The sequence below is a fragment of the Oncorhynchus masou genome, chromosome 5 (assembly GCF_036934945.1).
Source record: "Oncorhynchus masou masou isolate Uvic2021 chromosome 5, UVic_Omas_1.1, whole genome shotgun sequence".
NCBI classification, from domain to species: Eukaryota; Metazoa; Chordata; class Actinopteri; order Salmoniformes; family Salmonidae; genus Oncorhynchus; species Oncorhynchus masou.
The window spans coordinates 26,164,313-26,236,401 of record NC_088216.1 but is presented as its reverse complement, the minus strand read 5'-3'; the positions used below and the strand labels follow the sequence as shown (position 1 = coordinate 26,236,401).

Here is a 72,089-nt window from a genome sequence, read left to right as displayed (position 1 = left end):
CTTTACCTAGCAAAGACTTATAGATGACCTGGAGTAGCGAGGGCCAGTCGACGAGAGCATACAGGTCGCAGTGGTGGGTGGTATATGGGGCTTTGGTGACACAACGGATGGCAATGTGATAGACTGCATTCAGTTTTCTGAGTAGAGTGTTGGAGGCTATTTTGTAAATGACATCGCCGAAGTCGAGGATCGATAGGATAGACAGTTTTGCTCCGTTCTTTCCCTCCATGCTGACTACTCTCCCAGTCCCTGCTGCCGAAAAACATCCCCACAGCATGATGCAGCCACCACCATGCTTCACCGTAGGGATGGTGCCAGACGTGACGCTTGCCATTCAGGCTAAAGAGTTCAATCTTGGTTTCACCAGACCAGAGAATCTTGTTTCTCATGGTCTGAGAGTCTTTGGGTGCCTTTAGCCAAAATCTAAGCTGGCTTTCATGTGCCTTTAACTGAGGAGTGGCTTCTGTCTGGCCACTCTACCATAAAGGCCTGATTGGTGGAGTGTTGCAGAGTTGTTCTTCTGGTAGGTTCACCCATCGGGTTCTTGGTCACTTCTCTGACCAAGGCCCTTCTCCCCCGATTGCTCAGTTTGGCCAGGCGGCCAGCTCTAGGAAGTGTCTTGGTGGTTCCAAACTTCTTCTATTGAAGAATGATGGAGGGCACTGTATTCTTGGGAACCTTCAATGCTGCAGACATTTTTTGGTACCATTCCCCAGATCTGTGTCTCAACACAATCCTGTCTTGGAGCTCTACGGACAATTCATTTGACCCCATGGCTTGGGTTTTGCTCTGACATGCACTGTCAACTGTGGGACCTTATATGGACAGGTTTGTTCCTTTCCAAATCATGTCAAATCAATTGAATTTACCACAGGTGGACTCCAATCAAGTTGTAGAAACATCTCAAGGATGACCAATGGAAAAAGGATGCATCGGAGTTCAATTTCGAGTCTCATAGCAAAGCTTCTGAAGAGTTATATAAATAAGGTTCATGTGTTTTTTATCTTAAAACATTTGTAAACAATTCTAAAAACCTGTTTTCGCTTTGTCATTATGGGGTATGGTATGAAAATTGATGAGGACAAATAAATGTAATCCATTTTAGAATAAAGCTGAAACGTAACAAAATGTGGAACAAGTCAAGGGATCTGAATACTTTCCGAATGCACTGTATGTTGTTGCTCTTTTGGGTTTTGAGCTGGTTTCAGAGGTGACTGATGAGGAGCTCATGGGAGCCTCAGGCCCTGTCCCTGACCTCCCAGAGGATATCACCGTGGCCTACTCCATCCCTGAGAAGGTCAGTACCAAATACACCTTTTAAGAATACTGTAGTATCTGTACGGTGAGCACAGAAAAGCTAAGTCCCCATGTATCAGTGGAGGCTGGTGAGGGGAGGACAGCTCATGGTAATGGCTGGAATGAAATGGATTGAACGAAAGTGTATCAAACATATGGAAACCATGTGCTTGATACCTTTCCATTCAATCTGTTTCAGCCATTACATTGAGCCGTCCTCAGATTTACAGTGTGACTCACCACTCTCGACTCCATGAGTCGGGGAAATTAATTGGCAGATCTTTAAGTAGTTTCAAGTAACAATGGCCTTGTCCGAAATCTGGCTTTTCTACTACTTAGTTAAACTGCATACCATTTAGAATGTGCTGCTTAGTATAAACTAATGCAATACGCAACTAATATTAACATACTATGCTCATCCATGTTGCGAAGGTGTCATCCAATGATCAATTGTGTTGATCCCGCCATTCTGATTATCAGCTGTTGTCAAAAACATTGTAGGTCGCAAAATACATTTACTTTCTTCAATAAAATGCAGCAAATTCTACTAGATAAAAAACACTGAATGAGTATGACATCCTGGTATTTAAAAGCTTACTACAATTCTGAAATTCCACATACTGTATAACGTTCTATTTTCGTATACTCAAAATGCCTACTATTTAGAATGCTAGAATGGGTATTCGGACATGGCCCATGAAACATTTTTCCTGTTAGGGGAGAAGGAACAGAGTCTAGATGAGCTGATGGCTCAGATGAGGAAGATATAGCTAGGACCAGAAGACACCAAACTTCATTGGCACAAATGAAACCCTATTCAATATAGTATGCTACTTTTGACCAGGGCCCATTCTGTTAAATTAGCTTAAGCTTGAAGTAATGGACCAGGTACATACAGACGTTAGCTGTATAATGATTTGTGCTAATGTATCACCTGCTGACCGAGAGGAAAGATTGTTGTAACACGCAGAATTGAATAAGTAATCAATCATTGCAGTTATGGATGAAGTCTCTAATCATTTACTACTACTATATAGAACTTGTAAAATGTTTTGAATGATGGTGAATGAGGCCCAACATTTCTCTGCATGACAAACATGCCTTCACTGTATCTGCTCCATGTTTAGCTCTGGTCCAGAGCCTTACCTGCGGTGGGAGCCTTGATGGCTCAAGCTGCACGTAACGTTCTGGACCAGAGCTACTCTATGTCATACTCTTAGCTGTTTAAACTGATATATAGATGTAACTGAAACTTTCTCTGGTGAAACTCTACCGACTGATTCTCGGTACACACTTTGTTTCAATCAACGGAGGAAGGGAAAACCATCCTCCTCAGTGAATTTCAGAAAAATATAATGTAGTCAATTTAATATAAAACTATACTAAATATATTCACGTCACCAAATAATTAATTTAAAGCACAGTATCCTCAACTATGTCTACAGTAGCCTCAACAGCACCATGGTGTATCCAGAGGACAGCTAGTTTCCATCCTTCTCTGGGTACATTGACTTCAATACAGAACCTAGGAGTCTCGTGGTTCTCACTCCCTTCCATAGATTTACACAGTTATTATGACAACTTCCAGAGGACTTCCTCCAACCTATCAGATATCTTGCAGCATGAACTGAAATGTTGTCCACCCAATCAAAGGATCAGAGAATTAATCTAGTACTGAAAGCATAAGCTACAGCTACAGTTGAAGTCGGGAAAATATACATACACCTTAGCCAAATACATTTAAACTCAGTTTTTCACAATTCCTGACATTTAATCCAAGTAAATATTTTCAGTCTTAGATTAGTTAGGATCACCACTTTATTTTAAGAATGTGAAATGTCAGAATAATTAGAGAATGATTTATTTCAGCTTTTATTTCTTTCATCACATTCCCAGTGGGTCAGAAGTTGACACACTCAATTAGTATTTGGTAGCATTGCCTTTAAATTGTTTAACTTGGGTCAAACGTTTCAGGTAGCCTTCCACAAGCTTCCCACAATAAGTTGGGTGAATTTTGGGCCATTCCTCCTGACAGAGCTTGTGTAACTGAGTCAGGTTTGTGGGCCTCCTTGCTTGCACAAGGTTTTAAGTTCTTTGTGTTCTTTTTAAGGCTTTGTGATGCCCACTCCAATACCTTGAATTTGTTGTCCTTAAGCCATTTGTCACAACTTTGGAAGTATGCCTGGGGTCAGTGTCCATTTGGAAGACTCATTTGCAACCAAGCCTTAACTTCCTGTCATGTCTTGAGATGTTGCTTCAATATATCCACATAATTTTCCTCCCTCTCAATTCCATCTATTTTGGGAAGTGCACCAGTCCCTCCTGCAGCAAAGCACCCCCACAACATGATGCTGCCACCCCCGTGCTTCACGGTTGGGATGGTGTTCTTCAGCTTGCAAGCCTCTCTGTTTATCTCCAAACATAACAATATTCATTATATCCAAACAAATCTATTTTTGTTCAGACCAGAGGACAGACAAGAAGACCAGAGGACATTTCTTGAAAATGTACGATCTTTGTCCCCATGTGCAGTTGCAAACCGTAGTCTGGATTTTTTAATGGCGGTTTTGGAGCAGTGGCATTTTCCTTGCTGAGCAGCCTTTCAGGTTGTGTCGATCTAGGACTCGTTTTACTGTGGATATAGATACTTTTGTACCTATTTCCTCCAGGATCTCCACAAGGTCCTTTGCTGTTGTTCTGGGATTGATTTGCACTTTTCGCACCAAAGTACATTCATCTCTAGGAGACAGAACGCGTCTCCTTCCTGAGTGGTTTGATGGCTGCGTGGTCCCATGGTGTTTATACTTGCATGCTATTGTTTGTACAGATGAAAGTGGTACCTTCAGGCATTTGGAAATTGCTCCCAAGGATGAACCAGACTTGTGGAGGGTTACAATGTTTTTTCTGAGGTCTTGGCTGATTTCTTTTGATTTTCCCATGATGTCAAGCAAAAGAGGCACTGAGTTTGAAGGTAGGCCTTGAAATACATCCACAGGTCCACCTCCAATTGACTCAAATTATGTCAATTAACCTGTCAGAAGCTTCTAAAGCCATGACATAATTTTCTGGAATTTTCCAAGCTGTTTAAAGGCACAGTCAATTTAGTGTATGTAATCTTCTGACCCACTGGAATTGTGATACAGTGAATTATAAGTGAAATAATCTGTCTGTAAACAATTGTTGAAAAAATTACTTGTGTCATACACAAAGTAGAGGTCCTAACCGACTTACCAAAACTATAGTTTGTTAACAAGAAATTTGTTGAGTGGTTGTAAAAGGAGTTTTAATGACTTCAACCTAAGTGTATGTAAACTTCCGACTTCAAACGTATCTAGCACTGCAGTGCATAACATGTGGTGAGTAGTTGACTCAAAGAGAGAGAAAGACCATAGTTAAACTGTTTTTAACTGAGAGAGCTAAAAATTTATTTAAAAAATTCACTTGCATGTACTTAGCTAGAAAATGCAGCTAGCTAGTTTAGCCTACTAGAAAACCTCGCTCAAACAAACAGGGATGCTATGTTAGAAAGCTGGCTATGGCTATCCAACACTGGAACTCTTCCAAATTAAGGTAAGCTTCTGGTTTTATTAATTTATTGCCACTGGGGCCCGCTGGTGTAACTGCTAAACTGCTTACTGCCTGTAGTCTGTACTGCATAATTGTTGCTTGATTACTAACGCATTAGTTATATTAGCTATGATGTTACTTTAACTAATATGGTGACAACGATGTAGGCTATGTGTAGTGTTCCGCGGTTATGATATGGTTTGGAATGTTGTTGTTTTTGCCTGGTTACAGACAGCTGATGTGTTGTGCATTTTAAGTCAACAAACAAGGTTGAAAGGAGGAAAGCTCGTAGATGCGAAAAGGAATGTAATGTGGCTATGAAAGTGAACTGTACGTGTGATCAGCGGTGTATTCATTCTGTCGATTCTGTTGAAAAACCTTTCTTAAGTGGAACGAAACGGGGATAAACATACCCGAATTTGGCCAATAGAAACTGTCGTTTGCAACTTTTGGACTAATGATTACACTCTAGATCAGCTAGATGCAAGAGTGTGCAAGGTGGTATTGAATGTGTCACTGTCTGTCACCTCAAAAGTTTTCACTCGACCTGTTTGCACCTATGTTGTAAACATTAATTCATAGACTATCTTGTAGCTACCTCATGATGGGTATAAGGAAAATGTGAGCATCATGTAGAAGCCTAAACCAGTCATTGTAACACTGAACTGGGGGAATGGAATATGAAAGACAGTCATCCAATATGCTATAATAGAAATAAGGCCATGCTTGTCAAAAAAATGGTCTTCCTCCCTCATCTTAAACAGCACCGACTGACACTGCTGTAAAGTTGATTCTTTTCAGATTTTTAGAGGACAACAACGCACCCTCAATAATGATATCAGTGTCCTGAAATGCGTTGACATCTAGCTTTAATCCACAGCCAAATGTATCATGTAGCGTCAGTGTCGTAGGCCTATAGAACATGAACTTTAAACCTGTCTTAGAGAACAGAGAACATTCATGGCTTGTGGTCCTGGGTGTATACAATGGAGCTAAAATACCTTTATAATAGCTGATGAAGCAAATTGTATTTTCCATGATGTCACTTATGTAACTGTATCAATCTGTTTCCAATTTACTCAAATCATTTTCACTTTTAATGGGGTTACCCAAAGATATTTAAATGAGATAATGTCACCTGGTGGCAATGAATGGAACAATGAGAAAAACACATTCGAGAAATAATATTCAATTGTCCACATGAGAGTTATAAGGTAACATGAGTAAATTACATCAGTTATCATTCAGCTGATGCAATCCTGTCAAAAGGGTATTATTACAGTATGAGACCATGACATACATATACATATATATATGGTTTGAACCCCCATCATCAGGGGTATTTGTGGTCCAGAGGCAAGAGTGTTACCTCTTCACCAGATTCTGGAACTATCTCGACCTCTCAGTTCGTTCATTTCCTGGACCTTCTCATCAACTACAGTGGACACCACCTCCTCCACCACAATCACCCTCACACACTTCTTTATGTGGGGGTAATACGCTGTGGCAAAACCGAAAAATAATGAATGAATGAATTGTGTGTATTATGGGTAACAACACTTGAAACTTTCATTGATTCATTTGTTTTGTTAATTATTCTCCTGCTTGCTCACCTTCCACCACTTCCTGGACTTGTTGTACTTCCTGGACCTTCTCGACCACGATCACTTTCCTGACCTCCTGTCTGGTCTCCACATGTCTACTGGTAGACACAGGCGAAGAACACTTACGGTCAGCTAAACTCACCAACACACATCTTGATCTACTAGTTTGCAATGAGGTGCTAATAAACAGCTGTCATTCACTGAACCCACTGTAGTGTACCAGCATTGATAAGGAGATGGGACAGCTTACAAAAAGCCTTGTGGGTACTGGAGTACACCATACCAAACAACTGTGTATTTACCTAACACCAGTATAAATTACCTTAGATACTGTGGTACCACATATTTATGGTCCACACTCTCTCTTCCACTAACCTCTCCCTCTCTCTACTTCTGTCTTTCCTTTCTCCCTTAATCTTCCCTCCCTCCACTCTCATCCCACATCCCCTCCTCCCCTCTTCTCCAACCCCCAATTACTCCAACTTGCTCAATCTCCATCCTCCCTCTACTCTCCGCTCTTTCCATTCCCCATCTCGCTATCCCTCTCTCTTTCCTGCCCCTAAAATCATCTCCTCTCACCTGAGTCCCTCTCCATCCAGCAGCCTCCTGTACTCAGCGATCTCCATCTCCAGCCTCATCTTGATGTCCAGGAGGATCTGGTACTCAGAGGCCTGCTGCTGGATGCTGACGTTGAGCTGCTGCAGCTCCTCCTCCATTCTGTTGATACAAACCTGCAGCTGGCTCAGCTGGGAGCCGTGGCGGCCGTTTATATCAACGACGCTCTGCTCCAGGTACCCCTTCTAGGAATGTGTTTATGTTTGTAAGGGATGAAGATGAAGGAAAGAAGGAGAGGGTAGTAGAAATGTATAAAGAGGGAGATGAAGAAGGGTAGAGATAGTTAGATTGGTGTGCATAAAGGTGTTAGAACACCTTGACATTAGACCACTGTGGAGGTCTGAAAACATCTAACAAACTTTGATTTTGGAGTGTACTGTTCTTTTAAGACCTAAAGGAATTGCATATTTTAGGAACAGAGGTAGGGTAAAGAGAAGTGCTATATGTTTAGCGATGCTGATTCACTAAGATGGTTTGACATCATACCTGAGTGAGCAGGCCATGCAGTTCAATCTCCAGGCTCTGGAAGGTCCTCTTCAGGTCGGTCACCTGAGACTGAGAGGTCTTCACTTCTGTGGTGCTGGTGGTGATCTGGTTCTGAAGCACCTCCACCTGACACACACACCGTTTTAGTCAAAAGTATAGTACCACCATATATGTCAATTGTGCCTCTCACAAAACACATTCAGGGACCCAGGCCCACATCTTTCGAGTCCCCCTGTCCTATTTTCAGAGGTTGTCTCACCTTGCTCTCAAACCACTTGGCAGCATCTCTCTGGTTCTTCATTATCATGCCCTCATACTGGGTCCTCATCTCCTCCAGCACCTTGCTCATGTCCACTGAGGAAGCACAGTCCATCTCCACATTCACAGCACCACAATGCAGCGTCCGCATCAAATGCATCTCCTAACAACAGGAAAAGGGGAACAAATTGTGCTATAATACCTGGGATTTGTAGTTTACTTATACAGATGGAAGGCTAAAAGCACCTGAAAACAATCTGTATATTTGAGTACTAATAACAGTGAAGTTGCCCTAGATTTGTTGTGTGTGAGTTTTGCCCCCTTGTGGCCAAACATGGAAAGATCTCAAACCCACTGAGAATTGATAAATACATTCAATGCAAAAACATTGCAAACACTACAGGCGAAGCCATTGTGTCCAAATGAAAAACCACATGTGGCTGTCCTGGCATATTGAGCCAACTGCACAAGTGTTACGATTTGAGTGTGTGAGGAGAAATTACCTCCTCGTGGTTCTTCCTGAGGTAGACCAGCTCCTCCGTCAGCCCCTCAATCTGTATCTCCAGTTCTGCTCTGGTGAGTGTAAAGCTGTCTAGGACTCCTCTCTGACGAGCCACATCCCCTTCCATCTTCATACGTATGTTAGCCTCCGTCTCTAACCTACAGGGGTTGAGGAAAGAAGAGGGCTTGACTAGTTCCTCCTCACAACAAACCAAGATACAACTTGCCCAACCATAAACTGATCCATAGCCCCTGCCTACCCCCATAAGCATTTCTGTAGATCTGGGAGGATTGCATCTACTCAATCTCAAACCTATAGGCCAAGAGTTACAAACAGAATCAGTACACTCACAGAGGCCGTGTACAGTACAGAGAGGAAGTGCACCTACTTCATCTTGAAGACATCAGCTGCATGTCTGGCATTATCCACCTGCAGGATCATCTGAGAGTTCTCTACAGACCTGGCTTGGATCTAGGAACAGGAGGACAGTCACAGTCAATGGGATGTAATAACAGAGTCAACTATGTATAGGATATCATGTGTTTAGATCAACAGATCTGGTTCATGTCTACAGTTCATTCATAAACAACAGGACACAATTTTTCGTTGGTCAACAAGATAGACAATAGGAATTATACCTAAAGTCTATCACTTATCTAATTCATTCTAGTGACTCTCATCTTTCACAAACCTGTTGGCGCCTTCTCAATCCAATCCCCACCTCCCTTCCCAATGGGCACAGACATCAAATCAACGTCTATTCCACGTTGGTTCAACATATTTAAATTGAAATGACATGGAAAAAATGTTGATTCAACCAGTGTGTGGCCACTAGGTTGCTTCATTATGACTACCCAGAAGTACCTTGTTGCTGATGTCTGAGATGGTGGTATGGAACCCACTGAGGTCCTTCTTGTGAGTTGGTGATCTCATCTCGTAGAACTCTTTGATCTGCAGCTCCAACTTGCTATTGGCTGTCTCTAGAGAGCGCACCTGTGTACACAGGGAGTGGAGGGAATCAGTTCAGTTCATGTGTATCCGAAATAGCACCTATGGGTTCCATTTGGGGCGCATCCCATCACGTTATGTGAATCAGCGCACTCCCATAAAATAATCCCCAACATAATGGAATTGAAAAGAAATAATAAAATCCTGCTTTGTCATTGTCCTCATTATGTAGGAACGTGTGTTTACAATAGTAATACAGGTGTGTCTAATAATAATAAGATTTCCACTTTGAGCTTTACAGGAAAACGATAGGTTACTGTTTCTTCTCAACAGCAATTTTACAATTAGAAAAGTTAATGGTGGAATACATCGTTTTAAAAAAGTTTAAAGTTAAGTAAAAGTTGTTTTAAATATATGTGTATTGGGTCCATTCGCTGTAGCCTACTGTGTTATCACATTTAATTGAACATTGTGGATAGTATTGGTGAAATGGGTTATAACACTTTTAAAAAGCTTTATAACAAATATTAAAGATCACTTTCTCATAGCAGTTTTCTATACCATCGAATACGTTGTGTTTTGAAAAGATTGAACACCCTGCCTTGTCGTTCGTGCCTTGACCTTCGTTCTCCAAGCACATAATCTGGGCTGTGCGTAATATCGCGGAGCGCACCTAATCTCCAGACACATCTCCATCACTCTGCTTTACCTTTTCCAGGTAGGTGGCCAAACAATCATTCAGATTCTGCATGGTTTGCTTTTCGTTGGCGCCAAAAGTAATCCGGACTGACCTGTCCATAGAGAAAGAAGACTGAGAAATACGGGTGCAGTATTTCCCGGCACCTCTGTTTACACACGGCGCGCGACTGCTCCCAACAGAGGACACGCTCATACTGGATCTACCGCCCCCCAAACCGCTGGAAAACTGCATCCCATCGGACGAACGGAGGCCACTCGAACCGACATCACTACGCGAGCTGTGGCTACGACTACTTCTGCGACTGGCTACAATGGACATGGCGAGAGACTGTCTGGCGATGCGTCCTGTGAGGTTAAAGTGCGTTCTTCCGAGTTGGAGGCGACAAGTAAAATCTTATACAGGGTCTCTTAATTAACTCTTATACAGTTCGATTAAGAATGATTGACAAGGTCACCACTTTTCCTTGGAATGAAGGTCGACCCAATTGTTTGGTTCAGTGGGCGGGTACAGGGCTTGCAACAACTATGTAACAGGATACGTCAAGTCACGAAGGACATCTAGGGAATTAAATGTTCAGAAAGGGTTGTGGTTTATGAAGGGTATTGTGTTTGACAGGTATAGACAAATGAGAGTTTGAGATCCTCTGGAAATTCACTGGATGTGTTTGTTTACTGACATTTTTGATGTATGTGAATATATACTTGTCAAGGATTTGTAGGCTAAATGTTGTATTTGTTGTTGTTTTACCAAACAAAAATGTTGCACGAAGCCACTCCTTCACTTACATTTGATGATTTGTCATTCTATCCACTTGAAAAGATGGTCAGTAACAGTCATCTTTTTGAAATGTAGATAACCATTATGAACTGTTCATAAATGCAACACATTCAATGTTACTTTGTCTACTCAGTTTATTTGCTCTCAGATTAGTTGGTTTGGATAGTATGTTTAAGCATTGTCAAAGATGTAGTAGCTATTGCTATTTTTTCCCCAAAATAGAACATTGTCCCAAGTCACTTTGATTTTCTCATTCAAAGATGTACAGTAATTTATTTGAAATATGAATAAACCTCAATTCTCACATTCCATTTTGCCTACTCTGTACTTGCTCTCAGATGTTGGTTTGTATAGTGTGTTTTATTCAAGGTAAAAGTGAATGCAAAACAGTCACAAAACTGTCTGAGTAAATTGAACAGTTTCATTCCAAAACGCTCTATATCCATTTTTAGAAATGTTGGTCAATTATCTTTTGTTGTTTAAAGACATTATGAAAGAGATTGGTGTGTGTTTTGTTCAATGACACATGTATTTGTTACTGTAATGTAGATGCTGGGAGTCGAGAAGCAGGTGGTAAGAACATGGAACGATACAACATAGGAGTAGCATCTTGACATGAAACAACACTTGCTTGGGGAAAGAACCTACGGAAGTGCCAGATAAAGGGGAGGTAATGAGTGAGGTAATTGAGTCCAGGTATGCCTCATGATGAAGCACAGGTGCACATAATGATGGTTGCCAGGACTGGTGGTTAGTAAACCAGCCACGTTGAACGCCGGAGGGTGACTCACGGCTCCAGGATGACGCAGGTCAGAGGGATGGCCCTGAGGATGAGGAGCGGGCCGGTCCAGGCAGCGGAGATGGAAATCACGGATGATGTTGGGATCCAACACCGCTCCTCTTGGCCGTACCTCTCCCAGTCCACCAGGTACTGGAGCCAACCCCCACAATGTCAGGAGTCCAGAAGGGATCTGACGGCATAGGTGTGGGACCTCCCTCAACGTCCAGGGTGGGAGAAGGGGTGTCGCGGGGGGGGGACAGCATCAGCCAGGGTACCAGAAAACACCGGCCTGAGAATGGAGACAGGGAAGGAAGGTGAGATACGGTAGTCACTGGGAAGCTGTAACCTATACTTCATCTCGTTGACCCTCCGGAGAACCTTGAACGGCCCCACAAACTGGGGGCTCAGCTTCTTGCAGGGCAGGCGGAGTGGGTGGTTCCTGGTAGAGAGCTAGACACGATCCCCAGAATGGAACACAGGAGTCTCACTGTGGTGGAGGTCTGCCTGCTCCTTCTGACGGTGGATGTCGCTCTGGAGTCTTACATGAGCCTCACTCCACACTTCTTCTGTGTGCCTTAACCACTTATCCACCGCAGGTGCTTCAGTCTGGCCCTGGGTCGACAGAGCCAGGGTCGGCTGAAAACCCAGAACACTCCCAGTGGTGGAGTGACATATAAATTCTGGGCATATACTGCCCATGGAAGGAAACGTGCCCACTCTCCCTGCTGGTCCTGGCAGTGACTCCTCAGGAACCTCCCCAGCCCCATCCTCTCCACCTGTCTGTTAGACTGAGGCCTATATCCAGAAGTGCGGCTGACCATGACCCCAAGCTTCTCCATTAAGGCTCTCCATACCCGTGATGTGACTTGGGGACCATGGTCGGAGACAATATCCTCCGGAAGGCCATAATGCCAGAAGATCTGCTGGAATACTGCCTCAGTGACCTGGAGAGCAGTAGGGAGACCAGAGGGATGAAATGACCGGATTTGGAAAATATATCCACAACCACCAAAATGGTGGTGAAACCATCAGAGGGAAGATCATTGATAGAGTCAATGGATATGAGACCAGAGGCACGGTAAGGGGAAGGAGTTCCCCTGCTGGAGCATGCCGGGGGGATTTGGTTTGAGCACATACAGAACAAGATTTGACGTAGTGAAAAACGTCCTGCGCCAAGGTAGGCCACCAATACTTCTAGAAGATCCATTATCCCCGGGGAAACGTAAATGCGCTCAGGAGGACAGGTAGTGGGTGTTGGCTCCCTCTCCAGAGCCTGGCGAATGTCCACATCTACATCCCAGACCACAGGAGATATGACTCGAGAGGAAGGGATTACGGGTGAATTTTGGACAGGACCCTCTCCAGAATCGTAGAGACGGTATCGGAGATGTTCTGATTTCCTGCTGCTTCCATTTTGTGAGGCAGTAAAAATTATATTTTTCAAATACTTGTAAATTATGCCAGCTAGCGTGCAAAGTTCTGAGAACCATATATTTCTTAGAACTTGGTCAAAACGTGGTTGGGCTATGGTTATTTTACATACAACCTGCCCATAACGCAGGGGTTCCCAACCTTTTTTGACCTGCGACTTCATTTTGATATAAAAAAATGGTTGCAACCCCAGCAAATTAAATAAAGTGATGTAATCAACGGTCAATGTTGTCGTGGTGTTGACAAAATAGGTATTTCTCTATATCAATTTCTCTATATCAATTTGGTGAAGCTTTGGTTGGTTGTTTTGATTAAAAGCGACTGGAAGATAGCATGGGAGCATCTGAAATAAATAGTTCAATCTAGGGAGGATGTTCGTACGGATAACATTGATTCTTCCGACTAAGCTAATTGGGAGGGAGGTCCAGGTTCAGAGATCATTCTTAATTCAATCCAGGAGTGGGAGATTATTTTCATTGAAAAGGCAGTTCAGATCTGGTGTTACAAAGATTCCAAGGTATTGTCTGTCATTGGAACAGGCAGAGTGTCTTCATAGAGCTGCTGAGTGGAAGATTGAGAGGGCAAACAATGGATTTGTTCAAATGTGTTTATATCCTGAAAATGTACCTAGCATTATGTCTAAAATGGGAGGGTTGGATATGTAGAGCAAGACATCATCCGCATAGAGTGAACTCTTGTGCTGAAGGCCGCCTGCAGAAACCCCCATGATACTTGGATGGATTGCTCCTTAGCAACTCTGCCAAAGGCTCCGCCCCCAACAAGTAGAGCTGGTGGGACAGCAAGAATGCTTGTATTGTGCCACGTCCCAAAGGGAATCTGTCAGAGTTCAGACCGTTAGTAGACACCATGGCATTTGGATGAGAATATAGTCACTTAATCCATTTAATAAAGTGTGGGCCCATATTGAACTTTTCTAAGACTGAGAACAGAAATCTCCACTCCATCCTGTTTAACTCTTTCAGTAATCTATGTGAAAGTAGGTGTTATGGACATTGTAGTAGTAGGTATAGTCCATAGCTGAGCTATTAGTCTCTCTCCAGATATCGATCAGTCCCATGTCTTTAGTAAGAGAGTTCAACATCTTTGCCGATCTAGGGTTTGTGGTGGGGACTTGAGATGATTTGTCCAGAGTTGAGTTGAGGGTACAATTCAAATCTCCAGCTAGCATTTCAAAGGAAACACAATGCTCATTGAACAGGGTTATTATGTTCAAAATGAAGATAGTAATTGGTAAGATAGTAATTGGTTACCCAAACAATGACCCAGTTATTATTATATTTCCCCTCTGAATCAGATGTGTTTTTGTCAGTTATGAATGAAACATGCTTATGGATAAGTATGACTGTGCCTCTACTGTTAGATTTGAAAGATGAGATATAGACCTGTCCCACCCAAGCTCTGCAGAGTTTAGCATGTTCCACCCAAGCTCTGCAGAGTTTAGCATGTTCCACCCAAGCGCTGCAGAGTTTAGCATGTTCCACCCAAGCGCTGCAGAGTTTAGCATGTTCCACCCAAGCTCTGCAGAGTTTAGTATTATCCACCCAAGCTCTGCAGAGTTTAGCATGGTCCACCCAAGCTCTGCAGAGTTTAGCATGGTCCACCCAAGCTCTGCAGAGTTTAGCATGTTCCACCCAAGCTCTGCAGAGTTTAGTATTATCCACCCAAGCTCTGCAGAGTTTAGTATTATCCACCCAAGCTCTGCAGAGTTTAGTATTATCCACCCAAGCTCTGCAGAGTTTAGTATTATCCACCCAAGCTCTGCAGAGTTTAGCATGTTCCACCCAAGCTCTGCAGAGTTTAGCATGTTCCACCCAAGCTCTGCAGAGTTTAGCATGTTCCACCCAAGCTCTGCAGAGTTTAGCATGTTCCACCCAAGTTCTGCAGAGTTTAGCATGTTCCATCCAAGCTCTGCAGAGTTTAGTATTATCCACCCAAGCTCTGCAGAGTTTAGCCTGTTCCACCCAAGCTCTGCAGAGTTTAGCATGTTCCACCCAAGCTCTACAGAGTTTAGCATGTTCCACCCAAGCTCTGCAGAGTTTAGCATGTTCCACCCAAGCTCTACAGAGTTTAGCATGTTCCACCCAAGCTCTGCAGAGTTTAGCATGTTCCACCCAAGCTCTACAGAGTTTAGCATGTTCCACCCAAGCTCTAAAGAGTTTAGCATGTTCCACCCAAGCTCTGCAGAGTTTAGCATGTTCCACCCAAGCTCTACAGAGTTTAGCATGTTCCACCCAAGCTCTACAGAGTTTAGCATGTTCCACCCAAGCTCTACAGAGTTTAGCATGTTCCACCCAAGCTCTACAGAGTTTAGCATGTTCCACCCAAGCTCTGCAGAGTTTAGCATGTTCCACCCAAGCTCTGCAGAGTTTAGCATGTTCCACCCAAGCTCTGCAGAGTTTAGCATGTTCGGCATCACAGACGTGTGTCTCTTGTAATAGAGCAATGTCTGCTTTTTCCTTTTTGAGAGCGCATCGTATTGTATGTTTACACACTCTCTTTGATTAATAAAAACTATCCAAGCTCACACACTAATTCTTAAAACCAAGTTAAAGGAGTCTGTAGTTGGATTGTTACAGTTTTGAAAACCATTCTGATGTTATTTGAATTCGGGGGGAAATGAGCTGCTGTGTAAGCACTGCAAGGCAGGTTAGACTGAATTGAGCCCTGCCTCTTTCCATGTAATGATGATGAATGAGTTATACCTTGTAAGAGCATGAACAGACATATCCCCAGGGCCTTTTCACATGAACAAAAACCATTAGTGATGAATAGCACACAGATACAGTGCCTTCAGAAAGTGTTCACACCCCTTGACTTATTCCACATATTGTTGTGTTACAGCCTGAATTCAAAATGAATAAAATAATAATAATCTCACCCATATACACACAATACCCCATAATGACAAAGTGAAAAGTAGTTTTTAGAAATGTTTGCACGTTTATTGAAAATGAAATACGGAAATATCTCATTTACATAAGTATTCACACCCTGAGTGTAACTGTAAGTCTCTAAAAGCTGTACACACCTGGACAGTACAATATTTGCACATTATTATTTAAAAAATTCAAGTTAGATTTTCAAGACTATTTAAGTCAACTGTAACTAGGCCACTCAGGAACATTCAATGTCATCTTGGTAAGCAACTCCAGTGTATATTTTTTCCTTGTGTTTTAGGTTATTGTCCTGCTGAAAGGTGAATTTGTCTCCCAGTGTCTGTCAGAAAGCAGAATGAACAAGCTTTTACCCTAGGAATTTGCTATATTCCGTTTCTTTTCATCCCAAAAAAACTCCCTAGTCCTTGCCGATGACAAGCATACCCATAACATGATGCAGCCACCACCATGCTTGAAAATATGAAGAGTGGTAGTCAGTGATCTGTTGTGTTGGATTTGCCCCAAACATAATGATTTGTATTAAGAACCTAAAGTACATTTCTTTGCCAATTTGTTTTCCAGTTTTACTTTAGTGCCTTGTTGCAAACAGGATGCATGTTTTGGAATATTTGTATAATGTACGCGCTTTCTTCTTTTCACTCTGTCATTTAGGTTAGTATTGTGGAGTAACTACACAACCATTAAACTCTGTACATTATTTAAAGTTACTATTGGCCTCGTGGTGAAAGCCCTGAGTGGTTTCCTTAGGAAGGACGCCTGTATCTTTGTAGTGACTGGGTGTATTGATACACCATCCAAAGAGTAATTGATAACTTCACCATGCTCAAAGGGATATTCAACGTCTGCTTTTTACCCATCTACCAATAGGTGCCCTTCTATGCAAGAATTGGAAAACCTCCCTGTGGTTGAGTCTGTGTTTGAAATTCACTGCTTGACTCATTACAGATAATTCTATGTGTGGAGTACAGAGATGAGGTATTCATTCCAAAATTATTTTAAACACTATTATTGCACACAGAGTGAGTCCATGCAACTTATTATGTGACTTGTTAAGCACATTTTTACTCCTGAACTTATTTAGGCTTGCCATAACAAAGGGGTTGAATTCTTATTGACTCAAGACATTTCCGTTTTTCACTGTCAATTAATTTGTAAAAATGTCTAAAAGCATAATTCCACTTTCACATTATGGGGTATTGTTTATAGGCCAGTGACACAACATCTAAATTGTATCAATTTTAGACTCAGGCTGTAACACAACAAAATGTGGAAAAAATCAAGAGATCTGAATACTTTCTTAAGTGTTAGAGTTACCTCTAAGCCACAAAAGTACAAATCATTCATACACATTAGACCCACAAGACAACATAATGAATGATACACATGCCTCGTTATGTAAGCTCATCCCCATCAAGACTTCACTGTGGCTATCCTCAAACCACCACCTATTGAAACCCCAAATCCCACCCATTCAGCCAATAGACTGTATATTAAACAAACACTTAACTTCATGGCCTCTATGTATTCTCTGGTGACCCTAAAGGTTAAAAGGGAGTGTTTGACTCAAATCTTCTTTCGCACCGCGTGACCAGAGGTATTTCCAGGGAAACCAAGACACAATCGCGTGCCTAATCACTTGGCAGGCCTTCTGCTATTTCTACTGTTTTCTTTGGTTCTATTATCACAGGTAGAGATATTTATGTTCTGCCTCGATTAGGTAAGACGGCAACTAAAGCGAAAGGGTGAGTGCTAATTGTGTTTGGCCTACGTGCAATTCCTTTCAAATGTCAGTTGGAATGCCTGTGTGTCTGGGCTTTTATGATAAATCAGTTGTAGAGGGGAGTGGTATACCTCCTTTACTGGAAGTTCCACCAGTAAAATGAGAATAACGTGGTTGTGTTGGTTTGGAATGATGTTTCCCCCCTTTCAGTTAAGGTAAAGCTAATTAGTTGGTTGTATAAGGTGTAGCAAGATAGCAACAGAAGAGGGACACGTCACAGACGTGGCCAGCACCGTTTGGAGGCATGGAGATGGAAGGACATTAACAAAATGGATGTCTTTCTAATATAGGACATCAACACTATTGTGTTTTTTTTTTTGCTTTAATGATGATCCTTTTGATTTCCCTTTAATTTTCAGTTTCTCCTTAACTCTCCCTTCCAGACCTACATCTCAAAACAGAAAGAACAACATCTCACACATCTCAATTACACAGAATTTCATAACTACTTTCAACCCCGTCTTCCGAGGAAAGACCCTCCATAAGCATTCTCAATGTCGTTGGAGTGCCAGAAACATTTCCTCCCTGATATGCTCTCACTCGCCTGTTGTATGCAACCCAGACTTGCCAAACGCCCTGAGTGATGCCAACTTTCATCTTTGGCATACTCTAGGGATCAGTACCTTTTCAGACCTGTTTCATCAGAACACAACCACACTGAAATCCTTTCAAGAGCTCTGCAATGAATTCAATCTGCCAATATGAAACTAACCTTCCAGTTTTCTATATAAATTAGTTGATACTTTCCTTTACTGTGATGTGCACTATGAACATAACCACCAGGTCCATGTTGAACAATGAACCATCTTGACGTTTATCTTGTTTCCTATTTCCATAACAGCATATCAAATCAAATTAAATATTATTTGTCACATACACATGGTTAGCAGATGTTAATGCGAGTGTAGCGAAATGCTTGTGCTTCTAGTTCCGACTGTGCAGTAATTTCTAACAAGTAATCTAACCTAACAATTTCACAACAACTACTTCATACACACAAGTGTAAAGAAATGAATAAGAATATGTACACACAAATATGTGAATGAGCGATGGCCGAACGGCATCGGCAAGATGCAGTAGATGGTATAGAGTACAGTATAATCATATGAGATGAGTAATGTAGGGTATGTAAACATTATATAAAGTGGCATTGTTTAAAGTGGCTAGTGATACATTTATTACATCCATTTTTTTCATTATTAAAGTGGCAAGAGATGAGTCAGTATGTTGGCAGCAGCCACTCAATGTTAGTGATGGCTGTTTATCAGTCTGATGGCCTTGAGATAGAAGCTGTTTTTCAGTCTCTCGGTCCCCGCTTTGATGCACCTGTACTGACCTCGCCTTCTGGATGATAGCGGGGTGAACAGGCAGTGGCTCGGGTGGTTGTTGTCCTTGATGATCTTTTGGCCTTCCTGTGACATCGGGTGTGTAGGTGTCCTGGAGGGCAGGTAGTTTGCCCCCGGTGATGCGATTTGCAGACCTCACTACCCTCTGGAGAGCCTTACGGTTGTGGGCGGAGCAGTTGCCGTACCAGGCGGTGATACAGCACAACAGGATGCTCTCGATTGTGCATCTGTAAAAATTTGAGTGTTTTTGGTGACAAGCTGAATTTCTTCAGCCTCATGAGGTTGAAGAGGCACTGCTGCGCCTTCTTCACCATGTTGTCTGTGTGGGTGGACCATTTCAGTTTGTCTGTGATGTGTACGCCAAGGAACTTAACTTTCCACCTTCTCCACTACTGTCCCGTCGATGTGGATAGGGGGCTGCTCCCTCTGCTGTTTCCTGAAGTCCACGATCATCTCCTTTGTTTTGTGGACATTGAGTGTGAGGTTATTTTCCTGACACCACACTCCGAGGGCCCTCACCTCCTCCCTGTATGCCGTCTCGTCGTTGTTGGTAATCAAGCCTACCACTGTAGTGTCGTCTGCAAACTGGATGATTGAGTTGGAGGCGTGCATGGCCACACAGTCATGGGTGAACAGGGAGTATAGGAGAGGGCTGAGAACGCACCCTTGTGGGGCCCCAGTGTTGAGGATCAGCAGGGTGGAGATGTTGTTACCTACCCTCACCACCTGGGGGCAGCCCGTTAGGAAGTCCAGGACCCAGTTGCAGAGGGCGGGGTCGAGACCCAGGCTTTCTTGGGAACAGGAACAATGGTGGCCCTCTTGAAGCATGTGGGAACAGCAGACTGGGATAGGGATTGATTGAATATGTCCGTAAACACACCAGCCAGCTGGTCTGCGCATGCCTGCGACACTACTTTGTCTCTATACTGACGCTTAGTTTGTTTGATTGCCTTGCGGAGGGAATAGCTACACTGTTTGTATGCGGTCATGTTTCCAGCCACCTTGTCAATCTTGAAGCGTGGAATCCGATTGGTTGGACCAGGGTTGAACAGACTTGAGCATAGATAGATGCTTCCTGTTTTAGTTTCTGTCTATAGGCTGGGAGCAACAAAATGGAGTCGTGGTCAGATTTTGCGAAAGGAGGGCGAGGGAGGGCTTTATATGCGTTGCGAAAGTTAGAATAACAATGATCCAGGGTTTTGCCAGCCCGGGTTGCGCATTCGATATGCTGATTAAATTTAGGGAGCCTTGTTTTCAGATTAGCCTTGTTAAAATCCCCAGCTACAATAAATGCAGCCTCAGGATATGTGGTTTCCATTTACATCGTGTAACGGCTGTGGTCGGTGGAAGAAGGTGAGGACCAAGGTGCAGCGTGGTATGTGTCCATATTTATTAAATGAACACAGAAATAACAAAGAGAAACGACCGAAAACAGTTCTTGCTGGTCCAGACACGCAAAGACTGAAAAAATACACCCACGAAACCCAGGTGGAAAAAGGCTACCTAAGTATGATTCTAAATCAGAGACAACTAACGACACCTGCCTCTGATTGAGAACCATATCAGGTCAAACTCAAAAACCAACATGGAAAAACAAACAGACTGCCCACCCCAACTCACGCCCTGACCAACTAAAACAAAGACAAAACAAAGGAACAAAGGTCCGAACGTGACACATAGTAAAATGAAGTTCTTTCAAGGCCGTCAATGTGTCTGATTGGGACGGGATATACAGTGGGGAGAACAAGTATCTGATACACTGCCCGATTTTGCAGGTTTTCCTACTTACAAAGCATGTAGAGATCTGTAATTTTTGTCATAGGTACACTTCAACTGTGAGAGACGGAATCTAAAACAAAAATCCAGAAAATCACATTGTATAATTTAAGTAAATAATTTGCATTTTATTGCATGACATAAGTATTTGATACATCAGAAAAGCAAAATTTTATATTTGGTACAGAAACCTTTGTTTGCAATTACAGAGATCATACGTTTCCTATAGTTCTTGACCAGGTTTGCACACACTGCAGCAGGGATTCTGGCCCACTCCTCCATACAGACCTTCTCCAGATCCTTCAGGTTTTGGGGCTGTCGCTGGGCAATACGGACTTTCAGCTCCCTCCAAAGATGTTCTATTGGGTTCAGGTCTGGAGACTGGCAGGGCCACTCCAGGACCTTGAGATGCTTCTTACGGAGCCACTCCTTAGTTGCCCTGGCTGTGTGTTTCAGGTCGTTGTCATGCTGGAAGACCCAGCCACGACCCATCTTCAATGCTCTTACTGAGGGAAGGAGGTTGTTGGCCAAGATCTCGCGATACATGGCCCCATCCATCCTCCCCTCAATACGGTGCAGTCGTTCTGTCCCCTTTGCAGAAAAGCATCCCCAAAGAATGATGTTTCCACCTCCATGCTTCACGGTTGGGATGGTGTTCTTGGGGTTGTACTCATCCTTCTTCTTCCTCCAAACACGGTGAGTGGAGTTTAGACCAAAAAGCTCTATTTTTGTCTCATCAGACCACATGACCTTCTCCCATTCCTCCTCTAGATCATCCAGATGGTCATTGGCAAACTTCAGACGGGCCTGGACATGCGCTGGCTTGAGCAGGGGGACCTTGCATGCGCTGCAGGATTTTAATCCATGCCGGCGTAGTGTGTTACTAATGGTTTTCTTTGAGACTGTGGTCCCAGCTCTCTTCAGGTCATTGACCAGGTCCTGCTGTGTAGTTCTGGGCTGATCCCTCACCTTCCTCATGATCATTGATGCCCCACGAGGTGAGATCTTGCATGGAGCCCCAGACTGAGGGTGATTGACCATCATCTTGAACTCCTTCCATTTTCTAATAATTGCGCCAACAGTTGTTGCCTTCTCACCAAGCTGCTTGCCTATTGTCCTGTAGCCCATCCCAGCCTTGTGCAGGTCTACAATTTTATCCCTGATGTCCTTACACAGGTCCCTAGTCTTGGCCATTGTGGAGAGATTGGAGTCTGTTTGATTGAGTGTGTGGACAGGTGTCTTTTATACAGGTAACGAGTTCAAACAGGTGCAGTTAATACAGGTAATGAGTGGAGAACAGGAGGGCTTCTTAATGAAAAACTAACAGGTCTGTGAGAGCTGGAATTCTTACTGGTTGGTAGGTGATCAAATACTTATGTCATGCAATAAAATGCAAATTAATTACTTAAATCATACAATGTGATTTTCTGGATTTTTGTTTTAGATTCCGTCTTTCACAGTTGAAGTGTACCTATGATAAAAAATTACAGACCTCTACATGCCTTGTAAGTAGGAAACACTGCCTATTTTGCAGGTTATCGAATACTTGTACTCCCCACTGTACACAACTGTGAATATGATCGAAGAGAATTCTCTTGGTAGATAATGCGGTTGGCATTTGATTGTAAGGAATTCTACGTCAGGTGAACAAAAGGACTTGAGTTACTGTATGTTCTTATGATCACACCACGTCTCGTTAATCATAAGGCATACACCCCCGCCCTTCTTCTTATCAGAGAGATGTTTGTTTCTGTCGTCGCAATGCGTGAAGAAGCCAGTTGGCTGTACCGAGTCTGATGACCTATCCCGAGTGAGCCATGTTTCTGTGAAACAAAGAATGTTACAATCTCTAATGTTTCTATGGAAGGCAACCATTGCTCGGATTTCATCTACCTTGTTGTCAAGAGACTGGATATTGGCGAGTAGTATGCTCGGGAGCGGTGCACGATGTGCCCGTCTACGGACCCTGACCAGAAGACCGCTCCATCTGCCCCTTCTGCGGCACCGTTGTTTTGGGTCGCCGGCTGGGATTCGATCCATTGTCCTGGGTGGTGGACCAAACAGAGGATCCGCTTCGGGAAAGTCATATTCCTGGTCGTAATGTTGGCGAGTTGACGTTGCTCTTATATCCAATAGCATATCACTTTGGCTGTGGTATCCTTACAACAATTCCAGTGTTTTGTAAATAAATAAATAAATAAAAATACACTGCTTCTAAATGTTACACCAGCCTTCGCTTTGGCTCCCTCTCCTGTCTAGCTCAGGTGTTTCGGCATCGCCGGCCGAGCTGCTGCTGAACCCTACTGCTGGCAAACGGCCTTCACTCATCAACCCCGGACTTGTCTCGTCATTATTACACACACCTGGTTCCAATCCCCACTCTATCACTGTATATACACTGCTCAAAAAAATAAAGGGAACACTTAAACAACACAATGTAAATCCAAGTCAATCACACTTCTGTAAAATCAAACTGTCCACTTAGGAAGCAACACTGATTGACAAGAAATGTCACATTCTGTTGTGCAAATGGAATAGACAACAGGTGGAAATTATAGGCATTTAGCAAGACACCCCCAATAAAGGAGTGGTTCTGCAGGGGGGGACCACAGACCACTTCTCAGTTCCTATGCTTCCTGGCTGATGTTTTGGTCACTTTTGAATGCTGGCGGTGCTTTCACTCTAGTGGTAGCATGAGACGTAGTCTATAACCCACACAAGTGGCTCAGGTAGTGCAGCTCATCCAGGATGGCACATCAATGCGAGATGTGGCACGAATGTTTGCTGTGTCTGTCAGCGTAGTGTCCAGAGCATGGAGGCGCTACCAGGAGACAGGCCAGTACACCAGGAGACGTGGAGGAGGGCAACAACCCAGCAGCGGGACCGCTACCTCCGCCTTTCTGTAAGGAGGAGCAGGAGGAGCACTGCCAGAGCCCTGCAAAATGACCTCCAGCAGGCCACAAATGTGCATGTGTCTGCTCAAAGGGTCAGAAACAGACTCCATGAGGGTGGTATGAGGGCCCGACGTCCACAGGTGGGGGTTGTGCTTACAGCCCAACACTGTGCAGGACGTTTGGCATTTGCCAGAGAACACCAAGATTGGCAAATTCGCCACTGGCACCTTGTGCTCTTCACAGATGAAAGCAGGTTCACACAGAGCACGTGACAGACGTGACAGTCTGGAGACGCAGTGGAGAACGTTCTGCTGCCTGCAACATCCTCCAGCATGACCGGTTTGGCAGTGGGTCAGTCATGGTGTGGGGTGGCATTTCTTTGGGGGGGCCGCACAGCCCTCCATGTGCTCGCCAGATGTAGCCTGACTGCCATTAGGTACCGAGATGAGATCCTCAGACCCCTTGTGAGACCATATGCTGGTGCGGTTGGCCCTGGGTTCCTCCTAATGCAAGACAATGCTAGACCTCATGTGGCTTGAGTGTGTCAGCAGTTCCTGCAAGAGGAAGGCATTGATGCTATGGACTGGCCCGCCCATTCCCCAGACCTGAATCCAATTGAGCACATCTGGGACATCATGTCTCGCTCCATCCACCAACGCCATGTTGCACCACAGACTGTCCAGGAGTTGGCGGATGCTTAATTGGGGGAGGAGATCCCTCAGGAGACCATCCGCCACCTCATCAGGAGCATGTCCAGGCGTTGTAGGCGCGTGTCCAGGCGTCATACAGGCACGTGGAGGCCACACACACTACTGAGCTTCATTTTGACTTGTTTTAAGGACAATACATCAAAGTTGGATCAGCCTGTAGTGTGGTTTTCCACTTTAATTTTGAGTGTGACTCCAAATCCAGACCTCCATGGGTTGATAAATTTGATTTCCATTGATAATTTGTGTGTGATTTTGTTGTCAGCACATTCAACTATGTAAAGAAAAAAGTATTTAATAAGAATATTTCATTCATTCAGATCTAGGATGTGTTATTTTAGTGTTCCCTTTATTTTTTTGAGCAGTGTATACTCCCTTTGCCATTTGTCTTTGTCGGTCATTGTAAATGTTGTTTTCCTGAGAGGAATCTCTCCTACTATTTCCTGAGTACTTTATATTTTGCACTTTGGGTTCGTCCTGTGCCTTTTTAATAAGGAAGATATATTTCGAGCACAACAGCGTTTGGGTTTCGTCATACTTTGATCTATGGTGCTTAAACAAATTAAGTAGTTATAAACCTGCAACTGCATCCTGCCTTCTCATCTCTACAACAGTGACACTAAATACTTTATTATATATAGAAGTTACTTCTTTAACAAAAATCTATAGGTAAACAACTGTTGTTCCCAGTCAAAGATGGAGGATGGACGTCATCATACACTGTCCACTTAAACCTTCCCCATCGGTTGTTTAGGTTATGCTTTCATGATATCAGTCATTATAATTTTACAACTAGGTCTATATTAAGAACAACAGTAATGATATGGTGCCTTTGTGTTTCAAATGTGTTTCTAAGTGATGCACCACTTGCAACTTTTTCTATGGCCTTTCTAATTGTTGATCTATGGGTTTTACTGCATGTCAATGCAAGTGGAAGTTAGAGTTGGTGGACCTTGGCCTTGGATACAGGTGTAATGACAGGGTTGTAGTCTTCTGCAACAACAACCACTATTGAATATCTGAGTTATACTTTATTGTCTCTCATTTCCAGGTGAACGATTAGAATATTGATGCTCCCCATTCTGGCACCGAGCATCCATTACGCATGGAGTTTCCATTGTTTTTTTCAATCAATCAAGGGTTCCATCTTGGACATTGTTATCAGATATTGCTCTTTTACCATATTGGCTACATAGACCTTTGTGTATAAAAGACCTGACATGGACAACTGGCAATATCATTCGCACTTGCCGACTTCGTTTTGTACAGACTGTTACATACGGTCACCTCTCACTTTCACACAAAAAAATTGCTTTTTGCATTCCCTACTTCTAATAATCTAAAGCTTTATTGTAAGAAAACTCTTATTCTGCGTCCAGGCATGGCAATGAGTGGATTGTTGGTGTGCGTCCTCATGGCAGCGCTAGTGAGGGTTGGTTTGACATCACCCGTATCCAAGTCGGATGGCAACATCAAACAGGGTGGGATACTGCCACAGCTACTGGCCAGGAGGGAGGCAGTGAGGAATGTTGCGGAGAACATGGTTAGGACGGCGCAAGACCCTCAAACGAGCATGGCACGGATGGAAAGAATGGCGCACTTGTCGGAGGACCAGCGCGAGTTCATGTCCAAGCAAATCATGCAGGCCATCTCAGGTAAGTGGTGGTGTCGAGTCAAGTGCGTGAGAGAGAGATGTGGCAAATATGAAGTGTATAGTTGTTTGCTTGAGCACTTTAAATGCACATTGAACTTTTGTTTGGTTCATGTAGGTTTGTATTGTTCGCAGAGATGAACGAGTGTCCGGACCGGGACTACCAAGGATGGGTAGACTTTGGACGGCGGAGTGCAGAGTAGAGATGTATCACTCGCCAAATGAGGAACGTCTGCCTGCACTGGCGTTACTCAGGAATCCATCCCTATTTGAAATTTTCATTGGCTTATGTCATGAGTTTTGATTTTTATCAAAGTGTCAAAATAAACATGTTTGCGGTATATGTCTACGGACCTTTCTTGATTTCATTTAGGACATAGTGTAGATCCTGTGTCCGGCCTAACTGTTCTTTTTAGACTAGGACAAGGCTTAGTGTCTGGGGAAATCGTCCCTTAGAGTAGAAAAAGAACACGCATGCACGTGTGGCTGATGGAAATACAATGTACTTTTTAATGTACATGTGGTACAATATATACAGATATTCATCTCAGTGATCATAACATAGAATTCAGCACAGAGTAGTCCATTTCAACATCTGAAATATATGTAGTGCTGTTTGGTTCATTTTCTTCTGAATTCAAATTGTCATCATTTGCTATCATTTTCCCTTTTGATCTGCAGTATCCTATGCCTTTTATCTACAATTGATTGTCCAGACAGCTGAAAGAGCATCCAAAAAAAGCATGCAGTCCATGATCACTTGATCGCTTTTTCATACAACTCACTTTCATTATTCCTGATGACATGAATTACATTTGTACCAACAACACTTTAGTTTAAGGTCTGTTAACACAGATCCAGCACAGACTAGTGCCGAGACCTTTTGCAGTCACTTTCTGTTGTCTTTGATACAGCATGGTAGACAACCTGAATGCTTTGGTGAGGTTCGACTAAATACAGAAGTTTACAATAATTGAGAGCATTTCAAAGTAAAGCGTTTTACAATGACTTGCAGCAGGTGATGTTGTGTGATGCCATGTAAACACACAGTACAATGAGTGCTAAATGAGGACTTTTGAGTAAAGAGCAGAGTAGTATAACTCAGTGAATGTCAATAATGTCACAAACGTTCAGGAAGTAAAGTCAGTGTATCAATCTCTCTACCATTCTGTAATGGGGAGTGATTGAAGTGTAGTTTTACCACAGTAAAGTCAGTGTGGTTAATACCCACAAATGCTTCATTTTCTAATAGCAGCTAATATGCAAAAGGACATACTGAATTCCAGTGCATCTGTGGATGACAAACTGGTCCGTTTGGTGGTGGTTCTTAAATAACGATACCTTGAATCTTTCCCAAAGTAATGAAAAGGTCATGTGATTGTATTTGATGGAAAAAAAAATATATAAAAAAGTATAGCGGGGGGGGGGCTTTAAAAAAAAAGTGTAAAACCATCCGACACCCACGAAACACAGGTATAAAAAAGAAACACATGTTTTTCTTTGATGTTCCTCATCTTTTTAGCTTTAAAAAAAAAAAAAAAAAACTTGCATGTTCAAGCCAGCCGGACTGGTGATCAGGTGATTCTCCTGAGAATGATCATGACATCACACATTGTCGTGGAGACCTAGTATTTACAATACATGAGTCCATTACAAAAAGAAGAGTGACTGTACACGTAACAGAAACTCAATATATGGCTCTATGGTTCTCCCGAGGTTCTATTTTATGATGTATTGTTGTGGGCCCAAAACACAAAATGTCGGTGCAGTGGCATAGCCAGCATGTGGATTGAAGTCAATGAGGATTAAGGAGGAAGGGGAGAAGTTTTCCCAGTCTTTATCAGACTCTAGGTGGATGTCGGTTTTGTCGGATTGCTTCTCTCTTCAGTCCACCACGCCTCGGGCTGCCACCTTGTGAAGTCCCAGACTCCTCAGCTTCTCTACCAGGTTGAAGCTGAAAATGTTAATTCTCCTTTCTTCCTCCATAATGCATGTTCCTCCACACCGCTCTTCCTCTGCCGTTGTGGGGCGGGTGTGGGGTGTGTGTGGGGTCAGTTGGTGGTAAGGGTAGGGGAGGGTGGAGGCAGAGATGCCCTGCTCCTCCAGCAACTTCAGGAGTCCCAGTGATAGAGGAGGTGCTGGGGTGGCGGTGGAGTGGTGGCCACCACCCTGGCTAGGGTCCAAGGTCAGCACATAGTGCTGCTGATTGGAAGAGGAGGGCGACGTGGGACTCAGATGCTCACAGCTCCCACGAGCGGACAGGCTGCGAGAGCAAAGGCTGTATATACAGGAAAAGAGAAAAATACCAATCAGACACAGGAGTTCTGTTGAATACAATAAATACATAGCAAGAAGCTTAGGAGCATTAGTAACAGTGCAGCATTAGTTAAGAGTGGTTAGTCAGTTTAGTTGCTCCCAGTGATGGATTATGCCTGTAAGGGTGGGTTAGAGATTGTGTTAGTCAGTTAGTTAGTCAGCCTGAGAACTGAAAAGAGGATTTCTGTTGGCTCATTCAGTTTACCTGGAAGAATCTGGAAGGGATCAGGAACTGTTAAGATGAGCACAGGGGCCATGGTGTCCAAGATAGCAAGCCAAGCAAGTGTGTAACATGTTGCTTACGAAGTAGATTCAAGATAATGGACCACATCCTTAATAGAGAAGCAGATGTTGGAATGGGAGACCTGTGTGTATTAGAGTTTGAGTTACGTGTGCATCTTAATTTAGGATTTGACCCCAATAATCGAATACTAAACCTCAGTCATTTAAATAGAAACAAGAACATCCATGTGTTTTATGCATAGAAGGTTGAAGCATTGTCAAAGCTGCGAGTGCATTCATTCACATTACTTTGTAGTGGTGTTTGTTTAAGGCTCTAGCGTGGGGTATGATCAATAGTTTTGCTTCCGGGTTGGGTGGGGTCAGAGTTAGAAGGGGCATGGTTTAGAAAAGTTATGGGATTTTCCTGCATCATTCCCACTCTGTCCGTGCCTGTTGGCTCTTACTTTGCCTAGGAACCCCCATTTAGAGCTGGAGAAAGTGCTTGGACCAGCGTTTCCTACCACTGAGGGGAGAGACATGGGGTAAGGAGAGACGGATTGAGTAAGGGAGGAGAGAAGGACTGCTATACACACACAAAGTAGCAAGGTACCTTTGAGGAGAAAAATGGGGCAGAAAAGCTGCTGTTTTGAGAGTGGTGTAGTCTTTTGTCGTCATATTGTAAATGACATTACACGTCATTACCAGTATTCATTGTCACCATAAATACGCTCTTAGTAAATACCAGACAAAAAAACATGTCACTTTATGCACTTGACTGTATGCTGCTTTCTTGGCCAGGTCTCCTTCGAAAAAAATATCTTAACGGCCTTCCTGGTTAAATAAAACAAACATCAAATAAAATGTGAAACCGGACTGTAAAATAAAGTGTAACCAATGAATAGGTGTGTGTGTGGGACTCGCAGATCTTACCTGGTGGAGAAGGAGGGGAGAAGGAGGGATGGGTGGTGGCGCCGACAGGTGGTGACGGTGTGGGTGGGAGGGGTCTGGGGTAGGTTGGGGCCAGAGGATGGAGGAGTGACTGTGGGTGATGGACACACTTAACACAACTACACACAAACACAACAACACACAAAGCTACTCACAATGGATGAGGAAAATCCCAGAGCCACCCACCACACGACACAGATGGGAGAATGTATGATATACAACGACAGTATGAGTTGGAATGACACAAACTGTTTAGTAACATCACACCTACCACACAGGTGAACTTAGGGGGATATGGACCACAGTAGACATGTTATCCAAATAGAAGGTTCCAGTGTCAATGCCTGATCGTTCTCCCTTACCCAATCTGACGGACCTAAAGAGTTCCGTCGGAGGGAGAAGGGAGAATGATCAGATTTCCACACCAGACGAGATGGACCAGAGGAATGTGTGTGTAATGTGTGTGTATGTGTGAGTGTTTTCACTCACAATTGAGACCCTATCAACCGTATCTACTAAATTCAACTAAACACTACCCTGTGGCCTCTTTTCTTACCCATGGTGCCGTGGGCTCCGGCAGCCAGGCCATGGGAGAGCTGTAATAGGTCAGGCTCGTCCTCCTCCAGGTCATTGAGGCTGTAGACGTGTTGGAGGTCGATCTCCAGCTCCCGGAAGTCTTTGGTGAGGACCCCCGGGCGAGGGTGCAGGATACCTCCCAGGTTAGGCTTGGCCAGCTGCTGCCAGTGGTGCAGGGTCACTGAGCCTGGGGTGCAGAGGAAGTGTGATATAGTTAACATTGTTGCATGTTGGGAATAACACATTTGTTTATGTAATAACCTGTATTTCTCTAATCATGCATATTTTTCAGATTGAAAGAAGGAAATAATTGTAAAGAGTGTCTATTTTCAGCTGTGAAGTCTACATTCATAGTTTCACTTGAAACTGAGTCCATCGACCTTAGGCAAGTTACCGTAAAACTAACAGTTGAGTTACCACTAAGAACACACACAGGGTCTCCCCGTCCCTCCTCACCTTCCAGGGGCTTGACAATCTGCAGGCGGTCAGGTAGGTAGGAGCGCGAGCCCCCCGATCCGGCCGAGGAGTGCAGCGAGCTGCCATTGGAGTAGTTGGTACCTGTCGACGCCACCGAGCTGGACACAAGGCTGTCGTTGGGCGTAAGGAACCCGCTGGAGCCCAGCTCGCCCACCCCCTCACCCTTTTCGCTGCCCCGCTGGCAGGCGGCGGCCAGGGCGCGGAGTTTGCGTTCACGCTCCACCTCAAAGAAGGGGCGCTCTGAGGCATGGCTCTGCTGGCGGTCAGATAAACAGCGGAGGGCGGCTTCAAGGTCCTGGCCTCCAGGCATGCCTGGCATACCCAGACGCTTAGGGCCACTTACACTGAGATCAGAGAGAAATAATGGAAGGTTAATGACATACTGCACACTGTTGATGCACTAACACTCAGAGCAGAGGAGGTAGGATAGGTTTTGAATACAAATACACTGCTGTTATTAGTACACATAGACCAGAGAAATATAAGCTGTATGTTTGAATATGTATGAAGGACAGTATATTAATATACTATGGAAAAGCATTTCACTTTTAGTCTACGCCTGTTGTCTGCGAAGTATGTGACGAATACAAATTAATTTGAAAAGTAAATACTCTGTGTGTCTGAGGTCTGTAGACTCTATGAGAGTTAATGTGATTCACACATATACCCATAAATACCCATGTACACTCCCGGTCAAAAGTTTTAGAAAGCCTAATCATGTAGTCACCAAAAAAAGTGCTAAACAAATCAAAATATATTTTATATTTGAGCTTTTCCAAATAGCCACCTTGGTGACAGCTTTGCACACTCTTGGCATTCTCTCAACCAGCTTCATGAGGTAGTCACCTGGAATGCATTTCAAATAACAGGTGTGCCTTAAGTTAATTTGTGGAATTTCTTTCCTTTAATGTGTTTGAGCCAATCAGTAGTCTTCTGAAAAGGTAGGGGGGATACAGAAGATAGCCCTATTTGGTAAAAGACCAAGTCCATATTATGGCAAGAACAGCTCAAATAAGCAAGGAGACACGACAGTCATTATTTCATGCTATTTAATAGTTTATGTCTTCACTATTATTCTACAATGTAGAAAATACAAAAAAATAAAGAAAAACTGAGTAGGTGTTCAAAAACCTTTGACCGGGAGTGTATATTTACACACGGTTGCCAGTCTCACCTGCTGTCCTCAGTGTGTGCCACCTCTGCCAGTCTCGACACGGCACTAGGTGGTTTGTCCTCCAAGGTGAGGCTGGCGCTATCTGAGCCGTAGTAGCTGGTACGGGGGGTGGAGGCACGGCTGGAGCGCAGCGACACAGGGCTGGAGCCAGGCACCTGGCCGGGGGAGTGGCACCGCGACCGCAGCCTTGACGCTTGGTTCACCACCTTCACCGTCTCAAACACGCGCCATGGGTGATTCCTTTGACAACCATAGATAAACCATATAGATTAGTGGTGGTGACAAAGTGCCTGGTAGTAAGTCTAACATTGTCAGTGTATTTCTGCTTGAAAATTCAATCTCCTTTAGTGTAATTCTGGAAACATTTGAAACATTGTACTTGACTTATTCTATATTATTCATCAACAGATGTGCTTTGTTATGTCATGCTGTCTTTGTTCAATCAAACATACTTGATAACACTTCACCTCTGGCACATAACTGACATACCGGCATTGTTATTCAACTGAGCTTAACAGGTTGGAAAAAGCACATTGTCCCCGGTGTTTTATGTTTTCACAGTGACATCACTCACTTGTACTCGGAGGGGGCGGGGACGTCTAGGCCCTTGCGGAAAGTGCCCTCTATCTCTGCTGCCAGGGAGTCCATGGGGAACACGGCTGATAGGGAGCTGTAGCGCTGCACCGTGCTGTTGGGCAGGCTCTTGTTGCGCAGGTTCTTAATGTCCTCTCTGGCCTCCCGTAGCATGTCCTCACACTCTGAGTACTTGTCTTGCAGGTAGTTTAGCTGCAGCCAGGGAGTGCCAGAGGTCAGTTAGATACACACTGCTACTGTGGTTATTTACAAGCTTGCCTTGAGGGACAGATCTACGATCAGCTTAGCCTCCTCAAATCATTGCATTAACAATAAGGGGGAAAAGCCAAAAACAGACCTTAGATTTGTGTTAAAGAGCAACTTTATCCTACTAGTTCTAGATAGCTCATTGGAGGGTAATGGATTGTTGGGAGAGTGTGGAGGGCGTGTCTTACCTCTGATTTGAGCTGTGATTGGCTCTCCCGTGAGGCACTCAGGTGCTGGGTCAGCTCTTCGTTGTCAGTGGTGAGCTAGAGGAACAGAGTGGAGAGTTAATACCATCATCGTATCAGTGACACTGTTTACCAACTTGATACTGTAGATTCCAACTTCAGTGCACATGTAAATATTTAATGTACTCCCTTATAGAAGTGTTCGGTGTGGGTGAGTCTTGAGTCTTTTGTCCTTGTGGAACCTCAAGGCATGAGAGGAGTGCCATGTCAACTCTGTGTGTGTGTCCGTGCACTGCATGTGTGTGTGTGGGTATGCATTTAGGTGTGTGTATGCCTTTGCCTCGTTGGGTCTGTGATCACTCACCCTTTTGCAGCGTGCCTGCAGGTCGACTATTTGTGCGAGCAGGGAGCTGATCTCCTCCTGCTGCCTGAGGGTGTCCTCCACCTTACGGGCCAACTCATCAGACAGGTCCACCACCTGCTTATTCACAGAGGCTGGGGGAGGGAGGGAGGTAGAACAAAAAGATTGGAGGGAGAGAAGGAGAGAACACGATAGAGAGAGAAAAAGAGGGAGAGAGACGGAGAGGGTTCGTATGAATACACAGTACCTACAGTTTTCACTGTATTCACCCACTCACCAATTACCTCTCCCTCAGGAACACAGTACCGTATACCTTGATAAATATGCATAGTATTACACTGTAGTACATTGTAGTACACTTACTGAGTTCCTCCACACACACCATCATCAGCTCCTGCTCTTGTTCCTCATAGTTAGCGGTCTCTGACGTCAGTTCATTGGCCTGTGGGGTAGCAACATCAATTGCATTAGCAAGTTTCCAATCCACTTCAATGACTTCAGGTATTTGGAAGTAGTCAGTGTTCCACACCTCACAGCGCAGTTTGAGGTTCTCCTCCTCCAGACCTTTGAGTTTCTGCTGTATGAAGTCATAATTGACAAAGTTACTGAGGGAGTTAGACGACTCGTTCCTCTTCATTCTGAAAACCAGGAGAGAGGGAGAAGGCAGTCAGAATTTAAGTCTTACGTTTACCTGCCAAAGTTGTGCTGCTATGCCTGAGGGCATGTACGATGTGTATGTGTACTCTGCAGTGTATGTGTGTGTGTGTACACACTCACAGTGCGTGTGAGTCGGAGGCGTTCTCGATCTCCTCTGTGCTGGCGTACAAGTGGAGCAGGTCGTCTCTCATGGAGAGCTCATGTCGCAGCTGGGCTATCTGGTGAATTGGAATCAGGAAGCAGGGTCAGAGTACTGAACTAGGATCTATCATGTAAAATTGTCCCCATTCCTGGTCCGGGCGAGTTACCGGGTGTGCAGGCTTTTGATCCTGCCTAGCATTAATGCAATGATTCAAGTGATACAAGGTCTAAATCAAAGTTGAACCAGCTGTGTTAATGCCGGACTGGAACTAAAGACAACATACGCTGTATGTATTTCCTCTCGCTAAATGCTATGCTCCAGTAGTACTGTATTCTGTCTGTAATAGGTGAGATAAATCAAAGTAGGACCACAGTGATGGTTTCATACCTCTTCCTTAGCGATCTCCAGCTGTTCGTCCATTAACTCATTCCGTGCCGTTAGATCCCGATTCTGCTTGAGCAGTGATTGGCCGATCCGGGCCGCCAACTCGAGGTCCCGCTCTTTCTGCAAGACGACAGCGGTTTGATGTTCTTCATTCTGTGATGTAGTTACAGTCTAGTTTCTAGTAGAAGACTTGCTTATCATTCTAGCAACATGCTTATGGCTGATGACTATCGTGATTTGCTCAAATGGATAATATACTCAGGTACACGTTATTCAATTTGATGAAGGGTTCACGTATGAAAACAATCCCCTTATATTTACTTACCTCTTCCAGTAGGTGGGTGACAGCCTCGATGTCATGGTACGTCTTAGTGACCTGGCCCACTCTCTCTGAACACAGCACTGTAGGGGGGAGATGGGAATGGAGGGAGAAAAGAAAAATACTTGATTAATATATAGTTCACTGGAAAGTAAGAGAGGCCATTGGACAGTGAATTATTGGGACAGTATAGAGACAGTAACTTTCTGGTTAGAAACTTAAATTGGTCACAGGAGCTAAGATCATTTCTGGCGTACACTGACCACGATATCGGGAAGTAAAACTTTGACAGGTAAAAGCTAACTGCCCAGGTCATTATTGTCCCGCAACTATGCCCTCTCATATCCCCTCTCGTTCAGTGAATGACTCATGGTCAACAACAGTTGAAAGGAAACAGACCGGGGCACTGACCACCACATAGCCAGTCAGTCAGAGCTTATCCTCTTAGCCTGATCCTCATTACAGGGATAAGACCCATCTCTCTCTTTCCCTCTGATATATAAATACCTCAGCACAAGCTGCTGTAGAAAACGGTAATGAGAACAGTTAACTCCCAGTAGGAGGTTGGGCTGGATATCTATGGCCGTGATTATAGAAAGGTCTGGTTATAGGCAGGTCAGTTCGTTTACTGGTTTGTGAACGGACACCGCGACCGTGTTCAGGACTGATGGGTCATCCTGTGGTCATCCTGTTTAGAAGCTGAGTCATCATGGAGTTACAGTTGATGCTTCGTTTGTCATAGTAATCATTCTGGTGACCTAAAGAAGGGGGACCCATGGTTTCTATGCAAGGCCTCATCTCCAAATAATCCAAAATATGTTTCTATCCCGACCATTCAGTTGGGACTTTCAAGTTGACATTTATTTTCATCAGCATACATCCTGCAGATGTAGTCTCATGCAGGTACATGCCATTAAAATCTCCCTTTGATCAAAAGCCTGGCTGGCACCAAGGAGATGAGGTACTCATCAGTACTATACAGTAGATTCAAATCATTAAAGTGAGGGGCAGCATTTGGCTGAAAATGGGGTGACTGTAACAGCATCCATGATCCAATTATTTAATGGAATGAAATGGTCCTGGGCCGGATCTACTGTATGCCTACAGTCATTAATCCTTTGAACCCTTTAAGAAAATAGTGTGTGTCCGTCCTTGTTTAGAGGTGATGGGGGTCTGCAGCGTGGGAAAAAAAGAGATATAGGGAGAGCAATTGAGAAGGAGAGAAACAGAGAATGAAATAAAAGGAGAACGAGAGAAAGAAAGAGTGAGAGAGAAAGAGAAATAACATCTTGTTCTAGGATACTGAGACCGGTCCACAGAAGCGGGTGGTGGTTGAGTTGGAGCCAACGGCTTCCCGCAGCACTGGGCATGGGCACTAGTAGACTGCAGCTACAATGCCAACCTAACCCCCTGCAACAGACAGAGCTGCTACTTATGCACCAAAGGAAGTGCCAATACGTTGCAGGTAATTTGTTTATCGCTGAGTCTACAATGATACGTTCCTACAGTACAGTATATCATAAAGACAACCCCTAGTTGTGTTCTTTATTAAGACAAACATTCTGTAAAATACCCTGGAATAGCCTAATCTGGACAATCAGTTTGATCAGGTAGCCTACCATTTTCAATGGTAGAGCAGAGCAAGGGTGTCCAGTTTTCAATAATAAGATTACATAGCCACATGGATAACTGACCCTATGTAAGTATAGCTTCCTAAAACACTGCTGTCCTAACTGGGATAGGCTAACTGCTAATGTTCCCATCTGAAACTACAATTAAAATAGCTTCCTCCATAGAACAAATATGGCTATGCCTACTTCAATTAAAGTAACTTCCTAGAACAAAGACTAATTATAAAATCTGGTCACTACAATTGAAATAGCTCTATCCATGTAACAATTCCTAATTGTACTATTATCAAAATAGATTCAGCCATAGAATTTAAAATCTAATGGTTATATGGTAATTTACTGGGAGTACATACTTATGCTAACGCTAAATCCCCATTTAGCTTCCCCAATAGCTTCACAATCTTTACAAGCTTATAGACTGGACTACTTTCCAGACAAGAAAAGGGTATTTAATTCAGACACACTGCAGACAGAACATTGTGTTGAACTATCAAGAAGAACTAATGCTGAATTTGTATCTAGATGTTAACTTATTTTCTTAATTTATTTTCACAGTGTCAAGCTTTATTGATTTCTTTGGAAAGAAAATGTTTCAAGAATGATGAAATCTGAGTGGACTATCCCTTTTAAAGCTATGCCACAGTGCAGTAGTTGACTGTCTGTGAGCAATACATACTGTACTATATTACCATCTAAGACCACACTATCCTAGCTCAATGTACACTAACCGAGAGGGTTCAGAGTGGATCCTGTACTGTACATAGCAGCCTACAGGATCAACAGGGATCCATAGGGATCAATCCCACAAGCTCAACTCTGTCCTCTCTCAGTCTGATTCTCGCAACACTACAGACGTTATCATAAGCCTTTCTCCCAATCTTCTTGGAACGTCCGTTCTGAGGCATTAGGCTACTAATACAGGGCAGGCCATTGTATGGGCCTGGGACAGATTGCAGAAACTTGCACGTGACATTACAATACCTACGTCTTCCTGCCCTGATCCGTTTAGCTGTGTGGTGCAGGGGTCAGGGAGAAAGAGACAGCCAGTACAACAATATCCTGCCTAGAGGGTCATTGAGGCCTACTATGAGTGCTTTAAGGCAGTATAGCAGTAAAGAGCCAGTGAATCTCAATATTGAACTTGGGTCTATAAACATTAAAACCCAATTGACTATTTGGTCTGAAATATTAGACCTCTACATAATCTATTAAATATATTAGACCTCATCAAATATATCCGGCCTCTAGCTATGCATAATTTATGATTACATCATTAGCCTAGTTAATTCCACGTAATACTAAATGACGACAAGGGAGATAAGAAATCATAATTTGTGGCAGAAACTGCACCCAGGTTAAAGTTTCTGCCCGTCTGTGGTGTAGGCAGCCCTGAGGACATCATCATCATCATCAAATCCCTTGAGTAGCAGTGCCTACAGATTACAGCTGTACTGTATTTGTGTAATGAAATATTATAAATCATCCAATTTTATTTAGCCATTGTGTAACCGTCATGTAACGCCAGAGATTTTCTAGAAAAGTCGTTCGTTTTCTGGGTCTGTGCCAGCATCTATGCCAGTGTCGCAGTGCACTGACAGAAAAGGTGCCAGCCAGCCAGCACGCTGCCCGTTCAGACAAAGGACCAAATAGAGGCTGAAAAGAAAGACATTCTCTAGCTGAAATAGGCCACTTCTTAGAAACTATATAATCAGTGTGTCAAACCAGGGTGCCCCTTTAATCTGCAAGTCAAACCCTTGATAGTGTACAGTAATTTCTGATCTATATTGCAAAGAATCGATCTAGAATTTTCTGAGGTAGAATGAATAATCTGCCGTATTCTTATTTCATATACTCAGTATTATACTGTAGTAGTATCATTCTAGATTTTTTTCTATTGTATGTTTGTTTATTCCATATGTAACTCTGTGTGGTTGTTTGTGTGGCACTGCTTTGCTTTATCTTGGCCAGGTCGCAGTTGTAAATGAGAACTTGTTCTCAACTAGCCTACCTGGTTAAAATTTGTATTTTACCTTTATTTAACTAGGCAAGTCAGTTAAGAACAAATTCTTATTTTCAATGACGGCCTAGGAACAGTGGGTTAACTGTCTGTTCAGGTGCAGAACGACAAATAAAGGTGAAATAAAATGTATACACTCGGTGGCCAGTTTATTTGGTACACACATCTAGTACAAAGTCGGACCCCCCTTTGCCTCCAGAACAGCCTGAATTCTTTGGGGAATAGACATGTTACTCAGTTGGTATCAAGGGACCTGACGTGTGCCAGGGAAACATTCCCCACACCATTACACCACCAGCCTGTACCGTTGACACCAGGCAGGATGAGGTCATGGGCTCATGCTGCTTACGCCAAATCCTGACTCAGCATGACGCAACAGGAACTGGGATTCGTCAGAACAGGCAACATTTTTCCACTCCTCAATTGTCCAGTGTTGGTCACGTGACCACTGGAGCCACTTCTTCTTGTTCTTACCTGATAGGAGTGGAACCTGATGTGCTCATCTGCTGCAATAGCCCATCCCCGACAAGGACCGACGAGTTGTGTGTCCCAAGGTACTGGAACCAGTGCGCCTGGCACCGACGATCATGCCACGCTCAAAGTTGCTTAGGTCACTCGTTTTGCCCATTCTAACATTCAACCGAACTTTATATAGCAAGCCACGGCCACGTGACTCTCTGTCCGTAGGAGAACCATTTTCGTGAACGGGGAGGTGTACCTAATAAACTGTAACCCAGCATATGGAATATTGCTAGAGGCACGGAGTGAAGACAATTAACTAGGGTGTGAATCTAGGGCATCATCATGATACCTGCCACATTGAAGGACCATAACACAATAGCATGGTTGGGACCAGCATGTCATTTCATCAATTTAGGGCATGAATTGAAAATTCTATTAAATGCCCACTGAAACAATTATGGAAAATGACCCAATTCAAACATGAGGGGTTGGTTCAATTTCTTAATTTAAGATATGATAGATCCCATCTTTACAAAACATTGTTCTCATCAGGGCAATTGGACAGTACTAGAACATACTCACTGGGCAAAAACTGGTTGAATCAACCTTGGTTTCCTGTCATTTCAACCCAAAAACATCTATATGATGAAATCAACGTGGAAAACTAATTGGATTTGCAAAATGTCATCAATCGTAAGGGCATTTAGACACCCAACTTTTAACATAAATCCAATAGCATGTGAAATGTATTTTTTATTCCACGTTAGTTGACAACTTAACCAAACTGACGTCTGTGCCGAGTGGGTAGCCAGTACTTCCATGTTTTTGACCTTCATATTGAGTCCTAAAAGTCCACAAACCTTTTCCAGACAGTCTGTCTCCTGCAGCCCAAAGTCAATGACACTCAAAGGCACAGAGACAATAAACCACAGAAAACACTGCTGCTGCTGACGGAAAACACACAAACTGCTGCTAAGAACACACACTGTGGCACAGTGACCTTCACACTCTATGGGGAGAACTGCAAGCTCAGTATACCTGGCAGCCCCTGTTCACTGGAGGTAAGTTACACATTTGGCACATGTGACTTCAATGACTCAAAAGTAGAGACACAGATCAGGCTTCAGATATTCATTTACACACATACAGCCAGTCAATAACCTAACCATGTGTTACTGCATGTGAATGAAATCACAGCTGAAAGAACCCTTCATACAACAAATAATTCATGCATAAGCACCTTCCCAGCCATACCGTCACTCACTTAGCTTGACTGTAACCTGCAACAGATTCTACAATATGTTAACAGCACAGCAACACTGCCAACAAGACAGATTTATGGCTGCAGAATCCCCCTGATCGCCTGCAACTCCCTCCTTTCCCCCTCTCTCAACCTCCTCCATTGCTCCCTCGATCCTTCTCCTCTCCCAATCACTCTCTCTTCTCTGTCCGTCTCTCATCCTCCCTTTACCCCCTCACCTTGCATCAGTTCCCTGCACAGAATCTCCTTATTGTGTGGCTTTCCTCGTGGCTTTCCTCCCTCCTCAACCTCCTCTTCTTCCTCCTCCTGGCTCCCGTGGCCGCTCTCCTTCTCTTCCTCCTCCTCGGAAGCAGAGGAGCTCCACACCTCCATGGTGACCGGACAGAAGCTCTCTTCCATCCCTCCTTCTGTTATATTGCTCTATTTATTCTTGTTCTTCTGTTCCCCGTTTCAGCTCTATGCTCGTTCCAATAAGCCGATGCTCCGTGGTGTGCGTTCAAAACAGTATCCTCCTCTGTGTGTCCCTGTGACTGTGTGGGTATGTGTTACGTGTGTGAGAGGAGCTGTCCTTAGTGTTAATATGTAATCCCTCTGACTGGGAGGTCCATCTGCCGTTACCCTCTTGTTTATATCGACCTGGCCACACTGGACTGTGGGAACGCAGAAAGAGAAGGAGCGGTGTCAGAAGTAGTTTGAAACCAGAACGACGCATAAAAGCTAAAATAGATCATACCCAACTTTGCCTAAGAAATATACATATAGAAATGCAAGTCTTTAATATAAAACACAATACAAAATTATAATCTGGTTTAGCGAGAGAATGCGCTTAGTCCCGGCATCCCCGTAAGGCAGAGTGAGATGGTACGCTCCAGGCAAGGCCATGACTGTTATCTTCCTGCACACATAATATTGGTGCAGACTGAGCCACACCCCCTTCTAGAGGGAGAGGGATGCAACACTGATACTGTACAAACAGACTGGGATTGTAAATCGACTGTTGATGTTTGTGTGGACTGTTGCTGTTTGTGTGGAGAGGGGATAGGTGTCTGAGAGGGAAAGTAGTATATGAATTGACGTCAAGCTGGGTTTTCAGCAGGGCCTCTCAATTTACTGAGCTCTTTAGTATGTTAGCACAAACCTCACATGCACAGTAAAATAATGCAAACACAATAGTGAATGTACAAACTGGAGAGATGCCCATTGTTTTCATGTTTTTCAAATAATGGTCTGTATTGACAGAGTTAAAATAAAGTAATCCCAAAGTACGAAAGCTGCTTATTTCACATCAACTGATATGTGGAAAAAAAATATATCAGATATATGCTAGGTATGCTTTATTGACATATAACAACTTTGTATAGGGAAAAACACATCCCTGAAGTCTAGCCTTCATCACCACCAACCATCATCATCACTTCATCCACCCAGTGCCCTCCCTGTTGCTACCCTGGCACTCAAGTGTTCTCTCCCAATCAAATATTAACCTCCCTTTCATAAATGTTTCACCCGCAGACGGTTTCTTTCAGGTCGAGTGCGGCACGCAAGGGGCGGCTGGGACACAACTTTCACCGTCTCCCCCTTCTCTTTTCCTTTCGCTCTTTACACCCCCTATCCAGTTTCATCCCCCTATCCACGTCGCTTTCCTACCAGGGTTGTGTACACAGCACCCCAACACGACGCATTAGCCAGCCAAGACAAAATGGAGGCTGCCAGCTCCCTAAAAATATCAGCCTATCCAATACAAGTGGACTTCCTTACCCTTCCAAACTTAACTGATTAATTCAGTTAACAGAAACCGGTCTCTGCAACAATAGAATTTGTTGAGTTACAGTATTAGAAAGACAATGGAAAGTTAGATTCAGCTAGGGCCAAGATGGCTAAAGAAGGCTACAGTGCAGAATATACACGGTGAGGCGCATTGTCTCCAATAAAAAGTGCACCAAACCAAAGCTCATTAAAAGCCGTGTCGTAGTAAAGTTTGTTAACATTTTCCTCACATTATCTATGACAAAGCTGACGTTTTTGCAAAGGCATGAAATAACACGTACGATAAACACTAAGCAGTCATAATTAGCTGACTGATTTGACACAGTCATGACTATGCCAACCTAGCCATTCTTTTGTTTTTGTATTGTTTTTTTATTGAATATTTTTTTAAACATACAATATACTGACAGTGAAGCCGCTCAACAACTACATGGCATTAGTCGTCTAACAGACTCCCATCCAGAGAGACACACAGAAGCAACCATGGTCAACGCCCTGCTCAAGGGCACGTCGATAGATCTCCCACTAGGTCAAAAACGGGGACCTGAACCAGTGATCCATCAGCCACCGGCCCCAGCCGTCCTCCCCCCACGGTTCCCCAAGAACTGCCCCTCAACCATCTGGGACCCCCCACACAGTCCCACACCCCAGCCATTATTAGAGTGCATAAAATAGCACTGCAAGCAACCTGACAATGTTATATTGACATAAAATGATGTCAGTTATCATGACTTATGTAATATCATACTAATAACAGTGGAAGGATCAAGTAAAGTGTTACCAAGAGCTGCTATTCATGGACAAATACATTCTGCCTCCGCAGATATGGACGAAAACACAAGTTGCTAGTCAATATTGACACAAGAAACCACTTTGCACTGATATCACTTCTTTGCAATCAACCAATGGAACGCAGTTCACAGTTCAATATTTGACTAAGATGAAAGAACACACCCTTAGAGGTCAATGGCCAAATAGTTTTATGGGCGCCTACGGTTTCCGTGGAAACACAGTATGAGCAAAACAACACCATACGCTCTATATCACATATCATAAAGAGAGACTGAACCAGTGTAAAGTACACTATGAAGTGGTCACATAGCAAGCATCGATCAACAACGACATATGAAGAGTGGAATCAGTCACGTTCTGCTCATTGAAGTGGTCAGCCGTCCAGCGCAACGGCAAAACACAAAGGTTGCATCTGAAATGCCACCCTACTCCCTGTCTAGTGCCCTACTTTTGAACAGAGCCCGGGTCAAAAGTAGTGCACTACATAGGGAATAGGATGCCATTTCAGACGCAGCCAGAGATAGGGGTTAGCTCCCTTTCAGGTGCGTCTATTTACTTACATGGGCATCCACCCATATCCCTGCCAGCTGTGTTAAGACTGTAAGCTGAACCGGTATTTCAAGCAACAGAGCCAGACACAAAAGGACTACTTACTAATACATCTGTAACTGGAAGGAAGTTGAACCTTTTAAAAAAGGGTGGCAGAGAAGGAGAGAGAGTCTTCGAGATGGAGAAAAAGAAGCCAGGAGACAGAAGGTGCATGAAAGAACCCGGAACTAACAGAGAAAAGGGAGTAAGAGAAACTGAATTGTTATAAAAGGAGACAGCTAGAGGAGGGTAAAAAGTCAGAGAAGCAGTGAATGGGTCAACCCACAGACGGAACTGAGAGCAAAAACAGGAGCGAAGGAACAGATTTAGATCAGAGCAGGTGTGCACCAATGTAGATTGCCAGAAGAGGGACACCCAAATAAGAGCTTTACAGAAGTTTAGGGCACGTGCCGCGTGCTAAGAAGCTAATGTCAACACGGGATCAGGCATAAGACACAGCTGTGTGTCAGCTGACTGGCTGTGTACCTGTCTGTCCTGTGCTCTGCAAAGAAGACAGAGTGAAAGGAGGGTACAGCCTATCCTGCCTTATGGGGGATTATTCTCACTATTTTATTGGAATCTGGCAACCCTCGTATCCCTGGCACTGTACCTCCAGTTAAGATTGACTTGAGTAAAGGAGAATGCAGTCTATCCTGTCTTACATGCAATCCTATGGGAACCAACATGGCAATGTACCCCTAGTCACAATCGGCTTGAGTGTAGGGTCGGGACAATACCAGTCTCGCGATACTCGTTAGTATCTTGGCAAGGAAACAAAACACAATGCGGATTTAACTTCTTTAGGGAAACAGTCCTAAAGTTGGAAACAAACATCATATAAATCACCAGGCTGTCCCATTGAGGTAAAAAACAAACAAACAAAAAAACAGGGGAGACCTGGCCAAAATGTTCAACCAATCTTAAACGTCCGTCTATATTTGAGACCATCGACTTGCTTTCACATTAATTAACCTCTTCAGGATGTCTCTCTAAAGAATTACACCAAAGGCCACAAATACACACTGTTTACACGGCAAACCCAATCTCTGAGCTTTCAACCTGTCACCATTCCGACACCTCTCTGGTCTAGACTATGCTCACAGACAGATCATTAAAATATACACGAAGACGACCAAGTCCTACACAGTGACGAGAGTACGGTCAGTGTCGCCGTGATGTCGGAAGAGCAGTCAGTGCTCGGGACCAAGCCCTTTGTAAAGGCTACTGTTAAAGTCAGTCCTGGACTGGAGGTGCAGAAGGAAACTAATTGTAGCTAACAGGCTAATCAGTTTAGTGGCATTTGGCATCTGTGGCCCCAAGCAACAGGGGAAGGGATGTGGCTAGAGGATTAGACACCTCCCCTAAAGTCACCAGAGGGAGGGGGAGGAGCAGAGGGAGGGGGAAGGATCTTCTGTTAGCTCCTCTACTAAACAGACCATACATACGTGTACTACTGTACTGTATTGATAAGTGGAGATTCTGATATAATCGTGTCCCGTTAACGTGATTATGACAGTGGAGTAGCATTGTAAGTCAGTAGCATGATGATGTTGAGTGTTGGATTTGGGTAAACTGAGTGTTTGTTGTGTTAGATTGAGGGATAAAGTATGCAGGAGTCCCATGTACCAAATCAACTGTTTCTTCATAGAATGAGACGAAGATCTTGTGACTATGATCAATTTCACCCATATCTATCTCTAGCTCATATTTTAGCATTTACCTTTATAACATTACCCCATTAAAACGATCACAATATTGCTGAAAAAACATTTACAAATCTCATTAGATTTGTTTTTCCACGTCTATGTAGGAGTCAAGCAAAAACACTTAGTTGAAAGGACAATTGAAACAGATATAATCTTAAACCAGACCTTAACTTGGAATCTGCGTCAGACCTCAGATTTACAGTTCAAGATAAACTAGCAGGAGTTTTCCATGGTCATTATATGCGGTACTCCCTGTTGGCAACATGCTACCAACCAAGCCCTTTGGACCCATACCACCCCATCCAACCAAGAATTTTGTCACCACTACTGTGTGATTCTATTATGAGGGTATTTTCAAGTGTGACTTAAAGACACCAGGATAAATTGGTCCAATATCAGATATATTATTGCAGGACAAATTGCGACATTCACAGTCTTCTCTTGTGGACACTACTAATGCTTACACTGTGTATTCAGATACAGTGTCTTGCGAAAGTATTCACCCCCACTTGGAATTTTGGGAATTTTGTATCATTTGAGTTACACAACATGCCTACCACTTTGAAGATGCAAAATATTTTTTATTGTGAAACAAACAAGAAATAAGACAAAAACAGAACTTAAGTGTGCATAACTATTCACCCCCCAAAGTCAATACTTTGTAGAGCCACCTTTGCTGCAAATACAGTTGCAAGTTTCTTGGGGGTATGTCTCTATAAGCTAGGTACATCTAACCCCTGGGATTTTTACCCATTCTTCAAGGCAAACTGCTCCAGCTCCTTCAAGTTGGATGGATTCCGCTGGTGTACATCAATCTTTAAGTCATACCACAGATTCTCAATTGGCTTGAGGTCTGGGCTTTGACTAGACCATTCCAAGACATTTAAACGTTTCCCCTTAAACCACACGAGTGTTGTTTTAGCAGTATGTTTAGGGTCATTGTCCTGCTGGAAGGTGAACCTCCATCCCAGTCTCAAATCCGTGGAAGACTGAAACAGGTTTCCATGAAGAATTTCCCTGTATTTAGCACCATCCATCATTCCTGACCAGTTTCCCAGTAACTGCCGATGAAAAACATCCCCACTGCATGATTCTGCCACCATCATGGTGTTCTCGGGGTGATGTGAGGTGTTGGTTGTGGGCTAAACATAGCGTTTTCCTTGATGACCAAAAGCTACATTTTTGTCTCATCTGACCAGAGTACCTTCTTCCATATGTTTGGGGAGTCTCCCACATTCCTTTTGGCGAACACCAAACGTGTTTGCTTATTTTCTTTCTTTAAGCAATGGCTTTTTACTGGCCACTCTTCCGTAAAGCCCAGTTCTGTGGAGTGTATGGCTTAAAGTGGTCCTATGGACAGATACTCCCATCTCCGCTGGGGAGCTTTGCAGCTCCTTCAGGGTTATCTTTGGTCTCTTTGTTGCCTCTCTGATTAATGCCCTCCATGCATGGTCCCTGAGTTTTGGTGGGCGGCCCCCTCTTGGCAGGTTTATTGTGGTGTCATATTCTTTCAATTTTTGAATAATGGATTTAATGGTGGGATGTTCAAAGTTTCAGATATTTTTTGACACATTCCTGATCTGTACTTCTCCCTGACCTGTTTGGAGAGCTCCTTGGTCTTCATAGTGCTGCTTGCTTGGTGGTGCCCCTTGCTTAGTGGTGTTGCAGACTCTGGGGCTTTCAGAACAGTTGTATATATACACTTAGATCATGTGACAGATCATGTGACACTTAAATAAAGTCCACCTGTGTGCAATCTAAGTAATTCTGTGACTTCTGAAGGTAATTGGTTGCACAAGATCTCATTTAGGGGCTTCATAGCAAACGGGGTGAATACATACAGTGGGGCAAAAAAGTATTTAGTCAGCCACCAATTGTGCAAGTTCTCCCACTTAAAAAGATGAGGCCTGTAATTGTCATCATAGGTACATGTCAACTATGACAGACAAAATGAGAAAAAAAATCCAGAAAATCACATTGTAGGATTTTTATTGAATTTATTTGCAAATTATGGTGGAACATAAGTATTTGGTCACGTACAAACAAGCAAGATTTCTGGCTCTCACAGACCTGTAACTTCTTCTTTAAGAGGCTCCTCTGTCCTCCACTCGTTACCTGTTTTAATGGCACCTCTTTGAACTTGTTATCAGTATAAAAGACACCTGTCCACAACCTCAAACAGTCACACTCCAAACTCCACTATGGCCAAGACTAAAGAGCTGTCAAAGGACACCAGAAACAAAATTGTAGACCTGCACCAGGCTGGGAAAACTGAATCTGCAATAGGTAAGCAGCTTGGTTTGAAGAAATCAACTGTGGGAGCAATTATTAGGAAATGGAAGACATACAAGACCACTGATAATCTCCCTCGATCTGGGGCTCCACGCAAGATCTCACCCCGTGGGGTCAAAATGATCACAAGAACGGTGACAAAAATCCCAGAACCACACGGGGGTACCTAGTGAATGACCTGCAGAGAGCTGGGACCAAAGTAACTAAGCCTACCATCAGTAACACACTACGCCGCCAGGGACTCAAATCCTGCAGTGCCAGACGTGTCCCCCTGCTTAAGCCAGTACATGTCCAGGCCCGTCTGAAGTTTGCTAGAGAGCATTTGGATGATCCAGAAGAAGATTGGGAGAATGTCATATGGTCAGAAGAAACCAAAATATAACTTTTTGGTAAAAACTCAATTCGTCGTGTTTGGAGGACAAAGAATGCTGAGTTGCATCCAAAGAACACCATACCTACTGTGAAGCATGGGGGTGGAAACATCATGCTTTGGGGCTGTTTTCTGCAAAGGGACCAGGACGACTGATCCGTGTAAAGGAAAGAATGAATGGGGCCATGTATCGTGAGATTTTGAGTGAAAACCTCCTTCCATCAGCAAGGGCATTGAAGATGAAACGTGGCTGGGTCTTTCAGCATGACAATGATCCCAAACACACCGCCCGGGCAACGAAGGAGTGGCTTCGTAAGAAGCATTTCAAGGTCCTGGAGTGGCCCTGCCAGTCTCCAAATCTCAACCCCATAGAAAATCTTTGGAGGGAGATGAAAGTCCATGTTGCCCAGCAACAGCCCCAAAACATCACTGCTCTAGAGGAGATCTGCATGGAGGAATGGGCCAAAATACCAGCAACAGTGTGTGAAAAACTTGTTAAGACTTTGACCTCTGTCATTGCCAACAAAGGGTATATAACAAAGTATTGAGATAAACTTTTGTTATTGACCAAATACTTATTTTCCACCATCGTTTGCAAATAAATTCATTAAAAATCTGTGCTTCAATGTGATTTTCTGGATTTTTTTCTCTCTCATTTTGTCTGTCATAGTTGAAGTGTACCTATGATGAAAATTACAGGCCTCTATTATCTTTTTAAGTGGGAGAACTTGCACAATTAATTTTTCTCATTTCACTTCACCAATTTGGACTATTTTGTGTATGTTCCTTAAATTGATTATGTTCATCAATTTAAATTACAGGTTGTAATGAAACAAAATAGGAAAAACGCCAAGGGGGTGAATACTTCTGCAAGGCAATGTATCTTATTTCTTCCAATTGTATTTGTCTTACAGGCAAGGAGTCAGACCACAAGCTCTTTAGATCCACACCATATGGATGACCTGATAATGGCAAAAGAGAGAGAGATTATCCTATCAATGTTATACTATAATGTCCAGTGATTAAAGGATATGTTTAATCTGTGAAAAAGTTTCCATTGACCAATTACAAAGCATATGTGAGGGGTCAATTCACAGTAGGACTTTAAGATGGAATTGCTGTAGGCTAAAACATTGCCTATAAAAACACTATGGGCTGTTCAATTCCGTTCCTGGAGGGCCGAAACATGTGTTTTTTTTGTTTCTACTTAGTAGTTAATTGCACTCACCTGGTGTCCCAGGTCTAAATTAGTCCCTAATTGGAAAGAGAGGACGCAAAACAGATGTGTTTCGGCCCTTCAGGACCGGAATTGAATAGCCCTGCGACATTCAGTACATATTCAATTGAGGAATAAGTCATGTATTGACTTAATCTTACCAGGTTAGGACACTAGATAGTGGACAGCATGTTCTCAAACCTGAAATATAAGACACGCCTCCACAGCGATATATGCAATAGCTTTGGGAGTCGGTAGCCCTGGTCCTGAATGCCGCAGGTACAGTACATCAAGTTGTGTATGTTTAAGCATCAGTTCCCGGGGGGCTGAAAGTAGAACTCATTTCTTCCCTGTACGGGACCTCCTATATGTGCATCCATTTGAGTGTGTCCCCAAAAAATGTATGGGCTTAAAACATAGAATTAAATATAGAATCCCAATCAATTTAATATGATCTCTGTGGGCCTAGTCATAAAGATTTGTAATTTTACTTGAAAAATGTATGATCTTTTATTGTGGCATAAACACAACCAGTCATGATGTTTTGATCTGATTGTCAAACAATGACTTCAAAGCTGGGGGCTTATATATTTTTTATTTTTTTTATGAGGCATACAAAGTATACAGTATGTTATGGTGTCGGGTGCATTTTCCTGGCATGGTTTAGATCCACTTGTAGAATCTATGCAGAGGCACATTGAAGCTGTTCTGGCAACTTGTGGTGGCCCAAACCATTTTAAGACACTATGTTGGTGTTTCATTTATTTTGGCAGTTAGATGTATGGCTTGTGATCAAATTTAATCCACAGTTATTGTTTAGAAACTATTGATCCTCTTTGGCTAAATTATGCTCTCTGTTGTATTTTGAACGTTGAGAGTTGTCTCCTGTGGTTGGATAAAATAAATAATAATAATACAATTTGTTTTGCCTCTTGGACTTCCAACGGGCTTGCGCCCAGCCCCTGACTCACACAATTGAGCAGTAAAATGCATTTATTATGCAATTATTCTTTTTTATTTTTTAAAGTTTATTAAATCAGTTAACCAATCAAGACAGGGCTCCCCAGTTACCTCCTCCCCCCATCTGACGATTAACTGGCTGTGTGCACTCATTGACAGCGGGCTTCTGAGTCCTCCTGTAGTTGAGGTAAACATTTCCTGACCAAGGCCCTTCTCCCCGATTGCTCAGTTTTGCCAGGTGGCCAGCTCTAGGAAGAGTCTTGGTGGTTGCAAACATCATCCATCTAAGAATGATGTTCTTAGTGACCTTTAATGCTGCAGACATTTTTTGGTACCCTTCACTAGATCTGTGCATCGACACAATCCTGTCTCAGAGCTCTACGTGCAATTTCTTCGACCTCATAGCTTGATTTTTGCTCTGACATGAACTGTCAACTGTGAGACCTTATATAAACAGGCGTGTGCCTTTTCAAATCATGGCCAATCAATTGAATTGACCACAGGTGGACTCCAATCAAGTTGAAGGAACATCTCAAGGATGATCAATGGAAAACAGGATGCACATGAGCTCAATTTTGAGTCTCATAGCAAAGGGTTTGAATACTTATGTAAATAAGGTATTTATGTTTTTTATGTTTCATAAATTTGCAAAACTTTCTACAACCTGTTTTTGCTTCGTCATTATGGGATATTGTGTGTCAATTTTAGAATAAGGCTGTAACGTAATAACATTTCAAAAAAAGGGAAGGGGTCTGAATAATTTCTGAATGCACCATATATTTAATTTTTTGAAACACATTTTTTAAATATTTTTTTGCTACCTCTTGGGCCCCCCACAGTCCTAGGCCCAGGGGCATCAGTCCCTGTAAACCCCTGCATTAATCCAGCCCTGCTTCAAAGGGCTGTTTTACTAGACTACCTGTGCACGTTCAGCCACTGGCAACATATTGCCAGCCTCCAAACAGTGGTGAGTTGAAAGAGACATCTGTTACACAAAACACCAAAAAGTATTATGACATTTGGCGATTGTCAAAAGGGCCCGAATGGAAGTATCCACTGCTGTCCAAGTACGTCTCGGTGTCAGCCACTCATCTCTGCCTTGGCAAAATGGCTGTGTTTTCGTCAAATCACATCGCAATTTGGAGCGTAGGCTATACCAGACATTTTCAAGTCCATCTGCGAATTGTTCTTGCCTCTGATATGCAGCAATGATAAATAATGGTGTAATATAGCCGACAGTTTTCTTGACATTTTATTTTTTTAAATGCTCATGTTTTACCGGTAAGGCGTACCCCCATTATTATTTTTTGCTGGGACGCCCTACCTGACCGTACCGCCTTACGTTCACCTCTGGTGCCCATATTCATAAGCATCTCTCAGAGTAGGAGTGCTGATTAAGGAGCAGTTGTGCCTTTTAGCTCATAAGGAATAAGATTATATAGACAGGGGGACCTGATCCTAGATCAGCATTCCTACTCTAAAACCCTTTATGAATACGAGCTCCAATTTAGATCTAGGAGACCAGGTAGGTGCTTTCACTCCAGCCAGCCGCACCACATGAGTCAACTCATCATTGGATTTAAGTGGTTGATTCCCTCCAAGCTAAGTTGGTGAGGTGATTAACTAGTAAAACAGGTGCGGTACATTTGGCACTCCAGTACCAGAGTTGCCTTCTCCTGTGTTAGATGCCTAGCGTGGACAGAGTGGTGAACTTACAGAAGTACTTGAGCGTCTCTTCTATCTGGTCGTGTGTGAGTCCCAGGGCAACCTCCGGGGGCAGCAGAGGAGTGTGGATCCAGTCATCGTGGTCGTAGCCAAACATGCAGTCTGCCCGCAGAGTGTAGTTAGGCAGTCCCTCAGACAGCAGGCTCACTATCTCCACCTCACTATCGCCACCTGAACAAAGTTCTGACAGTGGGGAGGGAGGGAGGGGGAGGGAGGGAGGGAGGGAGGGAGGGAGGGAGGGAGGGAGGGAGGGAGGGAGGGAGGGAGGGAGGGAGGGAGGGAGGGGCAAGGGAGTTATGGAAGGACAAAGAGACAGCATTCATCACATTGGATTGAGCGTTCTGAAATCTCCAAGTCTCTGCTGCCCCCCTGAGGCACTGACTGGATGGAGTTCCCATCTAATGTCCCCTGCAATGGTTCTAAGAGATCCATCTTCCCACTAGCTTCTAACAAGTGCTGTCCAACATGAAAGTGAACCCCTTATCCAATTCCCTATAACCAATCTGCTACATTCATTTACTGTGACCTACCAGTGAGGGTGGACACATCATGGCTTCCCCTATCCACTCTTTCCAGGAGGTCGCACTCCATATTAAGGCCCTCATAAAGGGGCAGGGTCTCCTCATCGAGGCCCCCGGACGCCTCCCCCTGCCCCCTATAAAGGGAGAGGGTCAACAGGGGGTCCAGTGGGGAGTGTACGGGCCAGAAGAAGAGATGGGGAGGAGATGGAGAGGGATGAGGGTGGGACAGATTGACTGTGGCCGGGGTGTTCAGGGTGAGGGTGGAGGACTCAGGGTTGGTCTCTGTGAGTGACTGAGGCCCCCTGGTGGATCAGGGAGAAACAGCAGGCTGATCGCACATCTGGTACCAGGGCTGGTCTGAGAGAGGAAGAGAGAAAAAAAAAATATATATATATAGTGTTGCTAGGTTTCCATCCAATTGGCCGACAGATTTTCATGCGAATATTCTAAAAATCTGCATAAAAACACTATGCGCATTTTCCCACCAGAGAAGTGTTTCCATCAAATTGACTTGTTGCAGATGAAAGGTGTGTGATGACGTAATGCACATCAAAATACATTTTGCAGTTAAGTTCCCTTGTACTGAAAAAATAAATAAAAGTAAAATGGGTTTCCATCGCATTTTGAACTACATTGACGGGTTTAATCACAAAAAAAACAATTGTGTGACATAGCGCATGTGCCAACTCTTGTATTGGCACGTGCTCTCCAGCCAACAGCGTAGATACAGTAGGCTACTGTATCTACGACAAAGGTGCAAGATTATTTTTTATTTATCAAACGGCAGTCAAGCATTGATGACCATGTCACCAGAATGAGACCTTTGGGTATTTATCATCACCTTGCACTTTCACCACCCTGTAAAGTTCTTCATAATGCATTTAATCTGTTAGCTAATAAACTCCATGTGTGACTCCAAGTTACCTTTGACATTATGATTATTATATTCATATTTGCATAAAAGAGCTTCCAATGACATTTTACGCATAATTAATTTTGCAGACACAAAAAGATCCCACCGAGTCTAGTTTATTATTGGAAAGTTTACTGAAACATTTTCTGTTTCCATCAGATCTGACATGTACTTTACTCGCATAAAAAGGTTGGATGGAAACCTGGTTAGAAAGATGAATTCAAACCGACCATCTTTAATTCACCAACATCATAGTCTTTTACGTTTTAGTGCGGAACGGCATAACATTAAATACCGTTTGACGTTTGAACATGGAATGCCATCAAATGCGAATGTATCAAGCAAACCCTCATCCCTTTACCGAAATGTATTTCACCAGTTTTTCCAGACGAGACACTGAGATGATGCTCTCGTTTTCTATAACAGCATGGTGAAAAGACATACAGATTTCGGTCACTTTTAAGGACCAGTTGAAAATAACATTTCTTCAGACACTTGAACCACGAATTTACAAGCATCTTAATCTTATCAAAGCCATGTACAGTGCCATGCATGCTCCAATTGTCTCACGAGGCTTGGCCTTTCCCCAGACTTTTCAGGGTCAGAAAGCTAGAGTTACCCTAGCTACACACAGATCACGTTACAACCGGAGCACAACACACCACCTTATGACATTTAAACCAACACAGTTACTAAACAAATCTTGACGAGGCACAATAAATAGTGCTGTACATTCCAACTGGGACTGCGTGCTAAGGCTAGCTGTAACCTGTATTATAGTATTAGGAGTAAAATGATAATTCATACCGTTTACAAAAGCAAAGAGAAACATGAGTGTCCCTCTTCGTAAGGCATATCAATTCATCTACATGTCTGCCAGGAAATGCTGCGGGAGGGGGGTTCAGGACATTCTAACAATGTCCTAATTGTCACATCCAGTTTTATTGTCATACTGTGGTTGTTAGTGTTTGGATACATCAGACATAGGCAATATCAAGGTCAGTGGTAAAGGACAGTGGATATCATACAATACATTAGCTATGCATTGCAGTCTGAGTCGAGGACATATTATATGAGGACTATTTGGTTAACAAAGCACTGACCGTGCATGTGGGTAGACAAAACATGTGACACACGCATGCACGCGCACGACGGTAGCCTGGTGGTTACAGCGTTGGACTAGTAACCAAAAGGTTGCAAGATCGAATCCCTGAGCTGACAAAGTACAAATCTGTCGTTCCCCTGAACAAGGCAGTTAAACCACTAAACCTAGGCCGTCATTGAAAATAAGAATTTGTTATTAACTGACTTTCCTACTTAAATAAAGGTTACATTTAAAAAAAAAAATAACTCAGCTGTGTGCAGCTCGCCACACACCCACTCAAGAGACAGATGAGAATGACAATTTCTCCTCCTCCTTCCTTCCCCTCTCCAACCTCCTTAATTAACTGAGTGTATTGCTCTGGTCACTCCTGCAACATCCACTCTCTCCACTTACAGCTGTCAGAGGGACCAGCAGGGTCGTACACATACTCTAGGTCTGGCTTTTACTGTATCCACCCCCACCACCATGATGCTTAATGTTTGGTCGTCCTGTAGCATGTCGTGTCTATTGACAAGAATGATAAGTAGCACTTGTGTTTTCACTAGAATGCTAAATAAGGGTGCTTGGATGCAATCCAAAATATCATGTTATTATACAATTATAAAATGTCTTATTCCCACATCTTAAATGACAAATTAAAAGATAGAGGAGAATCAATTGGCATTTGGTACTGGCACTCAACTAACCTGCAGCACACAGTCTCACACACAAAACAAACGGAGCATGCCCATCCGTGCACACACACACACACACACACACACACACACAAAAGACATGTCATATCTTTATCTGTCATATTTACATGCTGCCAAGGCCAAGTTGGCAGGCATTGTATTGTGGGTCTATTAACTACCCAGCCAAGCACAGCCTTGTATCCCATTTAGAGGGGGTCACCAGCGAGTATGGTTATTGGCCATCTCCCCGTCTCTTTCTCTGTGTGGTTGTCATTGGGCCAGGCCGAATGCCAAGGGAAAGACCATGTTACGCTGCCCAGTGTGCCCACTGTACAACCCTGGGCTCCACTAGGCCCTCGTTCCGAGGTCTGCCAGCAAATTAACAGTCCAGAGAATCTACAGGAACTGTGAGAAAACAATTGTCCAGTTCCCTAGACAAACACACAGTGGGGTGCGGAAGACTGGGCCACTAAGGACAAAGCCAAAAACGTCTGATTCCTGAGGATGTGTTCAGTACAGTATATCCATAAGGATATAATCAAACACACAGGCTATTGTTTTTGTGTAGCTTACACAAGTTACTCTTGAGAAATGTGGAATGAACAGCAATAGGCACAGCAGTATGCTACGTGGTTTAACTCAAACAAGGAAAGTTACGTCAATCTGAATGTCAAGGATCGCAAACGGCTTTCCTAACGTAAATGAGAAGTTAAAACGTTACCTTAAAGTGTTATAGTTGCATAGGGCCGTTCATCCAAGATGAGCAGCGCCAAAGGTGAAGGAATAATAAGGAGACTATAAAAGTGTAAGTGTAAGTCACGTATAAAAGTGTAACTCTCTGACTCTAATAATGGATGTCCTTCTGAGTCCGACTGACCTTCTAGAGGACTCGCGTTGAACTCGTAGAGGCCGGTTGGAAGAGCCTGTCTTTGGTGCTCTTTGGCCGTTCAGAAGGGGTGTGTACGTGTGTGGAGTCACACACGAACGAGAGAGGAAGGAAGGGCAGACGAGGGTGTTACAGAAAGGAGCGAGGGAGGGGGTAGAAAATAGACAGATAGTGACAGTTGAGGAGGGACACTTGCAGGGTACAGTACTTAGGAAAGTGGGAAGGGAAGGGGTAGGAAAGAGGGTGCAAACTGAGACGGCGAGAGAGGGCACAGGAGGGAGGAGAGGGGCCCTTGAGAGAAGGGTACTTAGGAAAGAGGAAAGAAAGCGATGAATGGGTTTAGCCTGTCACCACCAGATTGAATAACAAATCAGAATTTGCAAACCGGCTGAGAGGGAGAAGCTTGTCAAATGCAAATCTTGCCTCTAATTGGCTGAGAGGGCCACGGACTCTGGACCCATGGTCGCCTGGGCAACAGTTCAGTCATGTGACGAAGCCCAACTGATGCCTCTGCCAGTAGGGATTTTATTCAAATGGTAAGTACGTAATTATTCAACTTCAAGGTAGAAGCTTTTACACAAACCAGAGAAAGGCTCTGTACTTAAATGGGGCAAGATTTACAAGACCTTTTGCACTAGAGCGAAATCTGCACCTTTTCCCCCAGAGGGAACAGGAAAAGCTAGAACAATCGAAGTCAAACCATTTAAGACTTCCACATAACAACAAGAGGAAAGTACACCTCTGAGATCGCTTTAGTGCATCTAAGCCAGAACCACCCCCCCCCCCACACACACACACACGCTAATATACAATGCATCAGTGATGAAACTTGTTTGTTTTCGGGACCCAGACAGGGCTTCGATCCAAGAACTTCAACATTCTTTCACTGAGGGTGTAACTGACCCCATAACTGGCCTGATTTACATCAAGCAGTGCCACACAGTCCATTGCTGTGGTGGCCAGGGAGGGCAGTGCGGGCACTATGGGATAATGAGATCAGATTGATAGGTAAGTAGATAAACTAGTGCTTGAACGATACCCACCATTTCATTATTTAACACTGCCATGAGATAGTAACGTATATAATCTCTCCTGATAGGCTGAACGGCCAGCATGCACATAAAATGTAGTTCTGGGTGACGAGATTAGAGCCTTTCTAATGATTGTGGTTCAGGCTAATTATAGTGGCCTCATTTTGGAGTGATGCTCCCATATGGCCGTGTCTAGACGACAGTTATTGCAGTTTTTGTATTCGGAATATGGAGTTCTGATCATGGAATTCCGAACACATCATGCATCTACACTAAAATGTGTCCACCATGTCCACATTGTTTCCGGGTTCCCTTTTCCCGCACTATATTAAAATGCCAGACTGCATTCTGCAAATGGTAGAATAGGCTAAATGTGATAACACAACAACTAGCAAAACTAAAGGGATTGCAAACAGGATAGCATAAATTTAGCCAAAAGAAAATTAATTTTTCTAACTATTAACTAGCCGGCTAGCATTTGAGGCCAGCAAACATGCTCCTCACACACTTGGAACGTATTTCCTCCAGCGTTAAAATGAAAAGGTGCCTCTCAGTACCAAAACACACGTTTTCTGGAGACTTATGGGCAGAGTGCTGATGACCTCACCCACTGTGTATGCTTTAGGTAGCCTGATTGCATCCAGACTGAGGAGAAACCCGCCCACAATGCATCCCAGATCACAGTGCGACTTTTATGCGTCTCGACCTGTAATTTTCAATACGATCTTCGTATTCTGATAGCAGAAACCGCATGTAAGTGTCAAGGTGTAGACATGGCAATAGAGGTGCCCCCCAAAATAGAACAGGTAACATTAGTTCCTACTAGGTAGAACCTTCAAACTAAAATTGCAGGAAAGACACCAAAAACCCACCAAACCTCTGAGAAAAGACAATAATTAGTCAACACACTATACTAATAAAAAGCAGAAAATGAACTATTAAAATAGTTGACGGCCTATAATCCAGAGGAGTAACAGGCCTGAGTAAGTAAGTAAATACTATACACATCTCTGGAGCCAAGCAGCCAGACAACATGGGTTGAGGCGGGTGAGGAGTATGCAGAGACATTTCAAACAGCTGAACTGATGAGATGACCTTAGCCACTGTCTCATGGTCACAGATAAGCTGCTGTGTTGTATCAGTTGAGTATCTAGACACAGTGTTCACTCCCCAAACAATAAACATTGCCTACGAGACCTTCTGCACACTTACCATGGCTGAACTGCCTTCACTACAAAACCTGATTCATCAAGTCACAAGGCAATTACGACCAAATTATATCTCAATTTAAAAAGGTGGACTCGGCTAAATGACGTCGCCGCGAGCAGCACCGCAGATATTGAGGTAAGTGAGATGCAAGACTTCTCTCTCACACGGTCACACACAGTATCTGCACATGGGCACAGGTTCGCATCATGCTGTTAAAGCGTGGTAGACGGGGCACCAAAACAGCAGATAATTTGAGCCTCACACTTCAACGCTCTCAGTTGTTGCGGAAATTGGCCCACTGTGCTGTTTACTTTCTGCATCGACATCATATCGCTGAGTCTACCTTTAAAGTAAGCCGAGTTTCCTGATTCCAATACAAAGAAACAAATTCAAGCTTCTCAGAGGAAGAGGAACGTGATATATGTTCCAAATTCCTCGCAATCCCCTCAAAGCCGAATATTTCCCCCAGTTAGCAGCCGCCGTGGCTACAAGAAGCTTCCCCTGCTATCGCTAACCTGGTTAAAAACCGCTGACAAAGTCAACGACGCTGTAAACAGACTGCCGTGACATATAGTCCCGTGTGATTCAGTTGGTAGCGTGTGGCATTTGCAACGTCAGGGTTGTGGGTTCGATTCCCACAGGGGACTGGTATGAACAAGTATGAAAAAGTATGCACTCACAACTATAAATCACTCTGGATGAGAGTGTCTGCTAAATAACTAAAAATGTTTAACACATTCTCTTTTTTGAAGACAAACTGACACACACCATCCCATCCAATAGATGACACCACATCTATCACACCCTGTCTACATAGGTCTTCTAACAGACGCTTATCTCTCATTCCTATAAAGCAACGTCCCCCTAGAGGTCGACCGATTCGAAATCGGACGGACCGATTAATTAGGCCGATTTCAAGTTTTCGTAACAATCGGTAATCAGCATTTTTGGACGCTGATTACCGATTACATTGCAATCCACGAGGAGACTGCGTGGCAGGCTGACCACCTGTTACGCGAGTGCAGCAAGGAGCCAAGGTAAGTTGCTAGCAAGCTTTAAACTTATCTTATAAAAAACTATCAAAAACACTAGTTAACTACACATGGTTGATGATATTGCTAGTTTAACTTGTCCTGCTTTGCATATAATCAACACAGTGCCTGTTAATGTATCAACGAATCACAGCCTTCTTCAACTTCGCCAAACAGTGATGATTTAACAAAAGCACATTTGCGAAAAAAAGCACAATCGTTGCATCAATGTACCTAACCATAAACATCAATGCCTTTCTTAAAATCAATACACAAGTATATTTTTTGAAACCTGCCTATTTAGTTAAAAGAAATTCATATTAGCAGGCAATAATAACTATTGTGTCCCTTCTCTTGCATTCAGTGCAAGCAGAGTCGGGGTATATACAGCAGTTTAGGCCGCCTGGCTCGTTGCGAACTGTGTGAAGACCATTTCTTCCTAACAAAGACCGTAAATAATTTGCAAGAATTTTACATAATTATGACATAATATTGAAGGTTGTGGAATGTAACAGCAATATTTAGACTTAGGGTTGCCACCCGTTCTATAAAATACGGAACAGTTCTGTATTTCACTGAAAGAATAAGCGTTTTACTTTAGATTTGACCATATTAATGACCTAAGGCTCGTATTTCTTTGTGTTTATTATATTATAATTAAGTCTATGATTTGATGTTTGATAGAGCAGTCTGACAGAGCGGTGGTAGGCAGCAGCAGGCTTGTAAGCATTCATTCAAACAGCACGTTCCTGCGTTTGCCAGCAGCTCTTCACTATGATTGAAGCACAGTGTTGTTTATGACTTCAAGCCTATCAACTCCAGAGATTAGATCGGCAATACTATAGTGCCTATAAGAACATCCAATAGTCAAAACGTATATGAAATACCAATAGTATAGAGAGAAATAGTCCTATACTTCCAATAACTACAACCTAAAACTTCTTAACTGGGAATATTGAAGACTCATGTTAAAAGGAACCACCAGCTTTCATTTGTTCTCATGTTCTGAACAAGGAACTTAAACGTTAGCTTTTTTTACATGGCACATATTGCACTTTTACTTTCTTCTCCACCACTGTGTTTTTGCATTATTTAAACCAAATTGAACATGTTGTTTAATTATTTATTTTAGTCTAAATTGATTTTATGTATTATATTAAGTTAAAATAAAAAAGTGTTCATTCATTTTTGTTGTAATTGTCATTATTACAAATATATATATAAAAATTTAAAATGAAATAGGCTGATTAATCGGTACCTGCTTTTTTTGGTCCTCCAATAATCTGTATTTGAGTTGAAAAATCATAATCGGTCGACCTCTACCCCAAACACTGCAATCTCCATTAACTCAAACTGGGAGCACTGGTCAGTTAACCATTAACTTCCTCATTGTACTATTTCCCATAAAGACCCAGTCTATCAACAACCTCACTGATAAAGGTGTGGCATCTCTTAAATGTATACTGTGTTAATTCTGGTACGGGAATAGAGAGGGAAAGGAGTAGGACAAAGCATTTGAAGATCATTGTTTGTGCTTTTCCACTGTGACATTTCAGTTATCCTCATAATTCTGCCTAACAATACACACTATTTGGATACTTTGAAAGGGACTTGTGAAATCTATATGCCATCTGTTGTTATGCCTGTTTGTCTCTTTTAGATCATATGGATGGTACAGACGAAACCAAAGTCTGGACAAACGTTGAAGCCTCTGGATCTACAGAGATGAAGCCACAGGTACTATTGACATGATCATAGGAGCAGGGCCTCGATCAGGTACAAACCAAGGCAAAATGCAAATCACCAAGCCTGTCATGAGTCATGACAAAAGGCAGGATGTGAGGTGAGAGATAACGCTCCACAAAGCAAATGAGGAAACACTTGGTATAGTCTGAGAGAAAGACAAAACAGGATGCGTGGATGAGAGAGAGAGATAAATAGTAAGAAAGCTAGAGAGAGATACTACACAGACACCAGCATGTATCTTTAAAGTGACCTCTATCCAGAAGATTTGTTCCAAGCTAATGAATACAGCTATGATCCAGAGGCAGGTATAGGGCATGGGAAAGTGGACAAAGAAAGGGGGGGTTGAGAGACAGAGAGACAGAGTGAGAGGACACAGAGCCACAAAAAGAGAGACAGAAGGAGAGAGAGATAGAGAGAGACAACAGCAGTGTATCAGGATAACCTTTACTTGGACAGAGACCGGTTATTTTTACAACCCACTAGTCACCCAGACAACTGGAGCAGCTATATCTGGACTCCAACTATGGTGTGAATAGAAAGTGGCCTTAAATGCCTAAACCTAAATACCAACACACTCTCAGCTGATTCTCTGTGTGGACCAGAGGTCACTAGCCCTGCTCCTACAGAGCTAATACACTAAAGGGTGGGCAGGCTTTTTGTTCCAGCCCAGCTCTAACATACCCGCTGATGTGACCGGACCCGCTGATGTGGATCTACTACTCATAAAGACCTTGATCAGTTGAATTAGTTGACTTCAGTGTTGGGCTGCAACAAAAGCCTGCTCACTCTGTAGCTAGAGACAAGAGTCTGTGAACAAAAACTACAAGTGAATGGGAGGTTGAAGGATTGAGAGTCGCACACTGTCATCATTATGTCTGTCAAGTGGTAATTCTCATCAATGTAATGTCATTCACAACTCGGCACTAAGACAAATAGGACCATTCCAGCTTAGCAGAGTGGCATTCTAACTCTAATATGCTAACAGACAGAGAGTTGCTATTTTAGACACATGGTTGTATTTGAAGAGAGTACACTGATGGTTTGGGTAGTTGGGAACGCCAATGCACGCACTGTATCCTTTATCATGCACACATTTGGTCTGCGCTGGTGTGAATTGCTGCAGTTACGACATGGCTAAACTAGACTTACAACATACAATCAGACACACAACAGACACACACAACTAGACACACAACATACAATCAGACTCATGCTAACTTGACGCTGCACAAATACCTTGGACGACTACACCGTGTTACATTCTCTCTACGTTTTTAGTAGGAAGACGGTATTACAGACTGAAACCACTGTGCCAGCTCACGAGGCAGTTGTCACAGGTCAATAATCAAGCTAGTGGCCCCACACAAATACAAATGAACATGTTGAGTGCACACACACACACACGTTCTGCAATGGCTGCCAACCACATGTGCTCTGTCTGGTCAAAAGCTCCTTCAGTTGTTTGTCAGTCATACCACACCTGGTAAACTATAAATCCTTTCAGACATGTGCCCTCTCACACACCAGACACATATTTCCCTATACTTCTATATATTTAATATTTTCCATATAGGCCTCCCTAGTCAAGAGAACAGGTGGCAGGTGGTATGGACACAACATTACCCAACTCATGCCATTATAATAACATAGCCACAACATTAGCAGCCTCATGCCATTATAATAACATAGCCACAACATTACCCAACTCATGCCATTATAATAACATAGCCACAACATTAGCAGCCTCATGCCATTATAATAACATAGCCACAACATTAGCAGACTCATGCCATTATAATAACACAGCCACAACATTAGGATAGATAAACCATACCATCATAATAACAGTTAAACAGTTGATAAAGTACAACCACAGCATCAGTTTGTGAAATACCGTGTCTTGCTATATGTTAACCCCATCTTGCAAGTACTGTGGTTCAACAGGCCTACAACCAAATCAACCTGTGGTTCAACAGGCCTATAGTCCTTCTGAAGGCCTTTTGACTGGCTCTTACACAACCTAGCTAAGGCCAACAATACACACATGACAACACAATACATTAGCTATGGAGTGAACCTCAGCCTCTATGATCTTCAAAATAACAACAAATAAGGGATAATGAACGCAAACCGAGTCCGAGGCTAAATACAGCAGCATAGACACAGAGACAGTATGCTATTAATGCTAATAAGATTAGGTTATTTGATTTATTGACTAACTCAGTATATCACTTACTGCTGTAAATGACAGTTCTTCCTGTGCTGCTAGGTGTATCCTTGCATTGATTGGTTGCAGGTACTGTTGGTAGGACAGTCTCTCCTTGAGAGTGAGTGAGCCCGAGTCAAATCCAATGGCCTCTACAGCTGCTGCTTCTCTTGTCAGCTACCTTAGAGAGAGAGAGAGAGAGAGAGAGAGAGTGAGTGAGGGAGGGAAGGCGGGAAGAGGTGGGGTTATAATGGAGAGTTTGGGAGGGACTGAAAGAGAGGGTGTGTGTGACAAAGTGTGTGACAAAGTGTGTGTGTGTGTGACAGAGAATGAGAGTGGAAGACAGTCTGTGAGTCAGCACTTGTACACCCTGTCATATTGCAGCTGCAGGCAAGGAATTCCCTCTCCCCTCTCTCTCTCTGTCATACTATCTGCCTCAGTCTGGTGCTCTGATTAGAGCCATTCATTTGCATCAGTCAAATCAGACATCTCACTTTCTGCTTTACACAAGGCTGTACACGTGCCAAATCAAATGCCTTACTCATGCACTACTATATTACGCTACAGTTCAACATCTATTACCTACAGCTATTATAATGAATCTGTTTTTCTAAAGTAGAAGATGACTGATTAACAGACAATAATGCTAAAATATGATCATAATAAAACCAGTGATGTGCAACCAACCAAGATAAACTTAGCTCATGTTGTTTGGTTCCAAAATGCTCTCGAAATCTGGCTTATAGGTTTTAGAAATAATTGTCCATTGTAGTTTGACAATTAAACTAACCGGAAAACTAGGACACTTCGGCTACATGCTGATGGCATATAGGAGGGCAACACCAGACAATGGGCAATAAAGGAATGCACTGAATATGAAAGGCATGAATACATCATAGATCTGTGATTACAGAGGCGTCATTATTTGGCACAGACTCTAAACCAGTTGGCTGGTCATGAACTGTTAGGCTATTTATGGAAAAGTAGCACAACTTTTAAAAAAGGCATGTTCTAAATTACAGCTCTGAGTAATAAGGGCTGCCATATAAGGGCATTTATATTTAGTCATAAAAAATGATGATGATAGCGCCACCTCCTGTTGTGTCCCGAGCTAATACAACAGGATGCAGTCAAGACAGCCTCGGCTAAAGTGATTATGACGTTCAAAGAGTGAGGTGACTGGATCTGACATGCAGTAACTCGCTTGATTGTATCTGTATCGAGGTGCTAAAGTATATTGCAAACACCCATCAATATGTAGGGTTGGTATAGTCAGTGTCAAGGGTGTGTTGGATAGTTCCAAGGACTAACATCAGTTGTTTAACACTATCAATATGCAGTAGATGACAGAATAGGGCCTTATACACCTATTTTCATAAATGTTTTCAAAACATGGCCACATTACCACATTGACAGAGGACTGGTACTGAAACACCACTACAGAACACATTGACAGTAGTCATAAAATTGTAGCCTACCACAGTTATACCGGTAGGGGATTTTCAAAGACAAACTTTACCGTTTGTTTGAAACATTGCAAAAATGGTGTCGCAAACAGAAACAATGTTGCAAACAGAAACATGGCAAGTCCTGTTTATAAACTATCCTATTCAATATTTATCTGCCGTCTTCCTATATCCCGTTGTGATTTGTCGTCCACTATGAATCAATTGCATGTAAACTAAAGATTGACATGTTTGGGGTAAAAAGGAACTGTTAATTATCGACTTGAATTGTCGGCAACCTGATGGGTGCAATTCATTTGTCAATTAGGCCTAACAAAGATTAGATAATGTTTTGTCGTGATACGATCCGATTTGCCTCAGCCAATTTTCCAGTTGACTAGCTAACGTTACATCTCTCTTCATCTTTTCTGCTGATAATTAATTCACTATGCTGCATCTGAAAAGGGTGACAGTCGTGTACAATGAATTAATGTGACCTACTTCTGAGATAAATAAGTGTTTCTTTTGAGAACATTTTCAAAGAGCACAGGCGTTTTGCATTTCCACCGACAACAAGAGGGCAGGGATCACACCCTGTGAGCGAGCCTATGGAAACTTCGCTTCATCAAGTTGGTCACACATTGCTTTGTTTAGAAGATAATTACCTAAATGCAACCATCAACAGATAACACTGTGACATACGATGACAAGTTTATAGAGACTTACGCATTTGCTTTTATCCAAGTTCTTCAAGGTCATTGTAGGCAAACTTGACAGGAACTTTTCCTCCGGACTTCGGGCTGTCAAAGCGCTGGGTCCGTCTGTATTTGGTCATCTTGGAAGCAAAGCATTATGGAACATGTAGTTTCACGGGCAACCTCCTTGCTTAGCTAGAATACTTTGAAGCAGTGGCCCCCAGGAACAGTAACAGACATGAACACCTCAACAATCTCGCATTCATGCGCAAATATGAAAAATATTTAGTGAAATTGTATGTATTACAAATGTCAATGTGTTCAGAATGTGTCTAACATGTAAGTATAAGATGTACACACATACCTTGCTGTTTGATTTCAACAGACAAAACATTATTATAGAAAACCACCTCGAAAAATCCAGTGGAAGTTCCCTGGGTACATCATAAAAGTGACTTCCCTGCAGTTTGCAGCCCAGCCATGTTCAAATTAGCGGCAGCCAAACCAGCGGTCACAAGAAATGTATTTTAGTCATGTCCTGCTGCTCCATGGATCATTTTGATGATACTATATCTGACATATCAGGCATTCATCTCGTAGGTTAAAGGAAGCAGTCAACCTCAAGGCAGCAGATTACAATCATGGAAATTATTAATAGTCTTGGCCTTCTTCCTATATTACATTTTGAGACTGTTTATTGACTTTCTTAGATATTATTTATGGTTATATTCATACTTATTTTTTGAAAGATAAAATTGGATGGATGTAATAATATTTAAGGGTGCAAATGGGTACAGATATACAGCACTGTGCAAAAGTTTTAGGCAGGTATGAAAAAATGCTGTAAAGTAAGAATGCTTTCAAAAATAGACATATTAATAGATTATAGGGTAGCCTAGTGGTTAGAGCGTTGGGCCAGTAACCGAAAGGTTGCTCGGTTGAATCCCTGAGCTGACAAGGTAAAAATCTGTCCTTCTGCCCCTAAACAAGGCACTTAACCCACTCATCATTGTAAATAAGAATTTGTTCTTAACTGACTTACCTAGTTCAATAAATATTAAATTAACTAAATGCAAAGTGAGTGAACAGTAGAAAAATCTAAATCAAATCCATATTTGGTGTGACCACTGTTTGCCTTCAAAACAGCATCAATTCTTGTAGGTACACTTGCACAAAGTCAGGGATTGTGTAGGCATATAGTCAGGTGTATGATTATACCACACAGGTGCTAATGCTCATCAATTAAATATGTAGGTTGAAACACAATCATTAACTGAAACAGAAACATGGGTGTAGGAGGAATAAAACTGGGTAAGGATCAGCTTACAAGGTGAGGTTGCTGAAGACAGTTTACTGTCAAAAGTCATACACCATGGCAAGACTGAGCACAGCCACAAGGTAGTATTCACCCCCCTTGGCATTTTTTCATATTTTGTTGCCTTACAACCTGGAATTGAAATAGACTATTTGGGGGTCTGTATCATTTAATTTACACAACATGCCTATCACTTTGAAGATGCTAAATATTTGTTATTGTGAAACTAACAAGAAATAAGACAAAAACAACTTGAGCGTGCATAACTATCCCCCCCCCCCCCCCCAAAAGAAAAAGTCAAAACCTTGTCGAGACACCTTTTGCAGCAATTACAGCTGCAAGTCTCTTGGGATATGTCTCAATAAGCGTATCAATTCTGACCAGCTTCCCAGTTCCTGCCGATGAAAATATCCCCACATGATGATGCTGCTGCCACCACCATGCTTAACTGTGGGGGTGGTGTTCTCGGGGTGATGTGAGGTGTTGGGTTTATGCCAGACATAGCTTTTTCCTTGATGGCCAAAAAGCAACATTTTAGTCTCATCTGATCAGAGTACCTCCTCCCATATGTCTTTTGGCGAACCCCAAACGTGTTTGCTTATTTTTTTCTTTAGGCAATGGCCTCTTCCGTAAAGCCCAGTTCTGTGGAGTGTATGGCTTAAAGTGGTCCTATGGACAGATACTCCCATCTCCGCTGTGGAGCTTTGCAGCTCCTTCAGGGTTATCTTTGGTCTCTTTGTTGCCTCTCTGATTAATGCCTTCCTTGCCTGGTCTGAGTTTTGGTGGGAGGCCCTCCCTTGGCAGGATTGTTCTGGTGCCATATTCTTTCAATTTTTTAATAACGGATTTAATGGTGCTCCGTGAGATGTTCAAAGTTTCGGATGTTTTTTATAACCCAACCCTTATCAGTACTTCTCCACAACTTTGTCCCTGACCTGTTTGGAGAGCTCCTTGGTCTTCATAGTGCAGCTTCCTTGTGGTGCCCCTTGCTTAGTGGTGTTTCAGACTCTGGGGCCTTTCAGAACAGGTGTATACAGTTGAAGTCGGAAGTTTACATGCACCTTAGCCAAATACATGTAAACCTAGTTTTTCACAATTCCTGACATTTGATCCTATCAAAAATTCCCTGTCTTAGGTCAGTTAGGATCAGCACTTTATTTTAAGATGTTGCTTCAATATATCCACATAATTTTCCTTCCTTGTGACGCCATCTATTTTGTGAAGTGCACCAGTCCCTCCTGCAACAATGCACCCCCACAACATGATGCTGCCACACCCGTGCTTAACGGTTGGGATGGTGTTCTTCGGCTTGCAAGCCTCCCCCTTTTTCTTCCAAACATAATGATGGTCATTATTGCCAAACAATTCTATTTTTGTTTCATCAGACCAGAGGACATGTTGACTCATCAGTCCAGAGCACCTGCTGCCATTTCTATGCCCCCAGTTCCACGCACCACTTTCAAGTTATTTTTTTCACTTCACCAATTTGGACTATAGTGTATGTCCATGACATGAAATGACATGAAATGCAACAAAATAGGAAAAACGTCAAGGGAGTGAATACTTTTGCAAGGCACTGTATACTGCATCCGCAAGGTCTCTCCCAGGCAGAAATGTCAAGGCAGACAGGGGTTTCCAGATGTGCTGTCCAAGCTCTTTTGAAGAAGCACAAAGAAACGGCCAGCGTTGAGGACTGTAGACGCAGTGGTCGGCCATGGAAACTTACTGCAGCAGATGAAAGACACATCATGCTTACTTACCTTCGCAATCAGACGATGTCCAGCAGTGCCATCAGCTCAGAATTGGCAGAAAACAGTGGGACCCTGGTACACCCATCTACTGTCCAGAGAAGTCTGGTCAGAAGTGGCCTTCATGGATGACTTGTGGCCAAAAAACCATACCTCCACGTGGACACAAGGCCAAGAAACTCAACTATGCACAGGAACTGGGGGCATAAAAATGGCAGCAGGTGATCTGGACTGATGAGTCAACATTTGAAATATTTGGCTGTAGCAGAAGGCAGTTTGTTCGCCGGAGAGCAGTACACAAATGAGTGTCTTGCAGGCAACAGTGAAGCATGGTGGAGGTACCTTGGAAGTTTGGGGCTGCATTTCTGCAAATGGAGTTGGGGGTTTGGTCAGAATTAATGGTCTCCTCAATGCTGATAAGTAAAGGCAGATACTTATCCATCATGCAATACCATCAGGGAGGCATCTGATTGGCCCCAAATGTATTCTGAAGCATGACAGCATGACAACGATCCCAAACATCCTGCGAAAATCATTAAGAACTATCTTCAGCGTAAAGAAGAACAAGGAGTCCTGTAAGTGATGGTATGGCCCCCACAGAGCCCTGATCTCAATATCATCAAGTCTGTCTGGGATTACATGAAGAGAGAGAAGTACCTGAGGCTGCCTAAATCCACAGAAGAACTGTGGTTAGTTCTACAAGATGTTTGGGCCAACCTACCTGACGACTTCCTTCGAAAACTGTGTGCAAGTGGACCTAGAAGAATGGATGCTGTTTTGAAGGCAAAGGGTGGTCACCCCAAATATTGATTTGATGTATATTCTTCTTCTGTTCACTAACTTTGTATTTTGTTAATTGATAATTATAATCTATTATGTCTATTCTTGAAAGCATTCTTACTTTACAGCATTTTCTTCACACCTGACCTGCCTAAAACTTTTGCACAGTACTGTATATGGTGAGAAAATTGTAAAGGACCAATTTGCTGTGAAATTGTACCACTCCTCCCAAAACAGCAGGAACTCTTATGGGCTTGATGTCTCTCCCATTCTAAAGATGGGCTTCATCTCTCTACTACTCTATATCTAGATTCTCCCACACTCCTTAAGATGCCAACACTGGGTTGGAGCAGGAAATGCTGGCTATTTTAACCCCCAGAGAGAACCACCAAACCCATTTGGGAATGCATCCATCTGACCCTGAACAGCACATATGCACACACACACACCATTGGAGGCTGCTGAGGGGAGGACGCCTTATAGTAATGGCTGGAATGGAGTCAATGAATTGGTATGAACCATGTGGAAACCACGCGTTTGATACCATTCCATCGACTCCCTTCCAGCCATTATTATGAGTCGTCCTCCCCTCAGCAGCGTCCACTGACACACACACACACACACACGGTGGTGCTGATATATGGGGTAAAGCAGTATTTGAATGTGTAGTGTTGTGTGTTTTGATGTGTGGCTACTGTCTACCTCTAGTGGCTAAAGTCATGTACAAAGCAATGCATTGACTTTCAAAATGTGTTAAATTAAATATTTGTACAGGAAAAACATGTTAAATATAAATTGATGGATAAAAAATTTGATTTTCAGTCTTGAAATACCTATAGTTTATTTTGAATAATTATATATACATATACACACTGTGTGTACAAAACATTGAGAACACTTTCCTATTATTGAGTCGCACACCCCCTCTTGCCCTCAGAACAGCCTCAATTCGCACGGGCATGGCCTCTACAAGGTTTCGAAAGCGTTCCACAGGGATGCTGGTCCATGTTGACTCCAATGCTTCCCACATTTGTTTCAAGTTGGACTGGATGTTCTTTGGGTGGGTGGACTATTCTCGATACACACAGGAAACTGTTAGTTACAGTGAAAAACCCAGCAGCATTGCAGTTCTTAACACAGACCAGTGCACCTGGCACCTACTACCATACCCCGTTCAAAGGCACTTAGATTTTTTGTCTTGCCCATTTACCCTCTGAATGGCACACACATAATCCATATCTATATTGTCTCAAGGCTTTAAAATCCTTCTTTAACCTGTCTCCTCACCTTCATCAACACTGATTGAAGTGGATTTAACAAGTGATCATAGCTTTCACCTGGATAGTCTGTCATGGAAAGAGCAGGTGTCCTTAAGGTTTTGTACACTCTGTGTGTATATACAGTTGAAGTTAGTTTACATACGCCTAAGCCAAATACATTTAAACTCAGTTTTTCACAATTCCTGACATTTAATCATAGTAAAAATTCCCTGTCTTAGGTCAGTTAGAATCACCACTTTATTTTAAGAATGTGAAATGTCAGAATAATAGTAGAGAGAAGGTGTTATTTCAGCTTTTATTTCTTTCATCACATTTCCAGTGGGTCAGAAGTTTACATACACTCAATTAGTATTTGGTAGCATTGCCATTAAATTGTTTAACTTGGGTCAAATGTTCCGGGTAGCCTTCCACAAGCTTCCCACAATAAGTTGGGTGAATTTTGGCCCATTCCTCCTGACAGAGCTCATGTAACTGAGTCAGATTTTTAGGCCCCCTTGCTCACACACACTTTTTCAGTTCTGCCCACACATTTTCTATAGGATTGAGGTCAGGGCTTCGTGATGGCCACTTCAATACCTTGACTTGGTTGTCCTTAAGCCATTTTGACACAACTTTGAAAGTGTACTTGGTGTCATTGTCCATTTGGACAACCCATTTGCGACCAAGCTTTAACTTCCTGATGTCTTGAGATGTTGCTTCAAAACATCCACGTAATTTTCCTGCCTTGTGATGCCATCTTTTGTGAAGTACACCAGTCCCTCCTGCAGAAAAGCACCCCCACAACATGATGCTGCCTCCCCCGTGCTTCACGGTTGGGATGGTGTTCTTCGGCTTGCAAGCCTCCCCATTTTTCATCCAAACATAACAATGGTCATTAAGGCCAAACAGTTCTATTTTTGTTTAATCAGACCAGTGGACATTTCTCTAAAAAGTACGATCTTTGTCCCCATGTGCAGTTGCAAACCGTAGTCTGGCTTTTTTATGGCGGTTTTGGAACACTGGCTTCTTCCTTGCTGAGCAGCCTTTCAGGTTATGTTGATATAGGACTTGTTTTACTGTGGATATAGATCCTTTTGTACCTGTTTCCTCCAGCATCTTCACAAGGTCCTTTGATGTTCTGGGATATATTTGCACTTTTTGCACCAAAGTACGTTCATCTCTAGGAGACAGAACACGTCTCCTTCCTGAGCAGTATGACGGTTGCGTGGTCCCATGGTGTAAATACTTGCGTACTATTGTTTGTACAGATGAACGTGGTACCTTCAGACGTTTGGAAATTACTCCCAAGGATGAACCAGACTTGTGGACCAGACAAAGAAAATTCTGAGGTCTTGGCTGATTTCTTTTGATTTTCCCATAATGTCAAGCAAAGAGGCACTGAGTTTGAAGGTAGGCCTTGAAATACATCCACAGGTCAATTAGCCTATTGGAGGTGTACATCATTTGAGTCAATCAGAAGCTTCTAAAGCCATGACATAATTTTCTGGAATTTTCCAAGCTGTTTGAAGGCATAGTCAACTTAGTGTATGTAAACTTCTGAGCCACTGGAATTGTAATACAGGGAACTAATTTGTCTGTAAACAATTGTTGGAAAAATTACTTGTGTCATGCACAAAGTAGATGTCCTAACCGACTTGCCAAAACTATAGTTTGTTAACAAGAAATTTGTGGAGTGGAAAAACGAGTTTTAATGACTCCAACCTAAGTGTATGTAAACTTCCGACTTCAACTGTACATATACAATATATAATATGCCATTTAGCAGATGCTTTTATCCAAAGTGACAGTCATGCGTGCATACATTTTACGTATGGTTGGCACTGGGAACGCCACTACCCTGCCGTTACAAGCCCCATGCTCTACCAACTGAGTTACAAAGGACATTATAGATATTATCACATATACTCTGTCATAGCTGTTGCATGCTAAAAAATCCACTTTATAGACAATATTATTATCCATATTAATCCATCAAAAAAGCATTGGTACTTGAACCTCTCTACACTATAATCACTCGAACACGTTTTAATGTAGCAGAGTAGTCTAATTCTGTCTTGTGGTGTGAGATCATATATAGCT

The 72,089-nt window shown here is 43.0% G+C and overlaps 3 protein-coding genes across 16 annotated transcripts; 1 reads left to right on the top strand and 2 right to left on the bottom strand.

Moving 5' to 3' along the window:
- Window positions 1–6,002: 6,002 nt before the first annotated feature.
- On the bottom strand, window positions 6,003–10,294 carry LOC135526477 (keratin, type I cytoskeletal 47 kDa-like). Its single transcript, XM_064954879.1, has 9 exons — window positions 9,986–10,294; window positions 9,193–9,321; window positions 8,717–8,799; window positions 8,330–8,486; window positions 7,828–7,989; window positions 7,569–7,694; window positions 7,047–7,267; window positions 6,477–6,565; window positions 6,003–6,364 (listed from the first exon to the last, which is right to left on the bottom strand). Exons 1-9 carry the CDS (start codon window positions 10,292–10,294, stop codon window positions 6,237–6,239), a joined length of 1,404 nt encoding a protein of 467 aa, XP_064810951.1. The 3' UTR covers window positions 6,003–6,236.
- A 15,386-nt stretch (window positions 10,295–25,680) lies between these two features.
- On the top strand, window positions 25,681–26,378 carry LOC135526468 (cholecystokinin-like). The gene is made up of 2 exons (XM_064954867.1): window positions 25,681–26,041; window positions 26,173–26,378. Exons 1-2 carry the CDS (start codon window positions 25,768–25,770, stop codon window positions 26,238–26,240), a joined length of 342 nt encoding a protein of 113 aa, XP_064810939.1. The 5' UTR covers window positions 25,681–25,767; the 3' UTR covers window positions 26,241–26,378.
- A 146-nt stretch (window positions 26,379–26,524) lies between these two features.
- LOC135538359 (trafficking kinesin-binding protein 1-like) lies at window positions 26,525–65,023 on the bottom strand. Of its 14 annotated transcripts, none has more exons than XM_064964324.1 (18): window positions 64,919–65,023; window positions 62,778–62,928; window positions 51,956–52,303; window positions 51,417–51,608; window positions 34,645–34,721; window positions 34,323–34,472; window positions 33,914–34,011; window positions 33,666–33,774; window positions 33,500–33,578; window positions 33,140–33,270; window positions 32,779–32,853; window positions 32,325–32,536; window positions 31,751–31,990; window positions 30,556–30,920; window positions 30,080–30,286; window positions 29,506–29,614; window positions 29,040–29,098; window positions 28,198–28,315 (listed from the first exon to the last, which is right to left on the bottom strand). In XM_064964324.1, the coding sequence occupies exons 3-17, from the start codon at window positions 52,014–52,016 to the stop codon at window positions 29,059–29,061; spliced, it is 2,145 nt and encodes a 714-aa protein (XP_064820396.1). In that variant the 5' UTR covers window positions 52,017–52,303; window positions 62,778–62,928; window positions 64,919–65,023; the 3' UTR covers window positions 28,198–28,315; window positions 29,040–29,058. The 14 variants fall into 14 exon arrangements, with proteins under 14 accessions (XP_064820351.1, XP_064820362.1, XP_064820354.1 ...); XM_064964313.1 differs by lacking the exon at window positions 29,040–29,098 and adding an exon at window positions 28,559–28,718 and having other exon boundaries at window positions 28,229–28,315; XM_064964279.1 differs by lacking the exon at window positions 29,040–29,098 and having other exon boundaries at window positions 26,525–28,315.
- Window positions 65,024–72,089: the final 7,066 nt, after the last annotated feature.

Bases quoted from the DNA above. Each gene is read 5' to 3' on its own strand.
- LOC135526468 (XM_064954867.1), top strand. From the start codon at position 25,768: ATGGCAATGAGTGGATTGTTGGTGTGCGTCCTCATGGCAGCGCTAGTG. The intron at 26,042-26,172 runs GTAAGTGGTGGT...TATTGTTCGCAG, and splicing joins AATCATGCAGGCCATCTCAG to AGATGAACGAGTGTCCGGAC.
- LOC135538359 (XM_064964279.1), bottom strand. From the start codon at position 52,016: ATGGAGTGCGACCTCCTGGAAAGAGTGGATAGGGGAAGCCATGATGTG. The intron at 33,775-33,913 runs GTGAGTGTGTAC...CCTGGTTTTCAG, and splicing joins GCCTCCGACTCACACGCACT to AATGAAGAGGAACGAGTCGT. The intron at 33,271-33,499 runs GTAAGTGTACTA...TCCCTCCCCCAG, and splicing joins GGTGTGTGTGGAGGAACTCA to CCTCTGTGAATAAGCAGGTG.
- LOC135526477 (XM_064954879.1), bottom strand. From the start codon at position 10,294: ATGTCCATTGTAGCCAGTCGCAGAAGTAGTCGTAGCCACAGCTCGCGT. The intron at 8,487-8,716 runs GTAGGTGCACTT...CAACCCCTGTAG, and splicing joins GCTGATGTCTTCAAGATGAA to GTTAGAGACGGAGGCTAACA. The intron at 6,566-7,046 runs GTGAGAGGAGAT...TGTGTCTACCAG, and splicing joins CTGGATGGAGAGGGACTCAG to TAGACATGTGGAGACCAGAC.